At 46.7% G+C, this 72,089-nt stretch overlaps 1 protein-coding gene across 2 annotated transcripts; it reads right to left on the reverse strand.

Moving 5' to 3' along the window:
- Positions 1-8,477: 8,477 nt before the first annotated feature.
- LOC147106389 (thioredoxin reductase 1, cytoplasmic-like) lies at positions 8,478-45,897 on the reverse strand. Of its 2 annotated transcripts, none has more exons than XM_086009448.1 (14): positions 45,715-45,897; positions 41,026-41,148; positions 38,491-38,563; positions 35,536-35,655; positions 32,544-32,686; positions 30,523-30,638; positions 28,177-28,402; positions 27,174-27,266; positions 26,594-26,670; positions 21,118-21,274; positions 19,576-19,683; positions 19,375-19,470; positions 16,823-16,957; positions 8,478-11,578 (listed from the first exon to the last, which is right to left on the reverse strand). In XM_086009448.1, the coding sequence occupies exons 2-14, from the start codon at positions 41,110-41,112 to the stop codon at positions 11,510-11,512; spliced, it is 1,500 nt and encodes a 499-aa protein (XP_085865574.1). In that variant the 5' UTR covers positions 41,113-41,148; positions 45,715-45,897; the 3' UTR covers positions 8,478-11,509. The 2 variants fall into 2 exon arrangements, with proteins under 2 accessions (XP_085865574.1, XP_085865575.1); XM_086009449.1 differs by lacking the exon at positions 45,715-45,897 and adding an exon at positions 45,288-45,658.
- Positions 45,898-72,089: the final 26,192 nt, after the last annotated feature.

Raw genomic sequence — 72,089 nt, forward strand, 5'->3', positions numbered from 1 at the left:
CTGACCCTCACTGGGGGGTCTCACTCACTGATCCCAGTACTGACCCTCACTGGGGGGCCTCACTCACTGACCCCAGTACTGACCCTCACTGGGGGTCTCACTCACTGACCCCAGTACTGACCCTCACTGGGGGGCCTCACTCACTGACCCCAGTACTGACCCTCACTGGGGGGTCTCACTCACTGATCCCAGTACTGACCCTCACTGGGGGGTCTCACTCACTGATCCCAGTACTGACCCTCACTGGGGGGTCTCACTCACTGATCCTAGTACTGACCCTCACTGGGGGGTCTCACTCACTGATCCCAGTACTGACCCTCACTGGGGGGTCTCACTCACTGATCCCAGTACTGACCCTCACTGGGGGGTCTCACTCACTGACCCCAGTACTGACCCTCACTGGGGGGTCTCACTCAATACAATACAATACAATACAATACAAATCGCTTTATTGGCATGATAAGGTACATCTTATGTTGCCAAAGCATCAAAATACATTTATGGTTGAACACATAAACGCGGTTCCATTCATACAGTGTATAAACAGGTATATCCCTGAGTTTATAAATATATTTTCGCCTTGTTTATATATACTCTTGTCTTAGTTTACTGGTTGTCCCTCTGTTCATGGCAAGCTGTAACATAGTGTGCCGCCAGTGTTACACAGCTTCTCTCCTCCCCCAGTAGGAATGGGAGTTTTTGGTTGTCAGTCAGATTTCTGAATTCAGGGCATATTTGTGAGAATTTTTGATAGAAATTCTCTCTGATGCCCTGATATTTTCCACAGGCTGTGAGGAAGTGCATCTCTGTCTCAACTACTCCCTGACTGCAGTGAGAGCATATCCTGTCTTCTCTTGGCAGCCTGGTCTGCCTGTGTCTGCCTTTTTCGATCGCTAGGCTATGTTCGCTAAGTCTGTACCTTGTCAAAGTTCTTCTCAGTTTGTTATCCTTTACCATGGTCAGGTAATCAGCTATGTTGTATTGTCTGTTTAGGGCCAAGTAGCAATTGAGTTTGCTTTGGGTTTTTGTTGTTTCTGCCCAATATGACAGATATTTTTCCTTTTGCTTAGCGACGATTGTGTTGGGTCGAATTCTTTGTGTTACCCTGTCACTGTCCTGGGGCTGGTTATTGTTAGTATTGTTATTAGTTACTTTATTGAGTCCCAGGACTAGTTGACTGAGGGTATTCTTCTTTATGGTCAGCTCTTGGCATTTCAGGGCGTCGTAGTGATAGCATTGGGGGTTGCTCATTTGTAGGTGATTCCAAAATTTGGTGGCTCTTTTTTGGATAGTGATTATTAATGGGTATTGGCCTAGTTCCGCCCTGGATGCGTTGTTTACTGTTTTCCTTTGAGTCCGGAGGATACTTTTACAGAATTCCGCATGTAGGATCTCAATTGGGTGTTTGTCCCATTTTGCAAAATCTTGTTGTGTTAGTGGTCCCCAGACCTCACTGCCATAGAGTGCAATTGGTTCAATTACTGATTTGAAAATTTTGAGCCAAATGCTAATTGGGATTTCTATTTGGATTGATTTTTTGATGGCATAGAAAGCCCTTCTTGCTTTCTCTTTCAGTTCATTCACAGCCAGTTTGAAGTTTCCCGTAGAACTGATTTTTAAGCCCAAGTATGTGTAGTGAGTGGTTTGTTCAATTTTGGTTGTTCCTACTGTGAAATTTATTGTGGGTCCATGTTGTTTGGATCTTTGCTGGAACACAAGGACTTTGGTTTTTTGGGGATTTATTGTCAGGGCCCAAGTCTGGCAGTACGACTCCAGCAGGTCCAGGTTCTGCTGTAGACCCTCCTTAGTTGGTGACAGCAGAACCAGGTCGTCGGCATAGAGGAGGAATTTAACCTTGGATTCATATAGGGTGAGACCGGGTGCTGTAGATTGTTCAAGTAGTTTTGCCAATCCATTAATGTAAATATTAAAGAGTGTCGGTGAGATTGGCGAGCCCTGCGTCACCCCCCGCCCCTGTGGGAAGTATTTTGTTTGTTTGTCTCCAATTTTAACTGCACATTTATTGTTTGTATACATTGATTTAATTACATCATATGTTTTCCCTCCTACCCCGCTTTCGATAAGTTTCAGGAATAAACCGTCATGCCAGATGGAGTCGAAAGCCTTCTGGAAATCTACAAAGCATGCGTAGATTTTGCTTTTGTTATGGTGAACGTGTTTGTCAATTAGGGTCTGTAGGGTGAAGATATGATCGGATGTTCTATAGTTTGGCAGGAATCCAATTTGGCTTTTACTCAAGACATTGTGCTCTTCAAGGAAGTTTATAAGTCTTTTGTTTATGATGCTACAGAATACCTTCCCCAGGTTACTGTTTACACAGATGCCTCGATAGTTGTTTGGGTCGATTTTGTCCCCACTTTTGTATATGGGTGTTATGAGTCCTTTGTTCCAGATGTCAGGGAAATAACCGACACTCAGAACCAAGTTGAAGAGTTTTAGGATAGCCAGTTTCAGTTTGTCGTCTGCGTGTTTAATCATCTCGTTTAGTATGCCGTCTGTCCCGCAAGCTTTTCCTGGTCGCAGGTCCTTGAGTTTTTCAAGAAGTTCTTTTTCTGTTATTATGGCGTCTAGCGGGTTTTGGTTATCTTTTATGGCCATTTCAAGCTTTTCAAGTTTTTTGCGTATTTGGTGTTGCTCTGGTCCTAGTGTGTTTTTCTGGTATAATTTTTCAAAGTGGTTTACCCATGTGTCCCCATTTTGAATGGACAAATCGTCGTGTTGTTTTTTGTGTAGTGTTTTCAAGTTGTCCCAGAAACAATTCGACTCAATGGATTCCTCCATGGAGCTGAGTGTATTCTTAATAAATTGCTCTTTTTTGGTCCTGAGTGTGTTTCTGTATTGTGTTAGCGTCTGACAATAAGTAAGGCGTAATTCCTCGTTTTCTGGATGTCTGTGTTTTTGGTTTGATAGTTTTCTAAGTTTTTTCCTCATGTTATGGCAATCATGGTCAAACCATTTTTCATAGTTTTTTGTTTTGGGTTTGTTCTTGCGAGCTTTCAAGTTTGCATTTGTTGCCAAATTATCAAAAATATTGTTTAGTTTACTAACTGCCCGGTTTACGCCTTCTTTATTGTGAGTGTATATGTTATCCAGAAAGGTGTCTAAGAGAGCTTGAGTTGATGCATTGCTAATTGTTTTCTGGTATTTTTCCGTGTCGTTTTTGGCCCATCTGTACGATTTTTTGGTGTTGTACAGTTTACTGGGTTGTGTTTCTATGTTGTTTGTTTCTGTCTTTTTGAGAAACATAGTAATTTGACTGTGATCTGACAGTGTTGTTTGTGGTTTGACTGTGAATGCTCTGAAAGAGGATGGGTCCAAGTCTATAATCATATAGTCTACTGTGCTGCAGCCAAGAGGTGAGCAGTAGGTCGATCTTCCTAGGAGGTCTCCTATGAACCTACCATTGACAATGTACAGACCCAGGTTTCGACAGAGCTGTAGTAGCTGTTTACCGTTGGTATTTGACTGCTTGTCGCAGTTATGCCTGTATGGAAGGGAAGGGATGTCAAAGTGGTTATTCCCGAATACGTAATTGTTTCCCTGATTATTGGTGAAGTCTGGTTCTTCGCCCGTTCTTGAATTGAGGTCCCCACAGATCAACACGTTCCCCTGGGCCTGGTATTGGATAATTTCCCCCTCCATGTTGGAGAAGGTGTCCTCTTTGTAGTACGGGGAATCGATTGGAGGGATATAAAGTGCGCAAATGTAAACATCTTGGGTGTTTGAGATAATCTCCCTCTCAAGTTTGAGCCACATATGGTTTTCGCCCTTTTTTATAAATTTGATGTAATTCTTAAGTTCTGTTTTAAACCAGATCAGTATGCCTCCGGAGTCTCTGCCTTGGGTTACACTTGGTAATTTATTGGAGGGGACCACTAGCTCAGTGTACCCTTGGGGACAGCCGGTGTGTCCTTTTCCTTTATACCAAGTTTCCTGTAAAATGATAATATCTAGATCTTTAGTTTCCTCTATGAACTCTGGGGTCCTACTCTTCACTTCTTGCAGTGAAGAGCGTAGACCTTGGATATTCCAGGTCGAAATATATAAGGATTTCATGTTAAGTTTTATCTTTTTCTATGATAGGTTAAAGAGTGGTACGTGTTTGTCGTGTCTAAGTGTGGGGAAAAAAAAGATCACCCCAGTTGTCTACAAAAGTTAATACAATTTGGTTACAGTTCTTTCTATTAATTAGTCCTTGATCCATAAGGCGGAAGTAGATGCTGCTGCACATCTGCTTATTGTCTCTTAATGGATTGTTTCTGTCTGAGGTATTGCGTACGTCCTGTGCATCTCTCCCTCTGTCTCACTGATCCCAGTACTGACCCTCACTGGGGGGTCTCACTCACTGATCCCTGTACTGACCCTCACTGGGGGGTCTCACTCACTGATCCCAGTACTGACCCTCACTGGGGGGTCTCACTCACTGACCACAGTACTGACTCTCACTGGGAGGAAGGGAGGGAGAAGCAAATCTCATTTTGCAGAAAATTATTCACTTTTAATTCCATTCCATTGATGATTGCACTTTGCATTTGTCAACTTTCTTCAGATCGCATGCTCTCCGTGCACACATGCTCCAGGCGTCCCAATGGCTGATGCGTGACCTCTTGACCTCTTCCATGCCCTTCCTGCATCACCTTCCTGTATATAAATCTGAAAATTCAACACACTCTGTGCCAACACAAGCATCATTATCTACATTTTACAAATGAATGAACTGTTTCGTTTTGGGATCCACTGTATCCTGCCTTCGAGATTATTGGTTACTAAACCAAATTGGGGGGGATGGTCAATACTGAGGAGGACTGCAACAAATTACAGGAGGACATTAATAAACTTGCAGAATGGGCATATAATTGGCAAATGAAGTTTAACACAGATAAATGTGAGGTATTACATTTTGGTAGGAAGAATAGGGAGGTCAAATTACTTGGAGGGCGCGGGTCTAGGTGGGGTAGAGAAACAAAGGGATCTCGGAGTACAAATACACAAATCACTAAAAGTTGTGACACAGGTTAGCAAGGCCATAAAAAAGCAAACCAAGCACTAGGGTTTATTTATAGAAGGATAGAATTGAAAAGTAGAGAAGTTATACTAAACCTATATCGAACCTTGGTTAGACCACACTAAGAGTGCTGCATACAGTTCTGGTCGCCATATTATAAAAAGGGATATAGAGGCACTGGAGAGGGTGCAGAGAAGATTTACAAGGATGATACCAGAAATGCGAGGGTATACATATCGGAAAAGGATGAACAGGTTGGATCACTTTTGTCTTGAAAAAAGGCTGAGAGGTGACCTAATAGAGGTCTTTAAAGTTATGAAAGATTTTGATAGAGTGAATACAGAGAGAATGGCCACGATTTTATTAATGGAGGCGGGTTGGGTGCGGGTCAGGCGGTTTCCGGTTTCCAGTTTCCAGTCCCGCCCCCAGCTGCATCCAGTCCATAGACGTGATTTTACGGTGATTGACCTGGTTAAGCCCACCCTGCGGGCTTGCCGGCCAATTAAGAGGAAGCCGGTCAGATGACATCATTTGATGACGTGTCACCTGCCGGTTTTCTTAAAGGGACCACGCACAATTTTTTTTTGACTGCTGATTTCTCAGTGTTTGACAGCATTGAGGTGCTGCAAACACTGACAATCACTGCACAAAGGTGACCTCTTGCACCCAGGCTCTCCAATGACTCCCTCCATTGGCTGGAATAGATGGCAGCTGCAGGTGAGGTGACAAAAGCGATCTGTCACTGGTGAGAGAGGTTCTCCCAATGAGGTGGCACTGGACGTGGATTTAAAAACTTGTAACCTCAAGAAATGTGTAAATGTATTAAAAATGCAGTACCCAACATTTTCTTTCCTCTGAGACTAACCGTGTGCAACATTGGATCCTTCACACCACTTCTGCAGCTGTTATCAATCCAGAAACATTACGTCAGACTCACAACACGCCAGTTACCTGATGTGGTGTCCGGACATCGGGAAACCCCGAGCCAGAAGCGGCAAAATTCAAAAATAGGCAATCAACGACTGGCAACTACCTGTTAATAGGCAGATAATCGCCTTTAATCCTCTTCCCGTCGCTAGGTGTCAGGTCCATTCGCAAATCAGGGACCCGACACTTGGGCAAGTTGTTTGGAGGCGGGTTTCTTGCCCGCTGTCAATCTTTGCTATTTTGACAGCGGACCCGCCTCCAAACCCACCCTCTGTGCGCTGGCAAAATCCAGCCCAATGTTTCCACTTGTGGGGAAAAGCATCACTGGAGGCTATCAATATAAGATAGTCACCAAGAAATCCAACTTCTTTACCCAAAGAGTAGTGAGAATGTGGAACTCGCTACCACAGGGAGTGGTTGAAGCGAATAGTATAGATGCATTTAAGGGGAGGCTAGACAAGCACGAGGGAGAAGGGAATAGAGGGTTATGCTGATAGAGTTGGATAAGGAAAGACGGGAGGAAGCTCGAGTGGTGCATAAACGCCAGCATGAACTGGTTGGGCCGAATGGCCTGTTTCTGTGCCATATATCTTGTGTAATCTGATGAGAGATTTCCATTTCTTCCTACTGAAATGCCCTCTGGGAGAGATTTGTATTACTTTTTGCAGCAGCACTTTCCAATGCATTGAATCAAAGAGCCTGGAAATGTCACAATGAGGGGGGAGGGGGATGTGGAGCCGGGGTGCAATTCCCGTGGGAAAGGCCGTAACTTGGGATGGAATCTTGATCTGTCTGTTTTCCAGCCCATTGCACATAGTCTAAGGAACAGTGCTCCTTTGGGTGTGGGTGTTTTATACACCCAAGACTGTTATGTCAGCGTGAGCTTTGGCTCAGTTAATAGCATTCACGGCTCAGAGTCAGAAGATTGTGGGTTCAAGTCCCCACTCCAGAGACTTGAGCACAAAAATTTAGGCCGACACTCCAGTGCAGTGCTGAGGGAGAGCTGCAACTGTCGGAGGTGGCGTCTTTCGGATGAGACGTTAAAGCGAGGCCCCCGTCTGCTCTCTCAGGTGGACGTAAATGATCTCATGGTACTATTTCGAAAAAGAGCAGGGGGGTTATCCCCAGTGTCCTGGCCAATATATATTCCCTCAATCACCATCACAAACAGATTATCTGGTCGTTGTCACATTGTTGTTTGTGGAAGCTTGCTGTGCGCAAATTGACTGCCGTATTTCCTACATTACAACAGTGACTACACTTCAAAAATTGGCTGTAAAACAGTTGGGGACGTCCTGAGGTCATGAACGGCGCTATATAAATGCAAGTCTGCCTTTCATTTTCAATGCACGTTAACATTGGAAGCTGGCTTTAACTGTCTCTTTGCCTTAAGCACCATTTAAAGAGTGTGAAAAGTTATTCATGCTTCCCTTCTATCACACAACACTCTAATGAAGCCCAATATAAGAGGTATTTATGTAGAGGAGAGTTGGCAGAGGAACAGCATGTATACAGCAACTCAACTGCTCCAAGAGAAAGAATTGGCATTTCTATAGCACCTTTCACAATCTCAGGACATCCCAAAGCTTTTTACAGCCAATGAAGTACTTTTTGAAGTGTAGTCACTGTTGTAATGTAGGAAACGCGGCAGCCAATTTACACACAGCAAGCTCCAAACAATGAGATAATGACCAGATAATCTGTTTTTCTGTGATGTTGGTTGAGGGATAAATATTGGCCAGGACACCGGGAAGATCTCCTCTGCTCTTCTTCAAAATAGTGTTCTGGGATCTTTTACATCCATGTGAGATGAAACCTCGGTTTAATGTGTCATCCGAAAGACAGCACCTCCAATAGTGCAGCACTCCCTCCGCACTGCATTGGCGTTCTGCTTGTATGGGGGACGGCTGGCTCACTGGAATGTGTGGTGGGTCAGGCGGTTCTGCCCATCTCCTGGAAATACCTCATTCCGTTCATGGTTTGGGGGGGGGGGGGGGGGGGGGGGGGGGTTTTTTGCTTGTTTTTTGGGGGCATTTTCGCTGTCCAGAGGAAGCGGACGACTTAAAAAAAGGCCTGTGATTGGTTTGAAATCTGACGCAGCCCATTAACAGATAATGGGGATAAAAGTCAACATCGGCGAAGGGGCTAAATAAGCAGTAGATCAGCCACCCGTTGTACCCTCCATCCTTCATATACCCAGTGCGTGACACACCCCCACCCGTTACACGCCCCACGTTATATCCCCGCCCGTTACACGCCCCCCATTATATCCCCCGCCCGTTACACGCTCCCCGTTATCTCCCCCACCCGTTACACGCCCCGCGTTACATGCCCCGCGCGTTACATGCCCCGCCCGTTACACGCCCAGCGTTATATCCCCCGCCCGTTACACGCCCTGCCCATTACTACACACCCACCTGGGTTTTCCTTTCCATTGAGGTCAATCTGCTGTCACATATATTGCAGCCCTCGCCAGAGTCGATTTCTACCCCTCTGCTGTCTCATTAACAAAATATGCACATGCTTACATCACTGACAGTTTTTTAATATAGGAGACAATTCCAGTTTTGTAATACAGCATATCAGGAACATTTATAAATTATGTGCATGTGAAAATATTACGTAGAAGATTGGTAAAAGGTGCACGGCTCGAGACCGGCATATAAAATAAAAATGAACATCAATTCTTGAAGCAAAGAGAGATGTAATTTTCTACAGGGACAAAGTCAATCGCACTCATCTCAGAAATACATCGGCCGACAGAAGTACAACCGAATAACTAAATACTTCTACGTTGTCTAATCTCATGATAGCGAATTGTGGTAAATATACAGCATTCGCCCGTCACCAGCTTTCAAGTGTCAAAGTTCGGTAAACTCATGATTGCTGCAGCCAGGAGTGAGTTACAATAATCATCAATGTTTCTCATAATAAAATTGCAACCCGCACTCCCCTTATTCAACGGCCAGCATGGGGTTGCTGATTTATGTGCTTCTAGAACAGTTAAACGTCACTGAGTACTAAGGCTAGTCAGTCTCGGAGTGCAATAAGGTTAGTCCAGTTAACGAGGAGAGCATTAACGATTCGAACATGAGGGGTTTAACTGAAAAAACGTTTTTCCCTTTTCTTACGGCTTCCCAGCGAGCTAAGACGAGACAGCTTGCGGTGGACCTAACTCAACCCAGGCTGCATTTGCACTAAGACAGATACATCAACGCCAAGTGGTTTGGTGGCAGGGCGTCTCACTGCTGGGCTCCAAGTCCGAGTGTATAAAAGTCAGGCCAGGCCCCCCTCCCGCCCCCGCAGAGTCTGAGTTTACGCTAAGACAGCAGCATTGGAGCAAAGCAGTTTAGCTTCACACTGGCGCCAAGGAGTTGCTGTGAGACCATGTCTGGATCCTGGAGCAAAGTGAAGTGAGACTAGACTCACCCCCCTCGGAGTCTCGCTCTACTTTGATCCCCAACTCCAGATTTACACCACAACTTTAGCATGGGCGTGAAGAGAAAGACTTGCATTTATATACAGGAAACCTTTTATTATGCGGCACGGATGGGACCGACGTGGTGCCGGTTCATCAAAAATTCCGGATAACGGAACGCTATAGTAAAAGATAGGGAGAGCGGAGAGCTCCGTATAAAGCAACAAACCCTGTTGCTTAGCAACAACTGTAGAACAATGAACACAAGTTTCAAGCGTCTCTGTAGCTTAGCAACAGCTGCAGCCACACCCCTGCACAGCACAGATGGAAGGCGGCAAATACAATATGAAGTAAAACCTACTCCTGAATTTTGCCGGTTAACCGAGATTTCCGGTTATTTAGGTGCCGGTAAATCAAAAGTTTCCTGTAGCACCTTTCACGCCCACCGGACGTCCCAAAGTACTTTACACCCAATGAAGTACTTTTTTTTAATTATAAAAGTGGAGTCGCTGTTGTAATGTAGGAAATGAGGCAGCCAATTGGCACACAGCAAGCTCCCACAAGCAGCAATGTCAGAACAACCACAATCTGTTTTTTATTGATGTTGGTTGAGGGATAAATATCGGCGAGGACACCAGGGAGAACTCCCCTGATCATCTTCAAAATAGTGCCACAAAATCTTTTACGCCCACCTGAGCGAACAGACAGGGCCTCAGTTTGACGGCACCACCAACAGAGCAGCACTCCCTCAGCGCTGCACTGGAGTGTCAGCCTAGACTTGTGCGCCAGTCTCTAGAGTGGGGATATGAACCCACAACCTTCTGACTCGGGCGCTACCAACTGAACCACAATGTGAACCAAAACTACCATGCGCCAACATTAAATCGGTGCAATTGCAGCCCCACTCATTAAACGGCATTCTAATTACCTTTAATTTCATCCCTACAGAGCCCGGAATTCTGCTCGAGGGGGCAAGGGGTTTGTGTTGAGGTCTAAATACTGATCTAAACAACTTTTATTCTAGCGAAAGGACCATCAGACTGGTATATATAAAAAACACACGAGTACGAACAAAAACCATCACGTCCCAACAGTAACAAGAATGTCTGAGGGAAGTGATGTTAATGTTTGTCTTTATGAAATGAACTATCTTGCTGTGAACCATTAATGCCCAAAGACTAGAGATATTGGGGATGAAATTGGTGTTGGGCAGTAGCCCAAAACACAGGATAGCGAATTGGTAGCTTGTTTCACTCTGCCCAACTGTATGAAAAAGGGTGTAAAACGGGCTGCCGATTTGCTGTCCCTCATTTTGGGCTCCTGCCCAAGACAAATTTCAGCCCCATCATGAATGCTCCCCGCAAGCTGCGCAACCACGCTGCGCTCCAGGGGTCCCGCACAGCCGGCTTTTCAATGCCCAAAAACCGCGCATCCGCGGTAGTTAGAATGACCCAGGCAGCCCCTTAAAAAGGGCAGGGAACATTGCCCATGATACTGCATGTAAAAGTTAGAGAGAACTAGAGTAAATACATTTAATTCAGCTTCAGTATTAAACGTGACACTTAAAGTCCACCCGTGATCCTAAACAGAGGTGAGCGGATGATGAAAATGTCCAGGAATATTATGTAAAGGAAATTCCAGTGTCCACAGAGTAGAAAGCACCTGAAAAGAAGTCAGAAGAATAAGGTTTTTTTTTCCTTCCTAATTTTGGTCTGTTATTAATGAGTTCGAGTAGTATTGGAAGCCCTTTATGTCCAAACTTGGAGAGAATTGCTAGACTGCACTCGCAGGTTATTTTTCCATCGCAGCCTTCCGTGCGAAGCAGGTTCCAGGCTGGGACTTCATGAAAGCATCGGGATGATGCGCCTACAGAGCGGCAGCTTGCTTCGGAGGACGAGTAGTAACCCCGCCGTTGTACTGGTTGCCAATGGTAACGCACATCCATCACACACCACTGCAGATCCCTCAATATATACACGATTTGATTTGGTGGCCTGGAAGATTAGGCCCACGGATGAGGCAGTGCGGTGTCTTCGCACCGGGAACAAGATTGTTGGGAGTTGTTTCTTCTTCCGATCTGACAGCGTGATTCACAGAGATGAAGTGGACCATTACAGCAACAGCGACAACAGCAGGGTTTAACCTCAGCAGCCAGTCTGTTGGACACTTCCGCCAGACTGCTTAGTGACCGATAGTGTGGTGAATACCTAAAATAAAAAGAATTTCCATTTTTAGTTTATTGCACATGTGTAGCTATCTGCAGCACAAAGGGAAAGAAATCCAGTTGAATTTTGAGGTGAGCTCCCAACCGGAATCATTAACAGATCATTGTGACCTTACGTAGCATTTACAGCACAGAAACAGGCCATTCGGCCCAACAGGTCCGTGCCGGTGTTTATGCTCCACACGAGCCTCCTCCCACCCCAACTTCATCTCGCCCCATCAGCATGTCCTTCTATTCCTTTCTCCCTCGTGTGGTTATCTAGCTTCCCCTTAAATGCATCCGGTAGCCTGCAAGGGGGACTTAACATCTATTCTCATGAAATGGGGGAACACTGCTCATACCCTAGTTGCTGAGAGTGGTGGGCTTCTCAGAAGACATGCCATGTAGTGTGGGGCTAGAGCAGTGGCGGGCAAAATACAGCCCGCAGGCCATATCCGGCCCGCCAAGGCCTGGCTTCAAGGCCGAACGTCCGCAGCACCTAACCCTGACCCACTTTAAGTAGCAAGAGCAGTAGGCCATACAGCCCCTCGAGCCTGCTCCGCCATTCAATAAGATCATGGCTGATCATTGACCTCAACTCCACTTTCCCGCCCCATCTCCATATCCCTAGATTCCAAAAATCTATTGATCTCAGCCTTGAATATATTCAACGACTGAGCCTTCACAGCCCTCTTGTGGGGGGGGGGGGGGGGGGGTGGTGGAAGAGAATTCCAAAGATTCCCAACAGGAGGTACGCCACTATCTCCGAGGCTAGCAGGGGAGTCTAGCCATGGGCCCTCGAGACGGGAGGCAAAGATACGGAGAGCGGTGGCCAAGAGTCGCGGATTGGGCCACAGCCCCCCGGGTGAGGGCCTTTTACTGACGGCAGCGCGGCCCCCTAAACCCGTTTCTTGCCTCTTGGAGCTGTATGAAACTCTGAAAGTCAGGCACGCGAGATATGAAATCCACTTTTATCCCCATTGCTTATTTAACCGCAACCATCCCTTCGGGGGAAAAAAAAAATCGAGTGCATTGCCAGGCCGAGCCAGAGTTCATGCAGCAGTGCACAAGCAGAGAAAACTTTTCTTGGTCAGATGTGGTTGAAATTTATTTGCCGTGTATAAAAAGTATCAGAAGGCGTTTATTTAAAAAAAAAAAGGTTTTTCTCCCCTTCCACTTTGGGTCTTTGTGGTCTATGCTATGTGTTCAAGTTACAAAGCAAAGTATTGGCAAATAATCTTCCCGTGCATCAGAAAGAGCAAGAATTCCTCATCCAACTTTGCTAATATGAACAAAGAGAGCACAGGTTGACATTTATTTAATGAGGTCAAATTAAGCACCTGTTTACCTGATAAATAAACCCATCCCCTTAAGCTAACACTGCTCTACAGTTAAGGTTGTCCCCATTTGAACCGTTTATGTACCTCCATTCTCAAAAACAAATATGCACACTCATTCTCTCTCTCCCCCTTTCACTCTAGCACACAAGGGGAAGCCCAACTTCAAGCTTGGGTTTCTGGGGTGTTGTTTTTAAAAAAAAGAGCGAGGAGCCCTAGATAAAGGGTAGCTCAGGCAAACACGGAGAGAATTTTAATAAATGTTCTGAGAAAGTGTACACCAAAATATTACATATTTTGCAATGATACTAAGAACTTAAAAAAAGTTTTAAATGGGATCATGTGTGCCAGACAAAATCTAGTTTGGTTATTCGGTAACCGGGTGGTTTTGCTGCTGGACTTCAATAGGAGTCGAGCAGTCTCGGCAAATGACTTGGGAAAGCAACTATCTCTTCCAGTGGCAGGAGCTGGGGAGCAGCCTGTGTGGGACCTTGTGGCCACACACCTTGGGGGGGAAATATTGGTGTGTGGCCCTAAACAGCTCACCAAAACTTTGAGCAGCCATCCAGCCCCAATAACTGGCCACCCCTGGGCTAGTCACATGTAGACCTCCCTGAAGGACATTAGCGAACCCGTTGGGTTTTCACAAAAATGCGTCAGATTTCGTGTCTACTTTCTCCCCCCCCCCCCCCCTGGTGCCAGCTCACCAGAGGACCAGTTTTCTCAAATTTAAATTTCACAACTTGCCCTGGTGAGATTTGAACTCTCAACCTCTTGGTTGCTAGTCCACTACCATACCAGTGATAAGGGCAACTTTTGTGAGACCCCACACTGCTGGCAGGGCCTCACACGCATCCAGTGCATGTCAAGAAGACAAGGGCAGACTGCCCTACACTGCCAGCGGTGTGGGGAAATGCAGAGTTCACCCATTTACATCCAACAGCAACTTGCAATAACATAGTAAAATGTCCCAAGGCACCTCACAGGGGTGATTATCAAACAAAATTTGACACCGAGCCACATGATATTAGGGCAGATGACCAAAAGCTTGGTCAAAGAGCTAGGTTTTAAGGAGGATCTTAGGAGTGAATTCCAGAGCTTAGCACCGAATGCACGGCTGCCAATGGTGGAGTGATGAAAATTGAGGATGCACAGGAGGCCAGAATTGGAGGAGCACAGAGATCTGAGGGTTGTAGTGCTCGAGGAGGTTAGAGATAAGATGGGGCGAGGTCATGGAGGGATTTGAAAACAAGGATAAGAATTTTTTTAATTGAGGCTCTATCTGTCCAGCAACGCAGGGAGTTCTCCTGCCATCATAGTCAACAGTCTTCCCTGACCCAACACATTTATTCATTCAGCTCATTTGCTGCTTGTGGACCTTGCTTTGAGAGAGTTGGCTTCCTCATTTACTCTCCTTGGCCAGGAGCGAAGTTTCAAACCCAATATCCAGTCCATGACCAAATCTGCCTAATTCCACCTCGGAAACAAATCACTCATCTCCACCCCCACTGCTGCAGCAAGCTTCATCCAGACCGTTGCCAACAGTCCCCTTGTTGGTTTTCTAGCCTCCACCAAACTCTGCCAGAACTGCGCTACTTGCAACCAGTCTGCGCAAAAGCTTGCGCGCTTACCATCATCCTTGTTGCTGTTGCTTCCCGTCCCCTCTCCCCAATACAAATGTATTTACAGCACAGAAACAGGCCAGTAGTTCCACATCCTCACCGCTCTCTGGGTAAAGAAGTCTCCTGAATTCATTATTGGATTTATCAGTGCTATTTATGGCCCCAAGTTCTGGTCTCACCCGCAAGTGGCAACATCTCATTCGTTTCAAGTTCTTTCACGATTGCAACCCTCACTACAACTTTCCGACCTTCTCCAGCCCCCTGCCTTCACACTCCTGCTCTTCCAACTTTGGTCTATGGTGCTCCCCCCTCCCCATCTACCATTGGTGGCAAAGCTTTCAGTCACTTTGTTCCCTGAAAATTCAGGGCCAGAGTGATCTCCTCTCCTGGGCTACTTCTGATCGAAATTCCTCTCCGACTCCACTTAGGCATAGATTTCCCCCCCCCCCCCCCACCACCTCCTCCCCAAAATCGGCCTGGTTTTTCACCCCTCCCATGGTTTTGGGTGGGGAAGTGTATATTGTGATACACAAGGTATCACAGTTGTGTGTGGGGACAGGCTGGATGGACCAGAGGATCTTTTTCTGCCCATCATTGTTCGCATGCACACTCTGGAATTCCCTCCACCCCTTTATCGTGCTAGGTTTCTCCCCATCTTCAAATTCCTCTTTAACGCCTACCTCCGACAGCCCTTCAAGCCACTGTCCATAGACCACCTCCCCCAATCCTACTCCTGGGTACGTACGACCCCTTCAGCGGTGAAGTCCTTTGCCGTGTTAAAGGCACGGTATAAATGCAAGGTGCTGTTCGCATCGTTTCCAAGCCAATCAAAATGAATAGAGCCGGGGTTATTTTTAGAGCGCGATGTACAGAAAGAAATTTTTTTTTTTTTTTTTTTTTTTTTAAATTTATATAAAGTGCAGGCCTTTTGAAGTTACGGATTGAAAGAAAAATACTCAAAAGGATTCTTCAAAGTAAAACACCTTACAAAAACCCAAGAAATAATTTTGATCCAAAGCAAAGGATTAAACATCAATACAGATAATTAGCTGAAGCCGTTTCTCTTAATACAGAACCCAAGAAGAAAAAGGTCTAACTACCTCACAGCATGAATCTAATTTCAAGTGGCGGAGACATAAATTATCTGTTAATTGAATCATTATCATTTTCTCAAATAGCGTGTGCAAATCTGCTTTTCGAAGCACACAGGTGTAAATATCCCATCTAAGTCAGTTAATTACCATGTTACCGCAAACAGCATTGAGATGCGAGACATGGAGTGTTGCACTTTGCAAAAACAGAGACAGCTTTATAAGGCACAAGGCCCTTCGAATTATCATAATACTGAGCACATTACAGGCTGTGAACCTCACTTGAACAATATTTAATTTTTATCTGTCCACTAAAATCTTGCACTTGGTGCCGGACAGGAGTTACAATAGTCCAATTGTGCATTAAAAATAGCATTGTAGAGCACAAATGAGCTGAAAATTCTGTCCATTGTGATAAACAATCAACATATATTCAACGAGCGATCTTGTACTACTAGAGTGACAAATCAGCAATACTGCATTATCTCTGAATTGTAAAGGTTCAATGTTTTGTCAGTATTATGAACTGCCTATAGACCTGCATTCATAGATTCACAAATTACTTAATTATAATTTTATAAATCTAAATATAGCTCGGATTACTTGGCAACCAGGGTGACATTTTTGCATAATAACAGAAAATGCTGGAAAAACTCAGGTCAGGCAACATCCGTGGAGAGAAATTTGAGTTGACGTTTCGGGTTGGACCCTTCTTCAAAACTGGAAAGAAAAGAAACTAGATCGGAGGCAGGGCTGCAATCGGACAAAAGAATAAAAGAAACAAAAGTAGTAAAAGAGATTAGAAGCTAGACGAGATGGTAATAGGCTGGGATTAGGTGTAAAGTGTACTGGCAGGGCAAAAGATAGCTGCCAGGTGTGCATAATTTGTAACTGCTGTATCCCGAGGCCCTAAGCTCTGGAATTCCCTCCCTATACCTCCTTTAAGATGCTCCTTAAAACCTACCTCTTCGACCAAGCTTTTGGTCACCTGCCCTAATAGCTCATGTGGCTCGGTGTCAAATTTTGTTTGATAAAAAAAAACTTCAGTGAAGCACCTTGGGACGTTTTACTACATTAAAAAGGCGCTATATAAAAATACAAGCTGTTGTTGTACCTGTTAATGGGCCGCATACAACAAAAATACAGCATTAAAATCGATGTGCTCAAATATCTCAATCAAGAAAGGTTTAAGTTATACCTCCGCACAGACTGGGTGAATGCCTATTGTACTATCCAACAGCTCTTTGGTCATTCCACATTTCATTGCAGCTCCAAATCCCTGGGTGATTTCTCCTGCATTCGGGCCCAACACGTGGAAACCTATGACCCGATTCTGAAAATGAAAGTGCATTCGGATTTAATCTCACATACATAGCTGCAAAATGATTTTGAAGATAAAAAGCAACACCAAGGTACTTGCCCTCCTCTCGCTGCCCTTCCTCCATCACCCCCCCTCCACCCTCCTCCTGACGACAGGCAAGGCGGCAGACAATAGGCCCCCACCCAGACCCTTGCCAATGCTCTCTGCATCAAGAGGTGTGCGAGATACTCGCCACCTTATTTACCGCCTAGTTGCTGGACTTTGGTCAGTGCATCCTTAAAATCAACATGGCTGGGGAATTCAGCACCGAAGCAGACAGCTGATGTAAATCCCTCATTCCCCAAAAAACACAAAAGCAATATTAATTGTTGCCCTTCAAATGGGAGCAGTAATGCTACCTCCACTTGTCGGCAAAATACAACCTCTTGGTTGCAAAGGGCAGATGCAGTATAATATGGATAAATGCGAGGTTATCCACTTTGGTGTCAAAAACAGGAAGGCAATTATCTGAACGGCAATAGATTGGGAGAAGGGGAAGTGCAACGAGACCTGGGTGTCCTTGTGCACCAGTCGCTGAAGGTAAGCTTGCAGGTGCAGCAGGCGGTTAAGGCGGCAAATGGTACGATAGCAAAATACTGCAGATGCTGGAAATCCAAAATAACAGAAAATGCTGGAAAAACTCAGCAGGCCAGGCAACATCCGTGGAGAGAGAGAAATTTAAAGTCGACGTTTCGGGTCGAACCCTTTTTCAAAACTGGAAAGGAAATAAAATAGATCAAAGGCAGGGCTGCGATAGAACAAAAGTAAAGAGACATTAAGAGGTATTCAAAACCAGACGAGATGGTAATAGGACAGAGGAGACAAAAGACGGCTCAGATTAGGTGTGAAGTGTACTGGCAGGGTGAGAGACAGCTGCCATGTGGGAGAGAGAAAAAAAGGAAAGGGGGGGGGGGAAAAAAGGGAAGACCCAAAACAAAGGGGTGGGGAGAAAAAAAAAGTCAAAATGTAATAGGGGCCGAGGTTATGATCTGAAATTGTTGAACTCGATATTGAGTCCGGAAGGCTGCAGAGTGCCTAATCGGAAGATGAGGTGCTGTTCCTCGAGTTTACGTTGAGCTTCCGTGGAACAATGCAAGAGGCCAAGGATGGCGAGGTCCGAGTGGGAATGGAGCGGTGAATTAAAATGACAGGCGACCGGAAGCTCGGGGTCACCCTTACGGACTGAACGGAGGTGTTCCGCAAAACGGTCACTTCTTAGCGAGAGGGTTCGAGTACAGGAACAAGGATGTCTTGATGCAATAGTACAGGGCCTTGGTGCGACCACACCTGGAGTATTGTGTGCAGTTTTGGTCGCCTTATCTGAGGAAGGATGTTCTTGCCATGGGGGGAGTTCAGCGAAGATTCACCAGACTGATACCTGGGATGGCAGGAATGATGTATGAGGAGAGATTGGGTCGATAGGGCTTATACTCGCTGGAGTTTAGAAGAATGAGAGGGGATCTCATTGAAACTTATAAAATACTAACAGGACTAGATAGACTGGATGCAGGAAGGATGTGCCCGATGGCCAGGGAGTCCAGAACCAGGGGTCACAGTCTAAGGATAAGGGGTAAGCCATTTAGGACAGATGAGGAATTTCTTCACCCAGAGAGTGGTGAACCTGTGGAATTCTCTACCACAGAAGGCATTAGAGGCCATTCATTAAATATATTCAAGAAGGAGAGGCCATTCATTAAATATATTCAAGAAGGAGTTAGATATATTTCTTAAGGCTAAAGGGATATGGGGAGAAGGCAGGGACAGGGTACTGAATTTGGATGATCAGCCATGATCGCATTGAATGGCAGAGCAGGCTTGAGGGGCCGAATGGCCTACTCCTGCTCCTATCTTCTATGTTTCTATGTAAATTAACACCAACGACATGAAGACAAGTTCTTTATTTTTTTCATACATACACAGGATGTGGGCGTCGCTGGCAAGGCCGGCATTTATTGCCCAGTGAGGTGACTTGGTCGTAGCGGTTTGGTACAACCGAGTGGCTTGCTCGGCCATTTCAGAGGGCAGTTAAGAGTCAACCGCATTGCTGTGGGTCTGGAGTCACACAAGGGTGGCAGATTTCCTTCCCTAAAAGGACATCACTGGGCAGGAAACCCACAGGATCGGGTGGAACACAGGTTTTAAGGTGACCCCGAGGGCAGGGTGCAAAACCAGTGTTACCCCCAATCTCATCAGCACCCAAACGAGCGTGTTAATTTGAAATTGCCCATGTTACGTCGATCAACCAAAATCTGAATGGTTTTCCTGGATTGCTAGCTTGGCGTGACAGCTATTAATTTTATGGCACTGTACTTTATAAATCAGATCAATACCAATTACTTCCAACCAGCACTGGAAAATGTCCCACAAATTAGCAGTTTGAAAATACGTACATGATCTTGCTTGTTGCAGACAACCTTGGCATAACACTTGTTGTTATCCCTCGATGGTATAGCCCACTCCAGTGGCCAGAAGTAACTGTGATAGACCTAAAAATGTCAAGAGATTGGAACCATAAGAGCTACTGGATAAACATCCTCCAACATTTTCCACTCTACATTTTTTTTTTTTATATAAACAATCTGGTGACTCACCTCCACATTCTCCTCCCCATAGATTTCCAAAGCAGCCTCTTCTGAAAACCCACAGGCTCCATATTCCAAAGGAGTGAAGACGGTGGTGGGCACATTCACATAGTCACACTGTCAGTGTTGTGATCACAAAGAAAGAAAGAGTTAATACCAGTGGAGCATCCCAACTTCAAAACATACATGAGGTATTTGAGAGAGAGGGGGGGGGGGGGGGGGGGTGGAGGGGGTAATTCTTATTGAAGTCCGTTTCTTTACAGGTGACAAGAGACAACTTGCATTTAGATAGTGCCTTAAACATCCCAAGGAGCTTCACAGGAGCGTTCAGACAAATCGACACCGAGTCACATAAAAGGAGATATTAGGGCAAGTGGCCAAAAGCTTGGTCAAAGAGGCAGGTTTTAAGGAGCATCTTAAAAAAGGAGGTAGAGGGGGAATTCCAGAGCTTGGTGCCTAGACGGCTGAAGGCACAGCCGCCAATATTGTCCATTTATGGGTGGCATATACAGGAAACTGTCGATTTACCGGCACCTAAATAACCGGAAATGTCGGTTAACCGGCAAAATTCAGGAGTAGGTTTTACTTCATATTTATTTGCCTTCTTCCATCTGTGCTGTGAAAGGGTGTGGCTGCAGCTGTTGCTAAGCTACAGAGACGCTTGAAACTGGTGTTCATTGTTCTACAGTTGTTGCTAAGCAACAGGGTTTGTTGCTTTATACGGAGCTGTCAGCTCGCCCTATCTTTTACTATAGCGTTCGGTTATCCGGAATTTTTGATGAACCGGCACCACGTCGGTCCCGTCCGTGCCGGATAAAAGAAAGTTTCCTGTATATGGACTTACAGAACGGTTGATTGTTTCAGGTCCCAGTTATTCTCGGCCACTGAATAAATCAAATCCATAATTGTTATTATGCAAGGCTCTATGATTTTTTTTTTTTAAACTAATGTTTGGGAGATCACATTTGGTAATTCTGTCCAGTTTCCTGTGAAAACCACCAAGTTGGTGATTTTGGAGTAGTTTATACAAAATCAGGGGAGTGAGCTTATAGATTTTGCAGTGTTGAATTAAACCTTTAGCCACCAATAACTAGGAACAGTAAAACAGAAACCATAATTTAAAGAAAACTTCACCAAAACACTTCACAATGCACTTCATCGCATTCACCTGCCAAAGTTGAACTAGACGCTTACAGATCATTGACTAGAATCCAAGCGCTTTGGGAGTTAAGGATGGGATTAGATGCCACATAAATGCAAGTGCTTTCTTTTTTCTTTCAGATAATAAAGTGCAGTAAACATTAGCTTTCTAGAGTAAAGGCTGCATGGAACTACGGGGTAAAAATACTTGGCGCTTTTAACACAAACGCGAACATTCCCGGTCCACGATTGTCATCCAAACAGACGGTAAACCACAGGCCACAAGTCTGCAATTTTGCGATGTGCACATTGGAAAAAGAAACAGCAATAAAGAATTTTTTCCACCCGTTACGTTCTTTTAAGCAGCTTTGGCTGTTGCAAGAAATTAGCAATTCAAATTTAGGTTTGTACCTTGACCGCAGACCCTCCATAGAGCCTCCTGGCAAGTAAGCGCCCAGACTGGATTGCCACTGGTGTGAGCTGCAACTTGCCATCTAATATGTCTCCAATGGCATAAATGTAGGGCACGTTTGTTTGTTCAAGTTCATTGACTGGAATCTTACCAGACCTAAAACAACAAAAAAAATGTTTTTTTACAAATACTTGAAATAAAACACAGACAATGGTCTGGAAAGAAACGTTCAGGCAGTGGCTAGAGAAGAAAGTTAACGTTTCAGCATGATGACCTTTCGTCAGAGCGAGAAAACAGGGAACTATACACCGGTTAGCCTAACATCAGTAGTAGGGAAAATGCTAGAGCCTATTATAAAGGATGTGATAACAGGACACTTAGAAAATATCAATGGGATTAGACAAAGTCAGCATGGATTTGTGAAAGGGAAATCATGTTTGACAAACCTACTGGAGTTTTTTGAGGATGTAACTGGTAGAATAGATAAAGGGAGAACCAGTGGATGTGGTGTATTTGGATTTTCAGAAGGCCTTTGATAAAGTCCCACATAAGAGGTTAGTGTGCAAAATTAAAGCACATGGGATTGGGGGTAATATACTGGCATGGATTGAAAATTGGTTAACAGACAGGAAACAGAGTAGGAATAAATGGGTCTTTTTCAGGGTGGCAGGCGGTGACTAGTGGGGTACCGCAGGGATCAGTGCTTTGGTCCCAGCTATTCACCATATATATCAATGATTTGGATGAGGGAACCAAATGTAATATTTCCAAGTTTGCCGACGACACGAAACTAGGTGGGATTGTGAGTTGTGAGGAGGATGCAAAGAGGCTTCAAGGCGATTTAGACAAGTTGAGTGAGTGGGCAAATACATGGCAGATGCAGTATAACATGGATAAATATGAAGTTATCCACTTTGGTAGGAAAAACAGAGAGTATTATTTAAATGGTGATAGATTGGGAAATGCTGATGTACAAAGGGGCCTGGGTGTCCTTGTACACCAGTCACTGGAAGCAAACATGCAGGTGCAGCAAGCAGTTAGGAAGGCAAATGGTATGTTGGCCTTCATTGCAAGAGGATTGGCGTACAGGAGCAAGGATGTCTTACTACAGTTATACAGGGCCTTGGTGAGACCACACCTGGAGTACCGTGCGCAGTTTTGGTCTCCTTACCTAAGAAAGGATATATTTGCCATAGAGGGAGTGCAGCAAAGGTCCACCAGACCGATTCCTGGGATGGCAGGACTGTCGTATGAGGAGAGATTGGGTCGACTAGGCCTGTATTCACTAGAGTTTAGAAGAATGAGAGGGGATCTCATTGAAACGTATAAAATTCTGACAGGGCTAGACAGACTGGACGCAGGGAGGATGTTTCCCCTCGCTGGGGGGGGGGTCTAGAACGAGGGGTCAGTCTCAGGATACGGGGTAGGACATTTAGGACTGAGATGAGGAGAAATTTCTTCACTCAGAGGGTGGTGAACCTGTGGAATTCTCTACCACAGAAGGCTGTGGAGGCCAAGTCACTGAATATATTTAAGGAGGTAGATAGATAGATTTCTAGACACAAAAGGCATCAAGGGGTATGGGGAGAGAGCGGGAATATGGTATTGAGATAGAGGATCAGCCATGATCATATTGAACGGCGGAGCAGGCTCGAAGGGCCGACTCCTGCTCCTATTTTTTTTTCTCTGTTTTCTTTTCTATGAATGGTCATCGACCTGAAACAAACTCTGTTGCTCTTTCTACAGATGCTGCCGGGCCTGCTGAATTTTTCCTAGCGTGTTTTGCGATTTCAGATTTAACAGCATCTGCAGTATTTTGCTTTGGTCAAATCCTCACTGTGCCTTACCGCTTCGGATGGGATGGTGGCTCACAGGGTGTCAGAATGGATGTCATGGTCACTGCGTCGGCAGATGCAGGCCAGCACTGCGCACATCTGCTAGTTAAGGCTGGCACTGCCAGCTACTTTTCTCTTTCCCCTTGTGAAGCTGAGCTCTCCACTGCCAAGCAGCGTTCTACCAACCTGGCTGGCAAGTCAGGAGAGAAAATTAACTTGCCCAAATGTAAACAGATCACATTCGAATGGGAAGCGAGGCCAGGATTAGAACAGGTGTCTGCTCGAGTTGGAACCGAAGTGCGCTGCCACGCCACGAAAAACAAGCCATGCGACATGAATCTCGTCATTCATGTGGAAAGACTTATGAAATAATACTGGGCGGCCTGCTGGTGGCGCTGTCCAGGGAGAGTATAAATACTTGGGCATGGGCCCAGCTTGCTCAGGACATTCTTTAACAGGAACTAGTGAAGGACACAACTAGATCTCCATGTTGAAAAACAGTTGATTAAAGCCTTGTTTAACACTCAGACCAAGTGCCTAGTAGTTTTCTTACGTCACCATACACTCGAGCTGGACGCAAAGCAGGGACAGAGACCCCATCCTTTTTAACCAACGCACTCCATGTCAAACTCATCTGTTACAGAACATTTTGCATTTGAACAGTTGTGGAAACATTTATACAGTTTCACCTGAGCAATGTTCCCTACAAGCACAATACTACAGATGCTGGAAATCTGAAATAAAAACAGAAAATGCTGGAAATACTCAGGTCAGGTAGCATCTGTGGAGAGAGAAAACAGTGTTAACGTTTCAGGTCAGTGACCTTTCGTCAGAACTGGGAAAAAAAAGCAGGAAATGGAACAGATTTTTAAGCAAGTGCAGGGTCTGGGACAGGGGAGGGGATGAAAGAACAAAAGGGAAGCTCTGTGATTGGATGGAAGGCTGGAGAAGTTAAGAGACATTAAGAGATATTCAAGGCAAAAGGAGATGGTAATGGGACAGGTTAAGAAACAAAGGATGGCTCTAGACGGTTCCCTACAAGCAGCCCGGGACTGGCTTGTCCTATGTTAAAGCTCGCGACCTGTGAATGGGCCGCGCACCCAAAAAATAACTACGGAGAACATTGATTGACCTTGGTGAATCGCATTCCGCCAATTTTATTTTTTGGTTTAATTAACAGAACAGCGTGTTGACCTTTACAGGGATTAAACTTGCCTCATTTTTCTTGCAGAAAAATGCATTTCTAATTATGCTTACTTTGCAAAAAAAATGTAGGGGTAGATTTTAGGGTGACTGAACACCTCAGTTGACCCAAGAAAGCCAGCATGGATTTGTGAAAGGTAGGTCATGCCTGACAAACTTGATCGAATTTTTTGAAGAGGTGACTAAAGTAGTGGACAGGGGAACGTCTATGGATGTTATTTATATGGACTTCCAGAAGGCATTTGATAAAGTCTCACATAAGAGACGGTTAACTAAGGTAGAAGATCACAGAATTGAGGGCAAATTATTGACCTGGTTAGGAAATTGACTGAGCGGCAGGAGACAGGTGGGTAGGGATAATGGGTAAAAAGACTTGCATTTCTATAGCGCCTTCCACGACCACTGGATGTCCCAAAGCGCTTTACAGCCAAATGAAGTACTTTTTGAAGTGTAGTCACTGTTGTAATGTGGGAAATGCGGCAGCCAATTTGCGCACAGCAAGCTCCCACAAACAGCAATGTGATAATGACCAGATAATCTGTTTTTTTTTAATGTTATGTTATGTTAGTTGATGGATAAATATTGGCCAGGACACCGGGGATAACTCCCCTGCTCTTCTTCCAAATAGTGCCATGGGATCTTTTACGCCCACCCGAGGGGGCAGACGGGGCCTCGGTTTAACGTCTCATCTGAAAGACGGCACCTCTGACAGCGCAGCATTCCCTCAGTACTGCACTGGAGTGTCAGCCGAGCTTTCTGTGCTCAAGTCTCTGGAGTGGGACTTGAACCTACAACCTTCTGACTCAGGCGAGTGGGCTACCAGCTGACACAAACTGGCAGGATGTGACTAGTGGTTTCCCGCAAGGATCTGTGTTGAGGCCTCAACTATTCACAATATTTATTAACTTAGATGATGGCATAAAAAGACCTCTCTCGAAATTTGACGATGACAAAGATAGGCAGCGTAGATGAAAGCAGAAAATTACAAAGGGAAATTGGTAGATTAAGTGGGCAAAACTGTGGCAAATGGATTTCAATGTCAGCAAACGTGAGGTCATCCACTTTGAACTTAAAACGAATAGAACAGGGTACTTTCTGAATGGTGAAATGCTAAACACGGTGGATGTCCAAAGAGACTTGGGGGTCCAGGTAGATGGATTAAAATGTCAGGAACAGGTACAGAAAATAATCAAAAGGCCAATGGAATGCTGGCCTTTATATCTAGAGGACTAGAATACAAGGGGGTAGAAGTTATGCTGCAGCTGCACAAAACCCTGGTTAGACCACACCTGGAGCACTGGGAGCAGTTCTGGGCACCACACCTTAGGAAGGATGTATTGGCCTTGGAGGGAGTGCAGCGTAGGTTTACCAGAATGATACCCGGACTTCAAGGGTTAAGTTACAAGGAGAGATTACACAAATTAGGGTTGTAGTCCCTGGAATTTAGATGGTTAAGCAGTGATCTGATTGAAGTTTTCAAGATATTAAGGGGAACAGATAGGGTAGACAGAGAGAAACTATTTCCACTGGCTGGGGATTCCAGGACTAGGGGCCATAGTCTAAAAATTAGAGCCAGACCTTTCAGGAGTGAAATTAGGAAACACTTCTACACACAAAGGGTGGTAGAAGTTTGGAACTCTCTTCCACAAACATCAAGTGATGCTGGATCAATTGTTAAGCTTTCAATCTCAGATTTAAAATTATTAACCAAAGGTAATAAAGGTTATGGGGCAAAGGCGGGTATGTGGAGTTAGGTCGCAGATCAGCCTTGATCTCATTGAATGGCGGAACAAGCTCAAGGGGCTGAATGGCCTCCTCCTGTTCCTATCCCTTCCGTTTGGCATCGAGCTGGGGGGGGGGGGGGGGGGAAATATATAGGGAATTCAGGCACGGAGAGCTTGTTAAATTAAAATTGATCCCATTGTCCTTAAGGCTTTGGGCACTGACGTGTTAACCCTTAATGGCTTAACCTACAAGAGTGCAACTTTTTTAAATGAATTGATATCCCCGAGCACGTCAAGTCTTATTGTACAACGCTATGGGGGTCATTTTAACATTACTCGCCCGGTGGGAGTCTGATGATCAGGTCACATGATGCCAGATTTTACTTTCCATTGCAGGGAGAAATCTGGAACTCTCCCCCAAAAAGCTGTTGAGCTCAAGGGGCTGAATGGCCTCCTCCTGTTCCTATATTCCTTCCTAGGTTTAAGACAGTTAGAGTTTGGAGAGGGACTTCAGAGCCACCTAGTGGTCAAAGCCTGCAAATACACCGTGACAGTTCACATAGCAAAACTGAATGGGAAACGTTGGCAGAAAAGTGACCCCAAAAAACTGTTACAACAGCAAGTAAGGTTTGTGCACAGGAAGTGCACGTCCTCTGCAAAATAATATTTTGCTTGTGGTGTTAATGGGGTTACAAGAACCAGCACCAGCTTACGTTTCATTGGTCTTTACTCCCACTTTCTCCAAGCCAATATTTCTAGTGCAGGCGTCCCTCCCGACTGCCAGTAATACCTGCAAAAACAGAACAGACTTTGAGAACACATTCCATGGCAAGGTGACATCTTCCATGCACGTGTCATTTACGCAGTCAAACATTTCAAGATTACGGAAGCCTTCAGCTAATTTTCCAAGTTCCTTTAAGAATCTCAAGGCTATATTTCACGGAGGTTCACCTAACAAGAGGCAGAGATCAGGTATCCGGGCATTAAATTTAATGGAGACACACATCCTGTGGAGCCCACTGACCTCCACACCCATTCCTAGATTTGATGAGGTTATACTGATGAAGTGGTGGTGGGGGGGGGGGGGGGGGGGGGGGGATGAAATAGGGTGGGAGGAGGCTCGAGTAGAGCATAAACACCAGCATGGTCCAATGGAGCCGAATGGCCTGTTTCTGTGTACATTCTATGCAATTCCCACTATTCAATCCCGGCAGCCAAAGCTCGGTGCCAAGAGCATAAATTCACAAAATACACCCTAATGATCAGTCCACAGTTTCGTCCTTTATCGCTTACGGTGTTATATTCCTCCTCCAGAGTCTCCGAGCTGCCTGTAGATCGAGCAGTTACTCGCAGCTTCCCTGGAGTTCCTGGTTCAACTTGTGCTATCTGTACAAAACAAGGGGAGAAGACCAGTTGTGTGTGTTGGAGCAGAGAACTGCAGCTGTTATTTTACTGCAACATGCAGAGAAATAAATCGCAATTATCATTTGGCTGGTGCAATGAATTTGAGCTTTGAATCACTAACACCCGACACTAAGCACTGGAAGGATTTTGGCAGTGGTGGGTGGAGAAAGAGAAAAGGAAAAAACAAAAACTTGCATTTACATAACCCCTTTCACAACATCAGGACGTCCCAAAGCTGTTTACAGTCACTGAAGACATTGAAGTGTGATCACTATTGGGAGGTAGGAAACGCGGCAGCCAATTTGCACACAGCAAGCTCCCACAACAGCAATGTGATAATGACCAGATCATCTGTTTTTTTAGTGAGGTTGGTTGAGGGATAAATATTGGTCAGGATACCTGGGTGAACTCCCCTGCTCCTCTTCAAAAGTGGCCATGGGATCTTTTACATTCAACTGAGAGAGCAGACGGGGTCTCAGTTTAACGTCGCATGCGAAAGACGGCACCTAAGACAGTGCAGCACTCCCTCAGCACTGCACTGGGAGTGTCAGCCTAGATTTGTGTGCTCAAGTCCCTGGAGTGGGGACTTGAACCCTCAACCTTCTGACTCAGAGGCGAGAGTGCTGCCCACTGAGCCAGGGTTGACGTGAAGAAGTTGGAGGTACCTGTTCAGTTCAGTTGAACGCACTTGGGGTCAATTTTACCGTTTAACGCACATCAGGAATTTGGCCAGTGTGCTCAGTTTTTTGCAGCCCGCGCATTTTCTGCGTTACAAATCTAGCCCTAAAATATGAAGACACGAAACATGTGGCAATACAATGAAGAAGACACTACTTAACACAGCGCTCCTCACCATTGCCCCAACCCCAGCGCACACGCACGCTGTGCTTACCTTAGATGGTACAAACTGCCTGATGATTTTGACCCCATGGGACTCCATGTAGTCCCCAATCTGGTTTGCCATTTGCTGGTCAAATCCCCGGAGCAGGATAGAGCGAACCATCACGGTCACGTCCAGCCCAAGGCCCGCAAGAAACCCAGCACACTCCAACGCAACGTAGGAAGCTCCCACCACCAAGGTCTTTCCAGGACAGTAAGGGAGCGAGAACAGGTCGTCGCTAGAATTAGCATTAAAGCAGAACAAGGGAAAGTATTATTATTTATCTTGAGATTTAAAGAAAAAGATGTGCATTTCTATAGCGCCTTTCACAACGTTCCAAAGCACTTTACAGCCAATGAAGTATTTTTGATCTGGAGTCGCTGTTGTAATGTAAGAAGCACGGCAGACAATTTGTGCACAGCAAGATCCCACAAGCAACAATGTGATGATGACCAGATCATCTGTTTTTTAGTGATGTTGGTTGAGAGATAAATATTGGCCCAGGACACCAGGGGATAACGCCCTCTGCTCTTCAACACAGTACCATAGGATCTTTTATGTCCACCTGAGGGGGCAGACAGGGCCTCGATTTAACGTCTCATCTGAAAGACGGCACCGCCGACAGTGCGGCACTCCCTCAGCACTGCACGTGTCAACCTGGATTTTTGTGCTCAAATCTCTGCAGTGGGACTTGAACCCACAACCGTCTGGCTCAGAGGCAAGGGTGCTACCAACATAAACCCTTACAACATATTCGACAACATCTTTCACGATAGTCATGAACTTCAGTCACTAATACAATAAATAGATGGATGCAAGGGTTTCTTTCTGCATCTATTTTACATCAGAGAATAATTCTCAACAGGCAGGGCCACATCCTGGCTCAATTTCCTCGATGCCTCCCAAGTTCCATCCCACAAACTCTACTGCTAGTTTCCTAACCTCCCCACATCCCTTCCATTCCCCAATGCACGGAATTAAAAACACTTGTCCTGGAGTTACAAATCCCTCCACAGCCACACCCCACTCCACCTCTGCAACCTCTAGTCCTGCCCATCCCTGTGCTCTCCATCTCTGGCCTCTTTTATATCTCCCTCTGCCTCCGCTGTACTCTCTGTAGCAGAGCTATCAGCCCCACATTCTGCAAAGCTCTGCTTAAACTCCTGCAACTTGCTACCTCTCGCATGTCATTCAAGAGCCTCCTCAAAACCTCGCTGAGACATGCCTCGGCCAAAAAAGTGACAGCCGAAGCTCTCTTTTGCTACATAACGATCCAGCTTTAAGGTCCTCTCTAATCACTCTAAAGTTCTGACGAAAGGTCATCGACCTGAAACGTTAACTCTGTCTCTCCCGCTTATTTTTTTGGGGAACAGGCACAGAACCTTTGAGAACAATTAAAAGAAGCTGGGTTGGATTTTCGAACAGTTTACTGTCAGTGGTCGGAAAATGCAGCCATCATCCCGAAAGATGGGCAAATCGTCACTTAATGCAAAAGATCATTGTGAATCATCCATTTGTTTAAAATTATGCAAGAGTCAGAATAGACTGGATGTTAGCCGGTCCTTCTCTCCCCAGAGAGTAACGAGCCTCTGGAATACATTGCCAGCGGGCGAGCAGAGTGCCGACTCTGCATTATCTTCAAGAGGGAACTGGACCGGTTCCTGACTGGGACAGAGATCACATCATGTATATGGTCAGTGTCTTTATAGAGAACGTTCAGTCCGTGTGATCCCCTGGACTGTTTGATCACCTGAGGGGGTGGGAGAGGAATTTCAGAGTATTTTTTCCTTGATAAGCCCTGGGTTCTCTCTCTGGCATTTTGACTCTTCCCGGAGAATGCATGACTGCGGAGCAGGGTGGGAGGGGAGTTGGGAACAAGTGCTTAGTCGTGACGTTCCGGCCATACAAAATTCTTACAGGGCTGGACAGGGTAGATGCAGGGAGGAGGTTTCCCCTGGCTGAAGAGAGTCTAGAACCAGGGGTCACAGTCTCAGATACGGGGTCTGCCATTTAGGACCGAGATGAGGAGAAATTTCTTCACCAGAGGGTGGTGAATCTTTGGAATTCTCTACCCCAGAGGGCTGTGGAGGCTCAGTCGTTCAGTATATTCAAGACTGAGATCGATAGATTTTTGAATATTAAAGGGAATCAAGGGATATGGGGATAGTGAAGATGAGCAGCCATGATCTTACTGAATGGCGGAGCAGGCTCGAGGGGCCAAATGGCCTACTCCTATTGCTTATATTATCATGTGGTGTGTGGAAGGCTTGACGGACAAGCTGGTCTTTTCCTGTCCATATATTATGTTGGTACGTAAATGCTCAGAAGTAGTATGTAAAAGCGATTGTTAGCGAGTACCTGGTGATGCAGTGCTCCTTGTCACCTGGGACTCCCAGGTACCGAGGCCTCTCTCCAGTGGCTACGATGAATGTTTCTGCCGTGTAAAAGGTTTCCTTTCCTTTTTTATTCGTTGCCTAGAAACCAAAAAAGGGAAATGTGGTGAGTAAAACCGTTCATCTCCACGCCAGATGCTTTCTTCAGTCAATCGTCCATTTCTCCCTGACGACTCAGCAGGAAAGTCACCATTAGGGCTTAAGAGTTTCCGCTTTAGGCGCAAATCGGCAAACTTGCGCTGGTTTTCCCGCAAACTCATTTGCATAATCACAAACGTAAAATCTTCCGTGGACCAGCGCAGTCGGGCGAGAGCGTAATTGTTTTTCTTTCCTTTCCATTAAAAATTATACCTTGATGTATTTAAGAGCGATGACCTGGTGCGGTTTTATTAATACAGCTGAAAATGTGGTCATCACAAAAAAATAAGCATTTTTAAATTTTAAAAAAGTGTCCCGTCCTCCACCTGCGAGTAACCCTAAATGAAAATGACTTAAAAAGCACGATGCTGAACCATTTACTAGTTTCATTGGTGTACACTAGTTAGCTTCTTAGTAAATTAATTTTTTTTTTTTTTTTTTTTTTTTTTTTTTTTTTTAAATAAATCGTGCCCCATAAAAAAAGCACTTATATTGGAAGAGCCTCCTCGAATGGTCGCAAACTCACCATTTCGAACTGGGGGCATGGCCGGGGCTAGCTTTCAGCACAATTTTTTTTAAAATTTAAACCAGCGCAAAAGATAGTGGAAACTCAATTTATGCTGGACGTAATTTGCGTTTAAAATTCCGAGATCTTTTGCGCTGGTTTGGCCGATTTCAGCCAGATTGCATTGACTGGCGGAAACTCTGGGCCAACGTCCGAGCCAAGCTTCGATTGCTTCTGTGTCTGATCTACGCTGGGAAGGTGGTAGAGAGCTACAACACCCGATGTGTTAAGGAAAGAATAAGAAAAAAAAAACTTGCATTTATATAGCACCTTTCATGACCACAGGATGTCCCAAAGTGCTTTACAGTCAATGAAGCACTTTTTGAAGTGTAGTCACTTAGCACACAGCAAGATCCCAGGTGTTGATGGAAGGGGTAAATGTAGGCCAGGGCACGAAGAACCTTCCTGCTCTTTCAATAGTGCCACGGGATCATTTAAGTCCACAAGAGAGCCTCGGTTTAACGGCTCATCTGAAAGACAATAGTACAGCACTCCCTCAGCACTGCACTAGTGTCAGCCTAGAAACTTAACTGGACCAGCCAAATAAATACTGTGGCTACAAGAATGGGTCAGAGGCTGGGTATTCTGCAGCGAGTGTCTCACCTGCTGACTCCCCAAAGCCTTTCCACCATCTACAAGGCACAAGTCAGGAGTGTGATGGAATACTCTCCACTTGCCTGGATGAGTGCAGCTCCAACAACACAAGCAGCTCAACACCATCCAGAACAAAGCAGCCTGCTTGATTGGCACCTCGTCCAACACCTTAGATATTCACTCCCTCCACCACCGGCGTACCGTGGCTGCAGTGTGTACCATCTACAAGATGCACTGCAGCAACTCGCCAGGGCTTCTTCGGCAGCACCTCCCAAACCCGTGACCACTACTGAGGAATTGCTGAGTGTGGTGCAACAGAGACCGGGGTTGGAATTTTTCCATGTGGTGAAGGTACTCCCACAGTGCTGCTAGGGAGTTCCAGGATTTTTGACCCAACGGCAATATACTTCCAAGTGGTGCGTGACTTGGAGGTGGTGGTGTTCCCATGCGCCTGCTGCCCTTGCCCTTCTAGGTGGTGGATGTTGCAGGTTTGGGGAGGTGCTGCCGAAGGAGCCTTGGCGAGTTGCTGCAGTAGATGGTACACACTGTGCCGGTGGTGGAAGGAGTGCATGTTTTTTTTGAGAGACACGTTGCTTGAATTCAAATTTCAAGCTGGCTTCATAAGCTAGGTTCCTTAGCACGGCCCTAATAACAACTTAGGGTATATTTACAATTCATGGGGCTGGTACCTTGATCTTGTGAGGTCCGACAAATTCGCCATGAGCATTCACATACGTAACCGCATTGTCCCTTAACAAAACTCGGTAGCTCCAGTTCAGAGAGCCTATATAACTCTGAATAGCTTCTTTCATAGTTCCCCAGTCATGGCGGACTATAGAGAAAACAAATGTTACTTGGTAGGTGAATCTTACTCGGTCTTAAAACCTTTATGGGTATGAGAGGAACAAACAAGAATGGTCAACTTTTTAAATTAAAAAAATCATTTCCAAATACACTGAAGTGTAAATTTCGCGAGGTGTGAAGGCTTGCCCATCGGGTCTGTGGATCAGAGAATTGGGCACAGACGTCATGGACAGAGGTCCGATTCACGGTGCTCCCAATTTTCCAAACAATAAAATTAATGTCCACCAAACTGGGACCATCAGGAAGTCAGTACACTGGCCTTGGCACCCAATATTCTGACCTGCGCTCCTCGTGAGCAAAGCTCTCTCCTGGGAGCCATGCAAACACGTACGGCGCCATCAGTCCAGTACTCACAGGAAAACTACACTGGAGCAGATTTTCCTTTTTAACACTTGGACATAAAGCATTGCGTGCATGGAGCACATATAGGATGGAGAACTGGACTGGTCGTATTATGGACACGTGACCCTTCCCTGCCTGATTTTCCACTTGTGCGATGCTTTACGCCCAAGTGCTAGAGGAAAGTCCGCCCCACTATACTTTAGCATCAAAAGCTTATCGTCATTCTCTAAAATTGGCAAATATACTGCCAAGTGTGCTTACACGATTGGAGATCCTATTAACAAAGATTTGACTGCATTACAATTCGGACAATGATAGAACAGCAACAAGCAGTGGACTGGGTAACTGGTTCTCGATCGCTCTACCCTCTGCGCTTGATGTAAATGTGCAGAAACTCTGCTCCAATACCATCAGTTAGTTTAGAATACAGGCCGACATCTAAACCTCAGATTGAAGTAGAACCAGGAGACACAGTGTGCAGCTAAGTGCCTTCACTTCGACATGGAGATTCACAATATTAATTAAATAAATCTGGAATAAAAAGCTAGCATCAGTAACAGTGACCATGAAACTATCGGATCGTCGTAAAAACCCCATCTGGTTCACCAATGTCCTTTAGGGAAGGAAACCTGCCATCCTTACCCGGTCTGGCCTGGCCTATATGTGACTCCAGACCCATAGCAATGTGGTTGACTCTTAGCTGCCCCTCTGAAATGGCCCAGCAAGACAGTTGTAGTTCTCCCAAACTGCTACAATAGAACAGTGGTTCAAGATGGCGGCTCACCACCACCTTCGAGGGCAATTAGGGATGGGCAATAAATGCTGGCCTTGCCAGCGATGCCCACATCCTGAGAATGGAATTTTTTTTTAAATCACAAGATAATTATGGACAGGGAATGCTATTTGTCCCATTTCAGCTCATCCATGCAGAAAGGCCCTATAGTTTCTCCCCTCATCGCAGCATCCTACTGTTTCGTAAATGATTTCAGGGGTTTTACCTCCATTCCTCTACCCTGAAGTCCATTCCTCATGTTGATCACTCTGTGCAAAATAGTTCCTGAAGTCAGTTCTAAATTTGCTTTTTACTGGTTTGAACCAGAGTTCCCTCATCCTATTCTTGCATCTCGAGCCATTTTCTGCATTTACCTATCTTCTACCTCAACAAAGAACAAAAGAACATAAGAATTAGGAGCTGGAGCCGGCCATTCGGCCCCTCGAGCCTGCTCCGCTATTCAATAAGATCATGGCTGATCTTCGACCTCAACTCCACTTTCCCGCCCGATCTCCATATTCCTTGATTCCCTTAGAGTCCATGGGGGAGAAATTCATTATAGGCCCGTTTGGGGCACTAGCTTTTAACAGTTGAGAAAATTAGCACCAGGCGCTAATGTTTCTCAACTTTTAAAAACAATAGGTTTTGTGCTCCGGGAAGGAAGCAGAGCGCTAAATCATTCCAGTAAGTCTCCTCTCCACCCTTGTCAAGTCTTAATCATAGTATTTGCAAATACTGTCTTCTATCTTAAATATTGCATTCAGTAAAGCTTAGGCACAATGAGAATGTTAAGATACCGATTTATTTTTCCAGAAATCAGAGAAATTATCACTGTAGTGTGATTTACAAGTCTGTGAAGGATAAGGATTCGATTACTAATTAGCAGCATCCATTAGATTGGACCGTTAAAATGTTCACCAACCAGTTTGAAATACTACGCAACGCAGTTTGATAGAACAGCAACTACTTGTATTTATATAGCGCCTTTACCATAGTAAAGCATCCCAAGGCGCTTCACAGGAGTGTTACCAAACAAAAGTTGACACCGAGCCACCCAAGGAGATACTAGGACAGATGACCAAAAGCTTGGTCAAAGAGGAGCATCTTAAAAAAGGAGGAAAGAGAGGCGGAGAGGTTTAGGGAGGAATTGCAGAGCTTAGGGCCTTGGCAACAGAAGGCATGGCCGCTAATGGTGCAGCAATTAAAATCGGGGATGCGCAAGAGGCCAGAACTGGAGGAGCGCAGAGATCTTGGAGGGTTGTAGGTCTGGAGGAGGTTACAGAGACAGGGAGGGGAGAGGCCATGGAGGGATTTGAAAACAAGGATGAGAATTTTTTTAAATGGAGGCCTTGCCGGACTGGGAGCCAATGTAGGTCAGCGAGCACAGGGGGTGATGGGTGAACAGGACTTGGTTCAAGTTAGGACACAGGGCATCAGTGTTTTGGATGAGCTCAAGCTTATGGAGGGTGCAAGGTGGGAGGCCGGCCTGGAGAGCATTGGAATAGTCGAGTCTAGAGGTAACAAAGGCATGAATGAGGGTTTCGGCAGCAGATGAGCGGAGGCGGGCGATGTTAAGGAGGTGGAAGCAAGCGGTCTCGGTAATGAACAATGAGATTGGCTGCATGACTATAACAAATATGAAATATCGTACTACAGCACTCTAGTCCACATCTCCTCGGTGTTAGAAGTATTTATTCACAAACCTTGCGCATCAAATGTCCAGCCGTATTTCCTGGCGTCCTCTAGGCTTTGGTGCAGAAGTGCAGCTTGGTGCATCAGCTTCTTCGGGATACAGCCCACATTGACACATGTCCCTCCAAGGCCTGACGGTGAAAAAAAAGGTAATGCGCAGTGCAACAAGCTTTACTTTTCTTTTTTTTAAAAAAACCTAGATTTCAAAAAAAAAAAAAAAACGATAAGTTTGAGAGATAAACTACAACACCAGGTAAAAGTTAAGGAGAAATATTGGAGCCGATTCGGCCTCGCCAGATGGAAGCACAATCAAACGAGGGCAATTTTATGGGTTCGTGCTGCTAGCTGAGAGCCTTACCCACCGGTAGTGCGAATCGGAAGCACAATGCCTGCCATTTTAGAATCACACAGCACAGAAGGAGGCCATTCGGCCCATCGTGTCTGTGCGGCTCTTTGAACAAGCTGTCCAATTTAGTCCCACTCCCCTGCTCTCTCCCCATAACCCTGCAATTTTTCTTTCCCCCCTTTACAAGCTTACATCCAGCTCCCTATTCGAAAGTTCTTATTGAATCTGATCCCACCACCTTTCAGGAAGTGCATTCCAGAGTCGCTGCGTAAAAACCAAAACTCATCTTCCCCTCTGGTTCTTTTTCTAATAATCTTAAATCTGTCCCCTCCGGTTACCGACCCTCCCGCCAGAGGAAACAGTTGCTCCCTCTCGAACAATAATTCAGTGCATGCCTGAAGGTCCGAGAATCACCGTCAGCCCAAGGAATATCTGCCGGCAGCATAGATTTGGACAATCAGCCTGCGTATTGCCAATTCTACCATCCGTGCTCCATAATGAGGCACAGCTCCAGGAGCACAGCCTCACTGAATCTGCCCTAAATCAGACAAAATTCAGATTGAGAAATGTCACAGTTTGCATAAAGTCATACATTTATGTCGCGCCTTATTACATCCTCAGAACGCCCGAGTGATTCATAGAGTTATACAGCACAGAAAGAGGCCCTTCGGCCCATCGTGTCTGCGCCGGCCATCAAGCCCTGTCTATTCTAATCCCATTTTGCAGCACTTGGTCCGTAGCCTTGAATGTTGAGGGTTCCTGCCTCTACCACCCTTTCAGGCAGTGAGTTCCAGATTCCAACCACCCTCTGGGTGAAAAAGTTTTTCCTCAAATCCCCTCTAAACCTCCTGCCCTTCACCTTGAAACTGCCCCCTGGTTATTGACCCCTCTACTAAAGGGGAAAAGTTCCTTTCTATCTATCCCCCTCATAATTTTGTACACCTCAATCAGTTCATTATAGGGGCAAATAGCGTGCTGCGTGACTTCTTACATAGGACAGCTTTCCACACCTATTGGAAAGTCCCTCACATTCCATTTTAATGGAGACCCTGCCGCACCCCCACCCCCCATGTCGATGACCTTGTAGGAGTCAGCAGAGGCTCCGTCCCCCACAAGGTCATAAAGAAAGCTTACACTGAAGGGGTATCTGGGTTGTGGCTGTCCTGGCAGACTCGGGCCGGATTTACAGCGCGAGTCCCAGGACACCACCCCACCCCACCCCACATCGTAACCACCCCCCGCCCACTGTAAACCCCTCCCCCCACCCCCACGCATTTTTGGGTCCATGTATTTTAATAAGATCGGACCAAAATGAAAAAAGGAAAGGAGGGAGAAACAGGGGTGGACGAGAAACTGATACTCCTGCAGAAACGATATTTTAGTAAGCGAGTGGTCAATCTATGGAACAGGCTCCCCAAGGAGATGGGGGAAGCAGTTAGTGTTGATTCATTCAAATTTCTTTCAGAAAATAACATTTTGGGATACAGTATATGAGTAATTTGAGACATGGCGTGTGGCAAGTGTGGCAAGATTGGGAGGAACAGGTGACTTTGGACCTAGGGAATCCTAAAGCTTTCCACCACTGGGGGTTTTCTTCACCTCATGTCTGGGTCTGTTGTAGACTAAAATCGAGAGAGATTGATTGCTATAATTAGTGAACAACTCCATTATCGTTGTGTCATGCGACTACCAGGATGGTAGAAGGTGAACTAGATGGGCCTCAGGTCTTTTTTCATCTAGCAATTCCTATGTCCCTAATCACAGAGAGGGAGTACATTAGTTAAATGACCCGCAAAATGTTAAATAAAGAAAAGTTGGGCTGCATGTGTACACACCCGTAGGGACATCGGAAATGCCGGCTTCAGGCATGTGAAGCGCATGCGCTGAAAACCGGCGTTTCCGATCTGCCAAGAATGCTCTTGACAGATTGGACGCCTGCCCTGGAGAAGGGCCTCTGTGGGGGAAGAGTTCTGCTTTTGGCAGCAACCCCGCCTGCAGAAAACCCTTAGAAATCTTCACCTGGTAAAAGCAGTAGGTGTAAGGCCTGCTTTTAACAGCATAAGATTTGAAAAAAAAAGTAAAAATACTTTTCCCCCCCCCCCCTCATTTATCATTTAAAAATACTTTTTAAAAAAGTTTATTTTTAGCCCCGTAAAAAACTTAAATTTGTTTTAAATTTAATTTATTGTAATTTCAACTAATTTTAAAAATGTGATTTTTAATTTTTTTAATATTTTAGTGCTTTTGGGGTGATCTCCATTCATATTTTTGACAGGTCTGTCAAGTGTATGAAGGGAGATTCCCTTCTTTGATTGGCTCCCCATGGCCCACGTGATCCCAGGGACGCGGTGAACTGCCTGCGCCTCGGATACCCGAGCCCTGCACATTTCGAGTTTGGAGGCGCCAGGGAGCGGAAGTGTCTGGACCTCAGGAGCCCTCAGGTAATTCCGGAGATTTTTTCCAGATCGGAGGCCTCCGCACGCGGGAAGCCTCCGATCGGGAAAATACGGCCCTTTATGTGAAAGAAAAGATAGTCGCCAAGTCCCTGTAAATCCATTAAAAGAATGCACAAATAGTTTAGCGGGTGAAAAGATATAGGAGAGCATTATTAAACATTTACCCCACGCAGTCCCAAGAGGTGTGGGAGTAACATAATCCAAGACCAGCACTTTCTTCCCATACTTGGCAGCTTCCTGTGAAATAATGAGAGAGAGGTGTGAATGAGATTTAAGCCAAGTACCAAAAGGAAAATCCTCTTTTTGCCACCTGATTTCCATTTAATTTCAGTTTTTACAAATGGCTCAATCCTGAACAAGTCCCATGTGACTCGCTGCATCGCCACGAAGCAGCTCCACGCCTTCACATTACAATGAACACGGCAGCTCACGGCTTCATTCGGGCTCCCCGGATAAAAAACTCGGCCCCAACACTCCAGCGTTCTCATCTCTTCAGAGGTGCATGGAACTGTTTTCCGCAAGTCAGAATGTTGTGGGTTCAAGTCCCACTCCAGAGACCAGAGCACAAAACACTCCAAGTACACTGAAATGGAGGAGCTTTTGAAATATCTCGCAGTGCCCATTAAAGGAATTTATATCATTCCTTTCACAACTTCAGGACGTCCCAAAGCACTTTGCAGCCAATGAAGTAATTTTGAAGTGTTGTAATTTATGAAACGCAGCAGCCAATTTGCACAGCAAGGTCGCAATGGCCAGATAATCTGTTTCGGGTGATGTTGATTGAGGGATAAATATTCGCCAGGACACTGGGGGAACTCCACTGCCATGGGGTCTTTTACATCCACCCGAAAGGCCTGGGTTTAACATCTCATCCAAAAGACGGCACCTCCGACAGTGCAGCACTCCCTCAGTACGGCACTGGGAGTGTCAGCCTGGATTGTGTGATCAGGTCTCTGGAGTGGGACTTGAACCTACAACCTTCTGACTCAGGAGGTGAGCGAGTGGAACCAAATGAGCCAGACCTGACACTCGTTTAGTTTCTCAAGTACTATTATTTTGTTAAAGGGATGAATCAGTTGATTGTATTTGCTGGCGTAAAGAATCACTTTGTACCCAGCAAATAAATATTATATAAATCAAATAATAGAAGGGGGGTCTGAAAATATGAAATAAAAACCAGAAAATGTGAAAAACAGGATAATCTTTGAGGAACCGTTTCCAGCGGCAGGAGGGTTGGTAACCAGAAGACACAGATTTAAAATAATTGGCAAAAAAGATGGGGATTGGGGGTGGTGCGGGGGGGGGGGGGGAAGATCAGAAGAACTTTTTTTTTAATATAAACTGAGTTGTCATGATCTGGAATGCACTACAATAACAACTTGTATTTATATAGCCCCTTTAACGTAGCAAAACGTCCCAAAGCGACTTCCGGGAGTTTTATCAAAAAAATTGACCAAGCCACATAAGGAGAGATTAGGACAGGTGACCAAATGGTCACAGAGGTAGGTTTTAAGGAGCATCTAAAAGGAGGAAAGAGAGGCGGAGAGGTTTAGGGAGGGGATTCTAGAGTTTAGGGCCCAGGCAGCTGAAGGCACGGCCACCAGTGGTGGAGCGATTAAAATCAGGGATGCACAAGAGGCCAGAATTGGGGGGAGTGCAGAGATCTCGGAGGGTTGTAGGGCTGGAGGAGGCTAGAGATAGGGAGGGGCGAGGCCATGGAGGGATTTGAAAACAAGGATGAGAATTGTAAAGTTGAAGCACTGCCGGACCGGGAGCCAATGTAGGTCAGCGAGCGCAGGATGTGATGGGTGAACGGGACTTTCAGGCAGTGTGATCCAGACCCCCACCACCCTCTGGGTGAAAAAAGTTCTAATCCTTCTACCAATTACTTTAAATCTATGCCCCCTGGTTATTGACCTTTCTGCTAAAGGAAATAGGTGCTTCCTATGCACTCTATCTAGGCCCCTCAATTTTATCTTCCCTCAGCCTCCTCTGTGACAAAGAAAACAACCCCAGCCTATCCAATCTTTCCTCATAGCTAAAATTCTCCAGTCCTGACAACATCCTCGTAAATCTCCTCTGCACCCCCTCTAGTGCAATCGCATCTTTCCTGTAATGTGGTGACCAGAACTGTACGCAGTACGCTAACTGTAGCCTAATAGTATTTTATACAGTTCAAGCATAACCTCCCTGCTCTTATATTCTATGCCTGGGCTAATAAGTATCCCGTACACCTTCTTAACCACCTTATCTACCTGTCCTGCTACTTTCAGGGATCTGTGGGCTTGCACTCCAAGGTCCCTCTGTACTTGTACAGTTCTGACGAAAGGTCATCGACCTGAAACGTTAACTCTGTTTCTCTCTCTCCATGGATGCTGCCCTGGCCTGCTGAGTTTTTCCAGCGTTTTCTGTTGTTACTTCTCAGTATCCTACCATTTATTGTGCGGTCCCTTGCCAGGTTAGCCTTCACCAAATGCTTCCTTCCAATTATTTCTGCATTTTTCACAGGCCCAGTGATCCTTCGTGCGAACGAATAGGATGCAGAATAAGACAGACAGTCACCTCCAGTTCCATACCCTTTGTACAATGAGGCGTTTTACACTCACTTTCACAAGCAGCCTTTCTTACCCTCTTTATATAAACTACAGGCCTTCTCAAGAGTGTGATCACTTCTGCATTACTACTGCACAGAACTGTACCTTTGAAGCAGCCAGTCCCCCAGAGCCTCCACCAATGACAATCACATCATAGTCATAGGGTCCCTTGGTTTCATTGACTTCAGTCATCGCCAGCTGATTTTCAAGCGTGCCTTCTTAGTGAGCCTGTAAAAAAAGATGAAAGGGAAGCTAAACACAACACTGTTTTCTGCTCATTATTTTCTGACAAAAGGGAGTAGAGGAATAGGCGCCTTTGGATTTCAGATTTTTGTTTTGAGCGCAAGTGCGTGTATATCTCACTGATTAGATTGAAATGTGCTACAGTCAGGGTCATCACCAATGTTCCCTGTAATTTAGTTTGGCGCCACGCAACCCCTTAAAGGGTTCCCAGAGCACCACGCAGCATACAGGGAACATTGGTGGTCACTTGCCGCCCCCCCCCACAGTTGTGTGAACTCGTGACCCCATTCTGAGGTACCCGTAGGGCTGGAAACTCACATGATTTGGGCTCGTGTGTGTTGACTACTCCCGTATCTATCGGTATTGAAAAAAATCATACATCTGCACGCATTTCTAGTCTACAAAACCTTACTTCCTGTTGTTGTGTTTTGGTCACACTTTGGTCAACATTTTCCCCAACCCGGTGTCCTGGCCAATAATTATCCCTCAAATCAACATAACAAAAAACAGATTATCTGGTCATTTATCACATTGCTGTTTGTGGGAGCCTGCTGTGCGCAAATTGGCTGCCGCGTTTCCTACATTACAACAGTGACTACACTTCAAAAAGTGCTTCATTGGCTGTAAAGCGCTTTTGGGACGTCTGGTGGTCGTGAAAGGAGCTGTATTAATGCAAGTCTTTTTTATTATAAATTCCCATGTCCCCATTGATAATGGGAACTCTCTGGTCACGCTGTTATTACACCCTCCCACCAGTGGCGACACTGCAGCACCTCAGTTTTGCATCTCCCGGCACCTTAGCCTGCAGAGAAACTCTTACGGTCGAACCCACTCCACTTCTTTGCTTCCCAAACTACCATAAGTTTTGCTATTTAGCGCTTTAAAAACAAAACAAAATCAAAGTATTATATAACAATATGAACAGGACGTATACTTTCATAATACAATGGGTGCACCTGGGTCCAATGATCCCCCCCAGTTAACCTTACTTGGTCTTGACTCCACGTACAATACCTCGGGAAACTGCTATATCGAAACATAGAAATGTACATTCGGCCCATCGTGCCTTTGCTGGCTCTTTGAAAGAGCTCTCCAATTAATCCCACTCCCCTGCTCTTTTCCCCATAGCCATACCAATTTTCACTTTTCAAGTATTTAGCCAATTCACTTTTGAAAGTTACTATTGAATCTGCTTCCACCACCCTTTCAGGCAGCACGTTCCAGGTCACAACTTGCTGTTGGGGAAAAAAAAAATTCTCATCTCACTTCTGGTTCTTTTGCCAATTACCTTAAATCTGTGTCCCCTGGTTACCGACCCACCCACAGTGGAAACAGATTCGCCTTATCAAATCCCTTCATATTTTGTTAATTTTACTAATTTTTGTGAAATGTAAGAGTGCATTTACACCACAAGTTTATTGTCCGTGGAAAAATGGTTTTCTCCTTCCTATCAATGCTAAACATGCTGTACAGAGTAAATCCAAAGTTAAGGCCCAACCTAACTCGAGTGTGGGTCCCACCTCCAGGGTGATGTCACTCCAATTTGATCACGCCAGGTCAGGTAGGATTGTAGAGTTGTAGGCAACGTTCCCGCTAAGCTGCGCAGCCGCTTGAAGGTCCCGCACAGCCCCGGGAACGGCTTTCCAAATGGGCCGATTTCAGGGATGCTCAAAATTTTGAATGGGCCGCACAGCCAGTTAAAGGGCACGCGCACCCCAAAAAAAATACTAGGGAGAACAGCGGTTGTAGGGTGCCTGATTTGCTTCTTGCCACTATTGTAGTGATAACACAGCTTAAAACGCACTTTTTCATTCTTTTTTTAAATAAAAGTACTTGTAACAATTATAATAAAAACAGAAGAGGCGAGGGGATGCACAGAAAAGAGGGGATGCATAGGGGTGGAGAGGAGAGGAAGTAAAAAAAGGAAAGAGTGAAGAGAAAAAGGGGAATGAAAGAGGGGAATCACTTAATTTATCTGCATTTTTCAAAGCAGAGAGAATTTACACAAAACTGAGAATAAATGCAAGAGATCAATTCTTTGTTGGTCTATTGTGAAACTATAGGCAGTTCTGTCTTTTACCAACAAAAAGAAATCCATCTTTCGAACAAATAGTGGCTCAACATTAATAATTCAGTCCAGGCCTGTATCGGTTCCACAAACCCAGGCGTGTAGTTGTATCTGTGACCAATCACAGAAACTGCCCACTCAGTCCTCTAGCAATTGTGTCATTTGAGAACATTCATATCTGGCTTCCTCATCAAAGATCTGAAATTCTGCATTGTCATAGTCACTGTGCTTTCCCAACTGAATTATTGCAGAAATCACCACTAGAAAAGTTTGAAGAATTTTACATGCAACACTTCCCTTTTTAAAAAAAAATTAACTTTCCAACTATATAATGCAACATTTAAACAAAAAACCTGAAAAACTTGAAGTTCTTTTAAAGTACTATCTGAATTTATCAGCTAAATCCTTCATTAAAAACACAAAACATCCTTTTAAAAGGAATTTAAAAACTATTAGCTGCACTTTGCATGGGCTTCCTCATTGTGTCAGTACTGCTGTCCAAATAGTCATAATCTACACTTCGAACTTGAGCCTGTTGTGTAACCATACACCCAAGCAATTCCAATTACCAAATTAAGCAAGGTGGCATCCTGCTCCTCGGTGTCTCTCTCTCTCTCCTCTTCACTGTGGACATTTCGTGCACACGGTACACTTGGAGAAACCCATCTCTAACTGCGGCCTCAACAAGCTCGGCGTTCAGAGCAAGAAACCCAGAGGCTGACGCCAATTTTTTTTAAAATTTGGGATAAGAGTTCCTTCCCAGTGCCCTAATCTACCAGGTGAGACGTTCTCAGCCCTCCGTCAATTCCACGCAGATCCAGTTCTGTGAAGCGAGACACACCAGGATCCTGATGGATATTTTGCCACGGTGAGAACTTTGAGTGGATAGGAAGGACCTATTTCCCTTAGCAGAAGGGTTAATAACCAGGAGACATGGGTTAATAACCAGGAGACATAGATTTAAAGTAATTGGTGGAAGGATCAGAGGGGAGTCAAACTATTTTTCACCCAGAGGGTGGTGGGGGTCTGGAACTCACTGCCTGAAAGGGTGGTAGAGGCAGAAACCATCATCGCATTTAAAAAGTACTTGGATATACACTTGAAGTGCCAGAACCTACAGGGCTACGGACCAAGAGCTGGAAAGTGGGATTGGGCTGGATAGCTCTTTTCCAGCCGGCACAGACACGATGGGCCTCCTTCTGTGCCGTAAATTTCTATGATGCTATGAACTTTCTTTCGAGGCTGTAAAACTGGTTTCCTGGGAACATCGTTCATCTTGACATTAAATCACAGCCAAACTGCCTGTGGCTATGGTAACGCAGTGGTTATGTTACTGGACCAGCAATCTAGAGGCTGGACTAATGATCCAGAGACACAGCAGCTGGGGGAATTTAAATTCAGTTAATTAAATAAATCTGGAATATAAAAGCTAGCATCAGTAATGGTGACCATGAAACTATCGGATCGTCGTAAAATCCCATCTGGTTCACTAATGTCCTTTAGGGAAGGGAATCTGTTGTCCTCACCCGGTCTGGCTGAGATGTGACTCCAGACACAGCAATGTGGTTGACTCTTAACTGCCCCTCTATAATGGCCGAGCAAGACCAACCCGCTATGGTAAAGTCACTGTACCCTCACTACATGGATTGCAGCGGTTTAAGGCGCCTTCTCAAGGGCAATTAGGGATGGGCAATAAATGCTGGCCTTGCCAGCGACACCCACATTCTGTGAATGAATAATTTTTTTTTTTTTTAAATAAAAAAAGTGGAGGAAATTAGTTCTAAAAGAAAAATACACAGAGCTTATCCTTCACTTTGCTTGTAAATACTTCAAACTCAAATCACTCCCCTTGGGGGGCACATTATGCAGGACTTTCAAATAATACCGACTTTCAGCAGACTGGTATGAAGGGGCTCCTTTAACCCTGGTTCTGTACCAATGGCCTCTTGTACATTGAATGAATGGCCCCCAGGAAACGCACACATTTTATAACTCAAGTTAGTTGTTAAAAGCAAAAATGCCTGCCCAGATAAGACCTCCCAAAACAAGATCTTACCAAGGCACAGAAAGTGGATCATCGTACACAGGTCATTGAAGAAACATGGCTAAACAGCCAGCACGATGTGAATGTTCCCTATTTCCACACAACACATTAGCCCTGCCTCTCTCGCTCTTCCCCCCCAACACAGACACACAGTCCTCTTCGAGCAAGGTGAGAGTTAAAAAGGTGCACAACGAGGGGAAAATCGACCAGATTAATCCGTTCTCAAATCACAATCTACACTTTGAAAAGTCTACACACACACACACACAAAAGTGTTTAAAATTTCACTTTTCGCAAAAAGAACGTGTTTTTTTTCGAATTTCCTAGTAAACAATTAACGCAAAATTAAATTTGGCACCAGCTGTATTCATTCAGTTCCAGAGAGCCGTCGTAGATCTGCTCCTAAAAGGCTTGAACGTGTAGAAACGCCTGCTCCTACCTGTAGAGTGTTCCCACACCGCCCGCTATAAGCCGCTCTCTGACCGGCACAGCCCCTCTCTGCTTTGTCAGTTCCGACTGAGCTTTCGGGACTGCTCACCAAGTGTCAACCCCCAGGCTCTCCCCTCTTTCAACATGATGTCGAAAGCACGGAGGAGGAGGAGCCTCTCCACCCAGTCATTAAAGCTCCAGCCTTTCACAGATAACAAGACTGCTTAGTCATCCAGTGGCAATGAACCCAGTTAGGATTTCACTCCTGCAATGATTTGGCAAATTTGCAGCTGAGACAATGAAACAAATTTTAATTTGATTAATCGGGTTATTTAAAGGGTTTATTTGTTTAAGGGTTTATTTTTTTTGGGTTCAAACAAAAGAGGTGAGACAATGAAAGGGAAAAGGTTGTCGGGGTCGGCAGGTTCCACGTGAGACAGACTGTGCTTGGACTGTTGTCAAAGCCCCACTGAATAATAAAAAAAGCCCCACTGAAAATAGCCCAAATCACTGTGATTTTTAAAATTATGTTTGCACTTAAGACTACCCTGATTTTAAATCCCAAGTGGATTCCCCCCCTCAGGCCTGAGTTAAAATTACAGTCAGATCTCAATGATGTCCTGGCTAATGTTTATCCCTCAATCCACCACCTTAAACATTCACTCCCTCCACCACCAGCGCACCAGGGCTGCAGTGTGTACCATCTACAAGAGGCACTGCAGCAACTCGCCAAGGCTTCTTCGGCAGCACCTCCCAAACCCACAACCTCTTCCACCTAGAAGGACAAGGGCAGCAGGCGCATGGGAACACCACCACCTCCAAGTTCCCCTCCAAGTCACACACCATCCTGACTTGGAAGTATATCGCCGATCCTTCATCGTCGCTGGGTCAAAATCCTGGAACTCCCTCCCTAACAGCACTGTGGGAGTACCTTCACCACACGGGACTGCAGCGGTTCAAGGTGGCGGCTCACCACCACCTTCTCGAGGGCAATTAGGGATGGGCAATAAATGCTGGCCTTGCCAGTGACACCCACGTTCCATGAACGAATAAAAAAGGAAATCACAAAAACAGATGATCTGGTCATTATCACATTGCTGTTTGTGGGAGCTTGCTGTGCACAAATTGGCTGCCACGTTTCCCACATTACAACAGTGACTACACTTCAAAAAAGTACTTCATTGGCTGTTAAGCGCTTTGGGACGTCCGGTGGTCGCGAAAGGCGCTATAGAATTGCAAGTCTTTCTTTTTTCTTTTCATTGGGCAGCAACATGCTGAAGTAAAGAAGGACCCCGTTGGGTCCGGGCGGGTGTCCTTGCTGCCTGCTCAGGAGAGCAGGTTAAAATTGCAGATGTTGCGATCACGGCGGCTTTGCGATAGGTAAGAGCCCACTGGCCAGGTTTCTGCTGAGCGAGTAGGGTTAAAATTACCCCCAGTAGTCTCAGGCCTGTATCTGTGGAGTCCAAGGTTCAGCTGGCTGATCAGAGTTATACTGTTGGTTGCATTTCACGGGGCCGCATAGTTGAGTTCAGTGGCAGCTAGCTCTGGGCACACGTGCTCCATTCCCCAGGCAACTAATTTTTAATGTTATCAGAGGAGTGTCAACTTTGTATTTCTAACAATAACAACTTGTATTTATATAGCGCCTTTAACATAGTAAAATGTCCCAGGGCGCTTCACAGGAGCGTTACAAGACAAACATTTGACACCGAGCCACACAAGGAGAAATTAGGGCAGATGACCAAATGCTTGGTCAAAGAGGTACGTTTTAAGGAGCGTCTTAAAGGAGGAAAGAGAGGCGGAGAGGTTTAGGGAGGGAGTTCCAGAGCTTAGAGCCCAGGCAACAGAAGGCACGGCTGCCAATGCTCAAGAGGCCAGAATTTGAGGAGCGCAGATATCTCGGGGTGTTGTGGAGCTGAAGGAGATTACAGAGATAGGGAGGGGCAAGGCCACGGAGGGAATTGAAAACAAGGATGAGAATTTTGAAATCGAGGCGTTGCTTAACCGAGAGCCAGTGTAGGTCAGTGAGCACAGGGGTGATGGGTGAATGGGACTTGGTGCAAGTTAGGACACGGGCAGCCGAGTTTTGGATGACCTCAAGTTTACGTAGGGTGGAATGTGGAGTGCGTTGGAATAGTCAAGTCTAGAGGTAACAAAGACATGGATGAGGGTTTCAGCAGCGGATGAGCTGAGGCAAGGGCGGAGACGGGCGATGTTACGGAGGTGGAAGTAGGCGGTCTTTGTTATACTGCGGGTATGTGGTCGGAAGCTCATTTCAGGGTCAAATATGACATCAAGGTTGCGAACAGTGGGGTTCAGCCTCAGACAGATGTTAGTGGGAGGGATGGAGTCAGTGGTGAGGGAACGGAGTTTGTGGCGGGGACCAAAGACAATGGCTTTGGTCTTCCCAATATTTAATTAAAGAAAATTTCTGCTCAAGCAGTCTGACAATTTAGATACCGTGGAGGGGTCTAGAGAAGAAGTAATGAGGTAGAGCTGGGTGTCACCAGCATACATGTGGAAAACTGATGCCGTGTTTTCGGATGAGGTCGCCAAGGGGCAACATGTAGATGAGAAATAGGAGGGGGCCAAGGATAGATCCTTGGGGGACCCCAGAGGTGACGATGTGGGAGTGGGAAGAGAAACCATTGCAGGTGATTTTCTGGCTACGATAACATAGATAAGAATGGAACCAGACGAGTGCAGTCCCACCCAGCTGGACGATGGTGGAGAGGCGTTAGAGGAGGATGGAGTGGTCAACCATGTCAAAGGCTGCAGACAAGTCACGAAGGACAAGGAGGGATAGTTTACCTTTGTCACAGTCACAAAGGATGTCATTTGTGACTTTGGTGAGAGCCATTTCGGTACTGTGGCGGGGCGGAAACCTGATTGGAGGGATTCAAACATGGTGTTGCAGGAAAGATGGGCACGGATTTGAGAGGCGACAACACATTCAAGGACTTTGGAGAGGAAAGGGAGGTTGGAGATGGGGCGGTAGTTTGCAAGGATGGAGGGGTCAAGGGTTTATTTTGAGGAGAAACATAGAAGATAGGAGCAGGAGTAGGCCATTCGGCCCCTCGAGCCTGTTCCGCCATTTAATGAGATCATGGCTGATCATCCAAATTCAGTACCCAGTCCCTGCTTTCTCCCCATATCCCTTGATCCCTTTAGCCTTAAGAAATATATCTAACTCCTTCTTGAATATATTTAATGAATTGGCCTCAATTAACTGCCTTCTGTGGTAGAGAATTCCACAGGTTCACCACTCTCTGGGTGAAGAAATTCCTTCTCATCTCAGTCCTAAATGGCTTACCCCTTATCCTTAGACTGTGAACCCTGGTTCTGGACTCCCCCGCCATCGGGAACATCCTTGATTCCCGAGGGGTGATGATGGCAGATTTGAAGGAGAGGGGGACAGTGCCTGAGGAAAGCTGTAGGATCGAGTCCTCCTCCCCAACAGTAAAAATATTGGACTATGAAATATAAAAACCCAGAATTGCACAGCCCGCAAAAAGGGCTCGGCAATAAAGGTTTAATTCAAACATTGCAGCCGAAACTACGAACCTTCAAGAGACTGGATCACAGACCATCTAATATACGGATCTAAAGGAAGATACAAGAACATTCGCATATTAATGTACCTTAAGGGGTTACATTGTCCACCTTAGACCATGGCCCCCGAATAACTAGTTCCAGTGCAGGCCTAGACAATGGGCCGGGCCTCGAACCTTTTGAACACGAATGCTAACAGAAACCAACAACTTCGCACATGCAGTCACTTTGGGAGGGTTGCATTGTCAGAAAGATATCTCAAATCAATGGACAATACTGTAAAAGCTTCTATAGATATTTGAAGAGAAAAAGGTTGGTGAAGTCATGCGTAGGTCCCTTGCAGTCAGAATCAGGGGAATTTATAATGGGGAACAAAGAAATGGCAGACCAATTAAATACATACTTTGGTTCTGTCTTCACAAAGGAGGACACAAATAACCTCCCAGAGATGTCGGGGAACATAGGGTCTAATGAGATGGAGGAACTGAATGAAATCGGTATTTGTAGGGAAATGGTGTTAGGGAAATTGATGGGATTGAAGGCCGATAAATCCCCAGGGCCTGATAATCTACATCCTAGGGTACTTAAGGAAGTAGCCCTAGAAATAGTAGATGCATTGCTGGTCATCTTCCAAAATTCTATAGACCCTGGAACAGTTCCCATGGATTGGAGGATAGCTAATGTAACCCCACTATTTAAAAAAGGTGGTAGAGAGAAAATGGGGAATTATAGACTGGTAAGTCTGACATCGGTAGTGGGGAAAATGCTAGAGTCCATTATAAAGGATGTAATAGCAGAGCACTTGGAAAACAGTGACAGGATCAGACAAAGTCAACGTGGATTTACAAAAGGTAAATCATGCTTGACTAATCTACTGGAATTTTTTGAGGATGTAACTGGTAGAATAGATAAGGGAGAACCAGTGGATGTGGTGTATTTGGACTTTCAGAAGGCTTTCGATAAGGTCCCGCATAAGAGATTAGCGTGCAAAGTAAAAGCACACGGGATTTGCGGTAAGGTACGGTCTTGGATAGAGAACTGGTTGGCAGACAGGAAGCAAAGAGTTGGAATAAACGGGTCTTTTTCCGAGTGGCAGGCAGTGACTAGTGGGGTACCGCAGGGATCGGTGCTAGGACCCCAACTATTCACAATATATATAAATGATCTAGACAAGGGAACTAGATGTAATATCTCCAAGTTTGCAGATGACACAAAGCTGGGTGGGCATGTGTGCTGTGAGGAGGATGCAGAGAAACTCCAGTATGATTTGGACAGGTTGGGTGATTGGGCAGATGCATGGTAAATGCAGAATAACGTGGGTAAATGCGAGGTTATCCATTTCGGTGGCAAAAACAGGAAGACAGATTATTATCTGAACGGCAATAGATTGGGAAAAGGGGAAGTGCAATGAGACCTGGGTGTCCTTGTGCACCAGTCACTGAAGGTAAGCACGTAGGTGCAGCAGGCGTTTAAGAAGGCAAATGGTATGTTGGCCTTCATAGCGAGAGGATTCGAGTACAGGAGCAAGGATGTCTTGCTGCAGTTGTACAGGGCCTTGGTGAGACCACACCTTGAGTATTGTGTGCAGTTTTAGTCACCTTATCTGAGGAAGGATGTTCTTGCCATGGAGAGAGTGCAGCGAAGATTCACCAGGCTGATACCTGGGATGGCAGTAATGATGTATGAGGAGAGATTGGGTCGATTAGGCTTATATTTGCTAGAGTTTAGAAGAATGAGAGGGGGTCTCATTGAAACTTATAAAATTCTAACAGGACTAGACAGACTAGATGCAGGAAGGATGTTCCCGATGGCGGGGAAGTCCAGAACCAGGGGTCACAGTCTAAGGATAAGGGGTAAGCCATTTAGGACTGAGATGAGGAGGAATTTCTTCACCCAGAGAGTGGTGAACCTGTGGAATTCTCTACCACACAAGGCAGTTGAGGCCAATTCATTAAATATATTCAAGAAGGAGTTAGATATATGTCTTAAGGCTAAAGGGATCAAGGGATATGGGGAGAAAGCAGGGACAGGGTACTGAGTTTGGATGATCAGCCATGATCTCATTAAATGGCGGAACAGGCTCGAGGGACCGAATGACCTACTCCTGCTCCTATATTCTATGTTTCTATGTTTCTAATACGAGGAACAATTCACACATTTTGATATGGCCATCATATGCTCAGGAAGGGGGCCAGGAAATACAGCAAGTTGGTTTTGGTTTAAAGTAAGATCACTTGGAAGACAGTGTGGTGGAAGCCGCCGGCAGAACAGCGAACAGAAAGATTCGGGCCGACAATCAACTCCAGGAGACAGCCGATCGGGAGTGGTGATTGTATGTTTCAGTCAAATCATCAAGGGGGGCTTTTATGATTGAGTCTGAGTAAGTTTGTGAGTTTCAGTCAGATCACAATAAGGGTTTTTGTGATTGAGTCTGGGTAACTTTATACTACAGGGTTATAGTCTATGAAACCCAGGCACAGAGGACCTGCGGGAAGGAGAGAGGAGGACAGTAGGAGTATGTTTGTGTGTGTGTGTGTGTGTGTGTGTGTGTGTGTGCTAGGCCGATGTAGCAGAGCCTGGTCTCCAATCGTCTTGGATCCCCTTGCCATTGGACCAAGACCTTGCTCTGTCAAGCCCGTGTGGTAGCTGGTGTGCAACGGCCACCCCACATTAAAAGAATTCACGCACAGCCATCTTCCACCCTTTAAAATGAAGTTCAGGACCTGGAACGTCAGGACCCTCATGGACAACCTCAACAGTGACAGAGACTGTCGGTCCCGCATTGGACTCATCAGTCACCTGAGAACTCAGTTTTAGTGTGGAAGCAAGTCATCCTCGGTTCCGAGGGACTGCCTAAGAAGAAGATATGTAACAGTCAAATCGCGAACGGGTTTAACCGTGTCATATTGTGTCAATGCAAATTACCCTTGCGTAGGGGTTTGTATTTTGGGGTTGTTAGCATGATATAAATCGTGGGGAAGTCATTATGTGTGTGTGTTCAATAAATGAACGAATCAAAGGTTGAGCCAAAACCCTGGGCCGTGTGTATTTTGTTCTTATAAATCCTGATGTCCAAGAGAGCGCACTGTTAACAATGTCAGCTAACGTGGGAGCCAGAAAAGGAAGTTGGGTGGTCAGCAGTTTGGTGGGAATAGGGTCGAGGGAGCAGGAAGTGGGTCTCATGGACAAGATGAGCGCGGAGAGGTCAAGAGGGGAGATCGGAGAGAAACTGGAGAAAGATGCAAATTCAGGGCTAGGGCAAAGGTGAACCTTAGAGGAAGTTTGGCCTGGTGGGCTAGGGGAAGGAAGGGAAGTGCCAGAGGCTGCTGATCGAATGGTCTCAATCTTAGAGACAAAGAAGTCCATGAGCTCCTCGCACTTGTTGTCGGAGGTGAGGGTGGAGGAGACCAGGGAGAGGGGCTTAAGAAGATGGTTAGCAGTGGAGAATAGAAGCCGGGGTTATCTTTGTATTCCAGAGTGATCCTGGAATAGTGAGCTGTTTTAGCAGACAAGAGCAGGGCCCGATAATGCTTTATGTGGTCCAGCCAGATCTGGCGGTGAATGGCTAAACCAGTTGTCCACCATATCCGTTCAAGTCTGCGTCCCTTGGACATTAAGAAAAGACATTGAAAAGGAAGTTTATGAAGACTTACAATAGACTACCGAGGTACACTTAAAATATGGCTGGAGATACACTAAACCAGCGTTCCCCCAATTTTAAATTTGGGTGCGCGGTCCCTTTAACAGGCTGTGCCGCCCATTCAAAGTTTCACGTATGTGCAAAATTTTACATTGGAAAAGCCGGTTCTGAGCTGCGTGGGACTGGCAGACTAGAGGGAGCGTTGACTACAACAACAACAACTTGTATTTATATAGCGCCTTTAACGTAGTGAAACGTCCCACGGCACTGCACAGGAGCGTAATCAAACAAAATTTGACACGAGCCACATAAGGAGATATTAGGGCAGAGAGGTAGGTTTTAAGGAGCGCCTTAAAGGAGGAAAGTGAGGTAGAGAGGCGGAGAGGTTTAGGGAGGTGTACGTCAGCCACATTCCCTAGCGTTACACACCCAACTCCTCCAGAAACTCCCTACCCCTCACCCTCACACATTGACTTCAAAATCCTCATACTTGTCTAGAAATCACTCCATGTCCTTGCTCCTCCCTAAACCCCTGTGCTCGCTGACCGACACTGGCTCCCGGTCCACCAACGCCTCGATTTTAAAATTCTCGTCCTCATGTTCAAATCCCTCCATGGCCTCACCGCTCCCCATCTCTGCAACCTCATCCAGCCCTACAACCCGCCGAGATCTCTGCGTTCCTCCAACTCTGGACTCTTGTACATCCCCCGGCTTCCTTCACCCCCCCACCATTGGTGTCCATGCTTTCAGCCATCTAGGCCCTAAGCTCTGCAACTTCCCTCCTTAAACTTCTCTGTCACTCCACCTCTCTTTTCTCCTTTCAGACCCAACTTAAAATTGACCTCTTTGGCCAAGCTTTTAGTCACCTGACCTTCTTTGGCTCGGTGTCAATTTTCGTCTGATTATGCTCCTGTGAAGCACCTTGGGACATTTTCCCATGTTAAAGACGCTAGATAAAGGCAACTTGTTGTTGTTGTAAAACCTCTGCAAACTCCTCCAGGCCTAAGCTGCTGCTCACACCCTCCACTCCTCCAAACGTGTGATCCTCTCTCTCCTCACACTACTGTCGGTGATAGAGTCCTCAGCTATCTGAAGCTCCCTCTCTAAATGTCCCCTCCACCTTGGTGTGCAACTCCATACCTTAAAAAACCTTCCTTAAAACCTACCTCTTGGGCTGCAATTTTCGCCACCTCCCACTAGTTACCTTCCGTTCCTTCCTTGAGTCTGACTCAAACGGGAAGTGCCTCGGGGAGTTTTATGTTTCTATAGCACTGTCAGTGCACAGCATTGTTACTATTGCAACCTCTTGGCATCAACACCAGACTATCAGCATAAGTGCCTCCTTAAACACCTCTTTTAGTCACTGTTTTGCAGCTGTACGCGTACCTTGGTATTCGAGCTTTGTACCCTCTGAACTGCAGTATCAAAATGTGTACAGGTTTCAGCTATTCCGCTGCAGAAGTCACAGTTTTAGCACCTAACATCAGAATGGGGCATCGACCTGAAACGTTAACTCTGTTTCTCTCTCCACAGATGCTGCCTGACCTGCTGAGTGTTTCCCACATTTTCTGTTTTTAATATCAGAATGTTTGTTTTGTGCCAGTGAGGAGGCGAGACCTTAAGCTCATTGAAACATGTAAAATTCTAACAGGACTAGATAGACTAGATGCAGGAAGGATGTTCCCGATGGTCAGGAGTCCAGAACCAGGGGTCACAGTCTAAGGATAAGGTAAGGGGTAAGCCATTTAGGACAGAGATGAGGGGGAATTTCTTCACCCAGAGAGTGGTGAATCTGTGGAATTCTCTACCACACAGGGCAGTTGAGGCCAATTCATTAAATATATTCAAGAAGGAGTTGGATATATTTCTTGCGGCTAAAGGGATCAAGGGATATGGGGAGAAGGCAGGGACAAGGTACTGAATTTGGATGATCAGCCATGATCTCATTAAATGGCGGAGGGTACTGAATTTGGATGATCAGCCATGATCTCATTAAATGGCGGAGCAGGCTTGAGGGGCCGAATGGCCTACTCCTGCTCCTATCTTCTATGTTTCTATGTAATTCCCTCCCTAAACCTCTCCGCCTCTCTACCTCTCCTCCTTTAAGATGGTCCTTAAAACCTACCTCTTCACCTGTCTTAATATCTCCTTATGTGACTCGGTGTCAAATTTTGTTTGATAACGCTCCTGTGACACGCCTTGGGACATTTTACAACATTAAAGGCGCTTTTAAAAGGCCGGAGGGGGGGTGGGGTGGATGGAAATGGTACGCGCTAGCCCCAAAGCGGGCCACACACCCGGAGACGCGAAGGCTCCGTTGGTCTTAATGGCAGGGCCTCATTAACATAAACGTTCCTGGTGTCCCGCCCAACATCTGGCCAGATTCACAACCTGGTCAGCGGGAGGGATCGGGAATTTGGCGGCAGGAGGCCGCAGCCAGGGGCCCGTGGAAACAGTTTCCCGGCAACTAACGGGAGGAGGAGTCTGGAGACGATCGGGAATGGGTTGGGGGGGGGGGGGTTTAAATCCCAGCCATATTTTTAGAATCTTTGCTTCAGCAACGCCTTGATTTTAAAATTCTCATCCTTGTTTTCAAATCCCTCCCTACCTCTCTAACCTCCTCCAGGCCCCACAACTCTCCGAGATCTCTGCGCTCCTCCGATCATGGCCTCTTGCGCATCCCCGATTTCCATGGCTCCACCATTGGCGACTGTGCCTTCAACTGCCTGGGCCCCAAGCTCTGGAATTCCCTCCCTAAACCTCTCAACCTCTCTCTCCTCCTTTAAGACGCTCCGTAAAACCTACCTACCTACCACACCTGGAGTACCGTGTGCATTTTTGGTCTCCTTACCTAAGAAAGGATATACTTGCCATAGAGCGAGTGCAGCAAAGGTTCACCAGACTGGTTCCTGGGATGGCCGGACTGTCATATGAGGAGAGATTGGGTCGACTAGGCCTGTATTCACTAGAGTTTAGAAGAACGAGAGGGGACCTCATTGAAACGTATAAAATTCTGACAGGGCTAGACAGATTGGATGCAGGGAGGATGTTTCCCCTGGCTGGGGGGTCTAGAACGAGGGATCATAGTCTCAGGATACGGGGTAGGACATTTAGGACTGAGATGAGGAGAAATGTCTTCACTCAGAGGGTGGTGAACCTGTGGAATTCTCTACCACAGAAGGCTGTGGAGGCCAAGTCACTGAATATATTTAAGAAGGAGATAGATAGATTTCTAGACACAAAAGGCATCAAGGGGTATGGGGAGAGAGCGGGAATATGGTATTGAGATAAAGGATCAGCCATGATCATATTGAATGGCGGAGCAGGCTCGAAGGGCCGAATGGCCTACTCCTGCTCCTATTTTTCTATGTTTCTATGTTTCTATGTTTCTACCTCTTATCTGCCCTATTATGTGACTCGGTAAGCACTCCTGTGAAGCGCCTTGGGACATTTTGCAATGTTGAAGGTGTTGTGTAAATGTAAGTTGCTGTTTCTGTTGTCCTATAATGCACAAAGATGATGATAAGCCTCTAAAATGAAGCAGGTTTCATATAGTAGGCAGTGGGCTTTTGTAAGATTGCTTGTTCTGTTTATCAGTGTTGATCCCGACCACACAGCTCCTTTACCCCGTGGGTTCTAGGTACACCGACAGGTCAGGCGTGTCAGCAGTTGCTTCCACAGAGGATTAGGCTGACTGCCAGCATCATGATGACAGTGCAAAAAAAAAATCCACGGTGAGTTCCTGCTCCAACAAGCAAACGCTGCCACTTCTGCATTGTTCAACACTGAGACGATTGTGTTCAGCTCCGAAACGGTCCTGATTAGATACCAAAAAAAAGTTCAAGCATTTTCTTTATCCGCGCAGAAATAACGGCCTCAATAGTAACGGGAGGGCGGGAAGAGTGCATGAGGTCAGTGGGCAGAAGGGTAATTTGGGAGGTTTTATTGGCACCTGCCTGCCACATGCGCCAGGAATTAATCATTTTTAAAAAATGAATTCCTGGGATCCGCGCGTCGTTGGCAAGGCCGGCATTTATTGCCCGTCCCTAACTGCCCTTGAGAAGGTGGTGGTGAGCCTCCTTCTTGAAGCGCTGCAGTCCGTGTGGTGAAGGTGCTCCCACAGTGCTGTTAGGGAGGGAGTTCCAGGATTTTGACTCAGCGACGATACAGGAACGGCCGATATATTTCCAAGTCAGGATGGTGTGTGACTTGGAGGGGAACTTGGAGGTGATGGTGTTCCCAAACTTGGCCGGTCTCTTCTGTGGTCCAGGCACCTCGCCAGGCTCAGACCACACCAATAGAGCCCACACGCGCCCTTGGAAAGGTCGGTAAGCCACATCGCTCGGTGTGCCTACCAGCTGCCACTGATATGCCGAGTCCCCATCCAGGGCTGAACTTGGGCTACAAGATCGTTGGCATCCCCCTCCAGGCGGTAGTTCCGCCTCTTACAAGGCATTGCAAAAACGGTGGAGATCTGAAGTAAACAACAAATTGCATTTATATAGCCACAAGAGTAAGGAAATCTTGCTGCGATTGTACAGGACTTTGGTGAGACCGCACCTGGAGTACTGTGGACAGTATTGGTCTGCATACCTAAGGAACTGCATACTTGCCTTAGAAAGGGTGCAACGAAGGTTCACTAGATTGATTCCTGGGATGAGAGGGTTGTCCTATGAGGAGAGATTGAGCAGATTGGGCCGATACTCTCTGGAGTTTAGAAGAATGAGAGGTGATCTCATTGAAACATACAAGATTCTGAGAGGGATTGACAGGGTAGATGCTGAGAGGTTGTTTCCCCTGGCTGGGGAGTCTAGAACTCGGGGGCATAGTCTCAGGATAAGGGGTCGGCCATTTAGGACTGAGATGAGGAGAAATTTCTTCACTCAGAGGATTGTGAATCTTTGGAATTCTCTACCCCAGAGGACTGAGGATGCTCAGTCGTTGAGTATATTCAAGACTGAGGTCGATAGATTTTTGGACTCTAGGGGCATCAAGGGATATGGGGATCGGACGGGAAAGTGGAGTTGAGGTCGAAGATCAGCCATGATCTTATTGAATGGCAGAGCCGGCTCGAGGGGGCCAAATGGCCTACACCTGCTCTTAATTCTTATGTTCTTTTAAGGAGATATTAGGGCAGGTGACCAAAAGCTTGGTCAAAAAGTAGGTTTTAAGGAGCATCTTAAAAGAGGAGAGAGAGGTAGAGAGACGGTGAGGTTTAGGGAGGGAATTCCAGGGCTTAGGGCCTAGGCAGCCACCAATGGTGGAGCAAAGGAAATCAGAGATGCACAAGAGGCCATAATTGGAGGAGTGCAGATATCTCAAAGGGGTTGTAGGGCTGGAGGAAGTTATAGAGATAGGGAGGGGCGAGGCCATGGAGGGATTCGAACCAATTTTAAATTGAGGCGTTGCCAATAAACTGAGTTTTCCCCGTTTCCTTAGGGGTTCCACTGGTCTCCCGCTAAAGTTACCCCTTGAGAAGGATAGACCCACATGGAATTTCAGTCTGCAACTTGTTTTTCACATCGAAAACGAGAGATGTGCGTCAACATCTGATCAAAATCAATGTCGTTCAGTGAAGTGTTCAATTGAACAATCAAATTTGCGTTTAGATAATACCTTTGATGATTTCAGGATGTCCTAAAGCGCTTCACAGCCAATGAAGTACTTTTTGAAGTATAGTCACTGCTGTAATGTGGGGAAGCGCAGTAGCCAATTTGCGCACAGCAAGATCCCACAAACAGCAATTAGAAACTAAATTTGGCTCACATTTTGACATTGTCACAGGTGATTGAAAATGCAAATCGAAACTGAACTGGAGGATCTGTTCCCTTAGTCATGCCAAGTAATCATAGTTCCAGGAAGAACTCCTTGTTGGTTCACACACGTTGTTAATCCACCATAAACACATCTAATGAGAGAGTGAGGGTTATTTCGATTAGGCACTTTACAGCCTTCTGGACTTAGCATCGAGTTCAACAATTTCAGACCATAACCTCGGACCCTATATTTTTTTTAATTTTTTCTCTCTCACATGGCAGCTGTTGATGATTCTGCCATCGCCATGTACACCTCATCTAGAGTCATTTTTTGTTTCTTAATTGTCCCATTTCCATCTCCTTTTGCCTTGTACCATCATCCCTTTTGTCTTTTAATCTCTCCTGCCTTCCATCCTATCACAGACCTTCCCTTTTGTTCTCTCATCCCCTCCCCTCTTTCCCTGTCCCTGCACTTGCTTAAAAATCTGTTACATCTCTAACTTATTCCAGTTCTGACAAAGGGTCATCGACCTGAAACATTGACTCTGTGGGGTCGATTTTCCTGAAGCTGTCGGGAAGAAGGCGGGACTACAACTTTCAGGTTTTAGACCCGTCTACTTCGACGTCCGGCCAATCCGCGCGATTTTCCCTTGATTGACCTTGTTGAGCCCGCCCAGCGGGCTCAGTAGGCCAATTAAGGGCCACCCGGCAACAGGTGACATCACAGACTGTAATTTCATCTGTCAAGAGTTCTTGACAGATGAAATATCAGTGTTTCACAGCTGTTTGAAGCTGTCAAACACTGACAGTCTGAGTTCTAACCTGAGTCCTTCCGCACGGACTCACTTAGAACTCTCACCAGCACGCAAAGCTGAAGGCTGTCACTTTTCACAGATCGCAACCGTTCAGCTTTAAGTGCCGGCTGAATGATGGACTCCCGACGGCTACAGGAAGAAAGGCTGTTAAGGTAAGTACAGATAAGTAAAAGTTCTTTACACACTTTAGACACACCAAACACACTTACCTTTGCACTCATGCACCCATCACTCACCTGAACACCGACATCGCGACCCCTCCAACTCCTTCAACCCGACGGCCCGCCTGCTCTAACCTGGCGTGGTTTGGAGCCGTCGGGAATCCCATACGAAACCCCTCAAAATAGGGATTAGGCTAAAAACTGCCTGTTAACTACCTGTTAACAGGCAGTTAATTGGCACTAATCCCTTCCCGCCTGGTTTCGGCGGGGCTCAGTGCGGGGCGGGTACCCGCCGCCCCTGAAACTTGCGTGGGGCGGGGTTTTGGGCGGGATGATGTCAGGACCCCCGAATTCGGGATTCCCCCCCCCCCCCACATGCCTGAAACCCTGCCTGACGGCTCCAGGAAAATCGACCCCTGTTTCTCTCTCCACAGATGCTGCCTGACCTGCTGAGTATTTCCAGCATTTTCTGCTTTTATTTCAGATTTCCAACAGCCGCAGTATTTTACTTTTGTGTTGTGTGAGAGAATGTGAGTGCTTGATTATGTTGGATGAGTGAGCCATTTTTTTTTTTTAAATTCTCACCTGTCACCCCCACCTAACGAGGGCAATGTCCCATGCTGGCGGAAGCTCCATGGAAATCAACTGTCCTCTAGTATGTTAACCAGGTGTCCGGTCTTCATGTCAGATCATGGGCAGTGAATGTCAAAAGTGAAGAACATTATACAGCTGAACCTGATCATAGGAACAGGAGCAGGCCATTCAGCCCCTCAAGCCTGCTTTGCCAATCAATGAGATCATGGCTGATCTGCACCTCAACTCCATTTTCCCGACTTGGTTCCATATCCCTTGATGCCCTTACCAACAAAAATCTATCAATCTCAGTCTTGAAATCTCCAATTGTGCCCCGGCGTCCACTGCCTTTTGTGGAAGAGAGTTTCAGATTTCCACTACCCTTTGTGTGAAAATGTCCTTCCTGATTCCTAAATCTAAATGGACGGGCTCTAATTTTAAGATTATGGCCTCTTGTTCTGGATTCCCCCACCAGAGGAAATAGTTTCTCTGATGTCTATCCTATCAAATCCCCTAATTATGTTATCCTAGCTGTACTTTATTTGGCCCGATTTTAACTCCAGGCGGATTCCCCGCTCAGGCCTGAGTTAAAATTGCAGTCGGGTCTCAATGATGTCACCGGGCCGCAACATGCCTATGTGAAGACGGACCCCGTTGGCTCCGGAGCACGTGTCCTTGCCGCCTGCTCAGGAGAGCAGGTTAAAATTGCGGATGTTGCGATCATGGCGGCTTTCGGACAGGTCAGAGCCAGGGCGATTAGGTTTCTGCTGAACGAGTAGGGGTTAAAATCGCCCCCAATGTCTCTCACACATATACAAATCCAGCAGGGATCACTTGATATCAACGGGAAGTGATAACATTGGCCAATTTCTCCCTCCATAGACCAGGAACACAAACCAATCATTATGACTGCCATGGCCACCAGGCATCGAAGTTTGCCTGCCTCAAACCCAAAATCATTCCTGGTCTATATGGCTCAGTATGTTGGTCCACCGAGCTATTCAAAGGTTACGTCTGCAGTTTACAACATATCCTTGGAACTAAAATGACCAGGTCTCAGATTTCTAATCCTGCCCATCAACCACTGTTTCAACACGCGAGCATTATTTAGTTACTAAAAGGTTACTGAACTGTATCGAAGGACATTCAGAATCTTACCTGTTTGGTCCAGCTCCAAAGATGGAAAGGGAACACATAGGGCTGGATTTTGATACTGGAGGCATGTAGGAGGCGGGATGACAACTTTGGGGGTTGTAGTCCCGCCTCCATTGAGTTGTGGCCAACCCACGCGATTTTCACTTGATTGACCTTGTTGAGCCTGCCCAGCGGGCTCAGCAGGCCAATTAAGGGCCACCCGGCAACAGGTGACGTCACAGATTGACATTTCATCTGTCAAGAGCTTTTGACAGATGAAATATCAGCGTTTCACAGCTCTTTGAAGCTGTCAAACACCGACAATCTGTACACTAAGTTAATTCCTTCCTCTCAGGCTGATTTAGAGATCTCTCCAGAACAGAAAACTGAATGCTGCAACTTTTGACAGCTCGCGGCCATTCTGCTTTCTGTGCCGGTGAGATGAGGGACCCCCGAGATCTGAAGGAAGGAAGGCTGTAAAGGTAAGTAAAACTTATTTAAATACTTTACACACACCAAACACACTTACCTCTGCACTCATGCACCCATCACTCACCTGAACACCGGACATCTCGAACCCTCCAAGCCCTTCAGCCCGACAGTCCGCCTCGCTAACTTGGCATGGTTTGGAGTAGTCGGGAATCCCACATTTCAGGGATTAAAAATAGGGATTAGGCTAAAAACTGCCGGTTAACTACCTGTTAACAGGCAGTTAATTGGCACTAATCCCCTTCCTGCCTCAGGGAGGTGGCTCCCAGCACAGGTCGGGTATCTGCCCCCTTTGAAACTGGCATGGAGGCGGGCTGGGGGCAGGATGGGTTCGTGCCTCCCGATTTTGCAATTTTAACCCCCCACACGCCTCCAATCCCGCCTCAACGGCCCAATGAAAATCGAGCCCTTAAGCTTTGAAGAGCTCCTCGACCTGCACCAAAGAGAACGCTGTGTTTTGGAGTTTTCAGCACACTTGGAAAGTTTTCAATGGATTACCCACAAATGTCATGAGCTCCATGTTCTCTGGTGCTAAGTTACAACAAGGATATCCGTGGTCAGGAGGAAAATTCAAAGAATATAGAATCATTGGGGGCGATTTTATGACGACCTAGGAGGCGGGTTTGGAGGCGGAAAGGCAGGAAAATCGGAAAAAATGAGTGCGGGTTCGGAACCCGCCTCCAACCCGCCTCCACAGGATTTTGCTGGTGCCAGTTTTGTAGGGCGGGAAGCGGTCCCGCCTCCAGCTGGCCAGAGAGGTTGTTAAGAGGCTTAAATGCTCGTTAAGGGTGTCTCTAAGCCTATTTTGAGAGGCCCTCGTGATTTTTCGACCATTTTGGCGTGTTCCATGACCCTCCTAAACCACGCCAGCTAAACCTGGCGGCTTGACAAGTGGGTGGTCTCCTCACAGCTGCAGGTCCAACATTTAATCGTTTATTTCATAAGGGATTAGTTGCAGGTGGCAGAACTTTGCTTTAAAAGGACTTTGAGCACTTTTAGAAGGCCTTCCGAAGTCAGAGGTGCTGCAGCTTGAATCTATCAACTGTGGGACCTCCTTGGAAGACCCTCTCCCCACTTGCAATGAACACTTCCACAACGGAGGCATCAGCAAGCAGCATACGAACCATTCATTTTCTTTCACAATGGACCTCAGATGAGGATGAGGAGGAGGAGGATGAGGAGGCTGAGGAGGAGGAGGATCTGGAGGATTGGAGGAGCAGGAGGAGGAGCTGGAGGAGGAGGTGGTCAGAGCGCCGGTGTATCGACCAGCAGCAGCGGCAGCACGCGAACACATGGCTGCCCAAAATGCAAGGGATGAACTTATCCTGACCAGATTTGCATAGGTTGCCCAAGTTGGCACGTGTCCTTGGCTCCATCCTAAGACATCATTGACAATGGACATGACTCTCTGGCCTCCTTTCACTCTGGCCACCAATCTGACAACGCAAGTGTGGTGGAGCCCGCAATGTGGAGCTGCCTAAGGCGAAAGCACAGATGCCATAACGCCAACATTTTGGCATCAAATCATTTTAATGCTTTCCAACAGGGATGGCATTTCATCAATACACAGAAACATTCACCCAATCTGCACACAGATCTGGAGGTTATATCCCTTGCCAGCTGTACCCACACAGTCTTGGTTTCTTTGGGAGGCCTCTTCCTCCCAGATGAGTGGAATAGCACCTCGCTGCTAGCTGTCACCCCCTCAACCAACATTTGCAGCGCCTCATCCGAGAGCCTCGGGGAGGCCCTTGCCTTGGAATTGGACAGTGGTTTCTCAGAATATGTTGCAGGTGGTGCAGCATCGACAGAAATCCTGTGGAATGATCCAAGGCAGCAAGAAAAGTGATGTCAGCAGAGGCGGGTTTCAGTCCCAAAACACGAATTGACCAAGGGCATCCCACACCTCTGAAACCAAGTGGCCAATCAGGGGAAAATCGCAATTTTTTGAAAACTATCAGGGGAGGCGGGTTTCAAACCCACCCAAACCGAAACCCGCCTCCATCTTGCCTCCAGTGGGAAAATCGCCCCCATTGAATCACAGAATGGTTGCAGCAAAGAAGGAGGCCATTCGGCCCGTCGAGCCCGTGCCAGCTCTCTGCAAGAGCACTTCAGCTAGTCCCACTCGCCCGCCCTATCCCCGTAGCCCTGCAAATTTTTTTCCTTCAGGTACTTATCCAATTCCCTTTTGAAAGCCACAATTGAATCTGCCTCCTCCACCCTTTCAGGCAGTGCATTCCAGATCCGAACCATTTGCTGCATAAAAAGGTTTTTTCTCAAGTCGCCTTTGGTTCTTCTGCCAATCACCTTAATTCTGTGTCCTCTGCTTCTCGACCCTTCCGCCAATGGGAACAGTTTCTCTCTATCTACTCTGTCCAGACCCCTCATGATTTTGAACACCTCTATCAAATCTCATCTCAACCTTCTCTGCTCTAAGGAGAACAGCCCCAGCTTCTCCAGTCTATCCATCTAACTGAAGTATGGGAGCTCATTCACTTCAAAGTGAAACAACTTGTGTGTAAATAATAACGTTGTCTTGCCTCATAGTGTGTTCCTTGAATGAAAAGATAAAGCAAGTATTGGGCAATACCATTTGAGCCTACTGCTCAATACCAAATTATACTGAAAATTGCACTTCCAATTAGTGCTCCTCACATGAAGAAAGAATCTCACGACACTTACAGGATGAAGAACTGAGAACAGACGTCAAGCAAGAAGAGGAAAAGAAAAAAGAGGGTTATGGGGGTGAAAGCATAGTCAAGGAAAAAGGTCTTAAGGAGGCTTTAAATGGTAAGGTCGAAAAGACTTGCATTTATATAGCACCTTTCGCGCCCACCGGACGTCCCAAAGCGCTTTACAGCCAATTAAGTACTTTTTGAAGTGGAATCACTGTTGTAATGTAGGAAACGCGGCAGCCAATTTGCGCACAGCAAGCTCCCACAAACAGCAATGTGATAATGAACAGATCACCTGTATTAGTGATGTTGATTGAGGGATAAATATTAGCCCAGGACAGCGGGGAGAACTCCTGTGCTCTTCTTCGAAATAGTGCCATGGGATCTTTTACATCCACCTGAGAGAGCAGACGGGGCCTCGGTTTAAGGTCTCATCAGAAAGACGGCCCCTCCGACGGTGCAGCACTCTCTCAGTACTGCACTGGAGCGCCAGCCTAGATTTTTGTGCTCAAGTCTCTGGAGTGGGACTTGAACCCACGACCCTTCTGACTCAGAGGTGAGAGTGCTGCCAACAAGGCAGAGGTGCTGAGAGAAAAGACTTCCAGAGGGCGGGGACATAGAGGCTAAACTAGCACTGGCCGCTGGTAGAGTGGAGGTATAAAGGGATAAAAATTCAGTATCGCCCCGGTTGGGGCGCCATTATCGGCCGTGCGCAAAGTTTTGCACCTGGCGCTAATTATCGCCTCCGACGGCAAACTTGGCTTTTATCGCCCCTGGAGGTGATTGAAGCGCTAAATCAGGCACTTCACACCTGTCTTAAGGCACAAAGGCCGAGGAGTGAGGCGCTACCTCAGAGCGCTGGCGAAGCAAGGAAGGGCAAATCAAAATGACCCTGCAAAGTGCTGCTCAGTACCCAAAACCCCTTCACACAGCGTTGAATCTCTCCAGAAGTCTCTCTCTCTCTCTCTCAGAATGCGTGGTGCAAAAATGTCACCAACAAAAAAAGGCAGGAAGCAGTCGCCTTTAAATAGCGCTCCCCCAGTCCCTTTCTGACAGCATAACGTTCCCCTCAACCTGTCGTTACTAGCGGCAGGCGGTAAGGCAGGGGGCGCCACTCAATATCCGGTCCAGGGCGCTACCAGGGCGTTGCGCACTCGACTGACGTCACGATCTGCTGGCGCAGGAGATCATGGCGGTAGTGTTTAGCGTCGCCGCAAAATGTCTAGTTAATTTCACGAGTGGCGCAAACATCGCCGCGCCCGGGCGCTAGTTGCTTTGCGTCCCATTAGTGCCCGCTTAAGGTGCTAACGGGAGGTGCAAACAACTGAATTTTTCCCCCAAGGAGTTAGCCTATGTCGGTGTGGGGGGCACTTGCAATGACAAACAACCGGTGGAGATTGCTGAGGTAGGGTGGGCGAAACGATGGGAGTGACTTGAGGGGAAGGACAAGGATCTACAAATTAATTCACTGGGTCAATGGTTCACAGTACAGCTTGACAGGAATAGCGATGATGAGAGTCCTGCCCTTGGTGTGGATGACGAAATGGGCTGTGGGATTTTGGATGAGTTGTAGTTTATGTGAGGTGGAGATGGGAAGGTTGGCAAGGAGAATATTTCAGTGTAATAACAACAACAGCAATTTGCACTGAATTTCTTCTCTCAGGCAGTCCCTCGGAACCGAGGGTGATTTGCTTCCACATTAAAAATGAGTTCTCAGGTGACTGATGAGTCCAATGCGGGACCTGCAGTCTCTGTCACAGGTGGGGCAGACGGTGGTTGAAGGCGCGGGTGGGTGGGGTGCTTGGGTTGACGTGCGCTCCTTCCGCTGTTTGCGCTTGGCTTCCGCTTGCTCCCGGCGAAGAGACTCGAGGTGTTCGGCGCCTTCCCGGATGCTTCTCCTCCACTTTGTGCGGTCTTGGGCCAGGGATTCCCATGAGTCGGTGGGGATAGAAACATAGAAGATAGGAGCAGGAGTAGGCCATTCAGCCCTTCGAGCCTGCTCCGCCATTCAACGAGATCATGGCTGATCATCCAAACCCTAGCACCCGGTCCCTACACCGACAGCCATCCCACCCAAGCCCTATCCCCGTAACCCCACGTATTTAATCCCCCCTAACACTAAGGGCCAATTTTTATCATGGCCAATCAACCTAACCCGCACATCTTTGGACTGTGGGAGGAAACCGGAGCACCCGGAGGAAACCCACGCAAACACGGGGAGAATGTGCAAACTCCACACAGACAGTCACCCGAGGCCGGATTTGAACCCGGGTCCCTGGCGCTGTGAGGCAACAGTGCTAACCACTATGCCACCGTGCTGCCCTTTTTCAAGGAGGCTTTGAGGGTGTCCTTGAAGCATTTCCTCTGCCCACCTGGGGCTCTCTTGCCGTGTCGGCGCTCCGAGTGGAGCGCTTGTTTTGGGAGTCTCGTATCGGGAATTTAGCGCCTTTAACATAGGTAAAGTTTCCAAGGTGCTTCACAGAAGCGTAATCAGACAAGAATTGGCACTGAGTCAAAGAAAGAGATATTAAGAGGTGTGACTAAAAGCTTGGTCAAAGAGGTGGGTTTCAAAGAGGATCTGAAAAGAGGAGAGACGGAGAGGTATAGGGAGGGAATTCCACAACTTCGGGCCTATACGGTCGAAGGCATGGCCGCCAATGGTGGAGCGAAGGGAGTGGGGGATGCGGAGGAGGCCAGATTTGGAGGAACTCGGTGTTCTCGGAGCTATGTAGAGCTGGAGGAGGTTACAGTGATAGGAAGGGGCGAGGATGTGGGTAGAAATTTTGGCAGCAGCGAGAGAGGGGAAGGAGCAGCGACAGCTGATATTTTGGTGGCAAAATCTAGCAGTTTTTGCGGTGGATCAGATGACAGGAAGGAAGCTGAGCTCACGGAAGTCAATGGAGAGTAAAATCGGGCGGGGTGTAAAACAGGCGGCCGACCCAAACTTACACCCTTCTCACCGAGTGGGTCAGGTTACAATTGGGGCTTAGGTTGCTATTCCAGCACCATAACCACTATACTAGCATTTCTAGCATTGGAGATTGGAACTCTTTTCAGGCACCCAGTGTCAGCATCCAGCACTCACAGATTGAACGCAGCCAGATGCAGAGTAAATCTCCCTGGACTCTGCCCCAACAACATAACTCAGTTCAAAGCCCCCGACTGCACGAATGTGACTCCCCTTCTTCTCTGAAGTACTGACTCATGCTTGTGTACAGTTCCACATCCACAAGCAACCCTCCGGTGCACTCTCTTGGGTTGTGGGCAAGCCATTTGTTCATGAGAGACATCACAGTTGAGCCCTCTCCTGTCCTCACAGGCACGTTTACACAGAAAGGGGTATCACTGAATGGTGAAGGTATAAGATCCCAGGGCACTATTTCGAAGAAGAGCAGGGGAGTTATCCCCGGTGTCCTGGCCAATATTTATCCCTCAATCAACATAACAAAAACAGATTATCTAGTCACATTGCTGTTTGTGGGAGCTTGCAGTGCGCATATTGGGTGCCGCGTTTCCTACATTACATCAGTGACTCCACTTCAAAAAGTACTTCATTGGTTGTAAAGCGCTTTGGGACGTCCTGAGGTTGTGAAAGGCGCTATAGAAATGCAAGTCTTTCTTTTTTTTTTAATATTGTTCAGGAGCTGGAACCCTGGCTGCCTTTTTATTCCTCCTGCCATCCTGGAGACAACGAGACCACCACCAACATGGCTGGGAGCGATGAACTCAATGCAGCAGGGGCACTCCTAGCCTTAAGCGGATATATTTCCCTAACAGCGAATTCAAGCACGAAAGCTAAGTGCGCTCCGACTGCATTCCTTTGTGCCCATAGGGACTTCAGACCCCCAAGAATTTGAGGGGAACTTTTTTTTCGAGGAGGCCCCTTTACAAAGGGAGTGGGCCGATATGGACCAACCTTGGATCTTCTTTCAGGCCGGCGGCATTGGCAGGGTGGCAAGCGGCTGGTGAGTGCCGCATTTCCTGTCCCCTTCTCCAGGCAGCGCCCGGGATGTGACCAGCAATAGGGTGACCTCCCCCTGAACCCACATACTCTGTCAGGGTTAGGAACGGCGATCAGCAGTGGGCAGAGATCAGCAGTGAGCGCACCCCAGTACTTAAACCGGGACATCAACCCCACGGATTTTTCAAAGTGTTTTATGTATTGAAAGGTCACCTGGAATACTTATTATTAGAGTGCTCCAGAATTAAACGCAAAATTTAGCGGCTACACTTTCATTATTTATGTGGTTGACTCTTAACTGAAACGGCCTAGTATCAAGCCACTACAATATAATCACCACACGGTGTAATGTTATCTTAATAACGTAATTACGAGTCTCCCAAGCAGTTGTAGTGGAGTGCCATTTATTCAGTCCTGACTCTGTGTCTCCTAGTACAGTACCTCAAGCATGGCCAAGATGGCGTCGGATCCCGCCCCCGGATATGATGTCAGCCGTCAACCAGCTGTCAATCAAACCCCACTGTCTTTACGACAGCTACGGTTATCCGTACATCTTCCCCCTTCAATGAAGACATAACACAGTAACAACATAATATAACATAACACATAGAACACTTGTTAACATCGTATAGAAACAGTCAGTGTAACTACACCGTTGAACTAATTGCAGGTAGGTATAAACCTTACCCACACCCAGGAGTCCATTAACTGTTTACAGTCTGTGGTAAACCACTGTTGTTAGTATTGTTGTTCACCACTGTTGTTAGTACTGTTGTTCACTGTTAGTACTGTTGTTCACTCTTGCATATTGTTGTACTTGTCTGTGCATGCCTCAGCTGACTCCGCCCCTGGCTCCACCCTCATGGCTGGGTATAAAGGTCGCTGCTCAGAAGCCTCCGGCCCTTTTGGATACCAGGCAACCACAAGAGGCATGCTCTGTTCTTTGGTAATAAAAGCCTGTTTATTACTTTCTCAATCTCCAGTCTTTTGTAGCAATTGATAGTGCATCAATTTTATTACCAAAGTTAAATGTTGGCTGCGGATGCTGATCAACCGATGGCGCAAAACGCTGAGCAGCAGGCGCTGCTGCGAGCCCTCAGACCAACATGCCTGGACCTAGACCCCCAAGAAGCGGGTTCGTCGACTAAATTCGCACAATGGCTGCGTTGCTTTGAGGCGTATCTGGAAGCCTCGACCGTGACTCTTGATGAAAATAAACTGAAAATCCTGGCCTCGAAGGTGAGCCACCAAGTCTATACTTTAATCCAAGATGCGACGACCTACGCGGCGGCTATCGACCTACTGAAAGGGCAGTATGCACGCCCGGTTAACACGGTCTATGCCAGGCACCTTTTAAGATCTCGCAGACAGCAGCCCGGGGAATCGGTGGAAGCCTTCCTACGGGCACTGCGGGTACTCGGACGTGGCTGCGACTGCAAGGAAGTATCGGCCGCGGCACATGTGGAGGGACTGATACGAGACGCTTTCGTTGCGGGTCTAAGGTCCGACTACTCCCGGCAGAGGCTGCTGGAGAAGGGTGAAATAGACCTGACAAAGGCAGTGTCCCTCGCGCTCTCGCTCGACGCGGCCCACAGAAATATGGACGCTTTCTCCCCTCATCGCCCCGCGCCGTGGACGCCGCAATCTTGGGCCATGGGACTGCCACCTCCGACTGCTGCAGCGATGTCCAAGGCACAAAAATGCTATTTTTGTGGCCAAGCTAAACACCCTAGAGCAGGCTGCCCCGCGAAGAATGCTACCTGCTCCGGCTGCGGGAAGAAAGGTCACTACGTTAGCGCCTGCAAAGGGAAGACCGCTAACGCCAGCAGCGCTGCGTGCGAACCGTGGGCGCAGCCATCTTGTCTGCCATCTTGGGCTCCCCCAGCCGCGTGGGGATCGGGACCGTGGGCGCCGCCATTTTGTCCGCCATCTTGGACGCCTCCGACTTCGGTTACGGGGGACCCGGACTCCACCACCGCCTCATCGGACGACCGCATCGACACGCTTGAACATACGCTGGCTTCCGTGACGCTGGATCAATCTCTCCCGCATCAACTGTCCAGGTCCATGATGGACATTACGGTAAACGGCCGCGCCACTACCTGCCTTTTTGACAGCGGGAGCACGGAGAGTTTTATACACCCCGACACGGTGCGCAGTTACTCTCTCCCGGTCCTGCCGACGCGTCATCGCATCTCTATGGCTTCCAAAGCCCAGTCAGCGGACGTCGGTGGCTACTGTATGGTGACTTTTTCAGTGCAGGGTACTGAATACAAAAATTTTAAACTTCTGGTCCTGCCCCATCTCTGCGCTGCCGTCCTACTGGGGTTGGATTTTCAGTGCCACCTTAAGAGTGTCACTTTAGCGTATGGTGGACCCCTCCCCCCTCTCACAGTCTGCAGCCAGCAGTTTTTAAATCGCCCGCCGCGCGCCATTTGCAGCCTCTCCACCCTTAAAGTCTCCCCCCCCTCCTTGTTCGCTAACCTCACCCGCGACTGTAAGCCCATCGCTACCAAAAGTAGGCGTTACAGTGCCGGGGATAGGGGTTTCATTAAATCCGAGGTAGCGAGACTCCTGAAGGAAGGGATTATCGAGAGCAGCAATAGCCCATGGCGAGCACAAGTGGTGGTGGTGAAGGCTGGCGGCAAACAGCGCCTAGTTATTGACTACAGCCAGACGATCAACCGCTACACCCAGCTGGATGCATATCCACTCCCCCGCATATCTGACATGGTCAATCAGATAGCACAATACCGGGTGTTCTCGACGATTGATCTGAAGTCGGCATACCACCAGCTCCCCATCAGGGCTGAGGACCGCCAGTACACAGCTTTTGAAGCTGACGGTCGGCTCTATCACTTTCTCAGAGTTCCCTTCGGCGTCACCAACGGAGTTTCTGTCTTCCAACGGGAGATGGACCGGATGGTTGACCAGAACGCGCTCCAGGCCACTTTCCCATATCTAGACAACGTCACCATCTGCGGCCACGACCAGCAGGACCACGACGTTAATCCAGAGAAATTCCTCCGGACGGCCCAGCGGCTGAATCTCACATATAACAAAGACAAATGTATGTTTCGTACTACGCGCCTCGCTATTCTTGGCTGCGTAGTGGAGAACGGAGTCATCGGCCCAGACCCCGATAGAATGCGCCCCCTTATGGAGCTCCCCCTCCCCCACTGCCAGAAAGCACTGAAGAGATGCCTGGGGTTTTTCTCTTACTATGCTCAGTGGGTGCCCAACTATGCGGATAAAGCCCGACCCCTCATCAAGTCCGCCTCCTTCCCCCTGACAGCAGAGGCCTGTGCAGCCTTCACTCTCATAAAAGGAGACATTGCGAAGGCCACAATGCACGCTGTGGATGAGTCCCTCCCTTTTCAAGTGGAGAGCGACGCATCCGACTTTGCCCTAGCTGCAACCCTTAACCAGGCGGGGAGACCCGTGGCCTTTTTCTCAAGGACCCTCCAGGGCCCCGAGATTCGACACTCCTCTGTCGAAAAGGAGGCCCAGGCCATTGTGGAAGCCGTGCGACATTGGCGGCATTACCTGGCCGGAAAACGATTTACCCTGCTCACTGACCAGCGTTCAGTGGCTTTTATGTTTCATAATAAGCAGCGGGGCAAAATCAA

This window comes from Somniosus microcephalus, chromosome 16 (genome assembly GCF_052327205.1).
Source record: "Somniosus microcephalus isolate GS21.2 chromosome 16, FLI_Smic_1.0, whole genome shotgun sequence".
NCBI lineage: Eukaryota > Metazoa > Chordata > Chondrichthyes > Squaliformes > Somniosidae > Somniosus > Somniosus microcephalus.